The following is a 72,089-nucleotide window of genomic DNA, read 5'->3' on the forward strand; positions in this document are numbered from 1 at the left end:
AACGTCGGTAAAAACCGGCATGCCCTAGAAAACTCCTAACTCCTCTAACATTGGTGGGATGTGGAAGTTTAGCAATTACATCTACTTTAGCTCTATCCACTTCAATTCCTTCTTTTGAAATTTTATGTCCAAGAACGATGCCTTCTTTAACCATGAAATGACAATTCTCCCAATTAAGTACTAGATTTGATTATTCGCATCTAATAAGAATTCGTTCAAGATTAACTAGACATGAGTCAAATGTATCACCGAAGGCTGAAAAGTCATCCATGAAAACTTCCATGCATTCTTCTATCATGTCGTGAAAAATCGTCATCATGCACATTTGAAAGGTTGCAGGGGCGTTGCAAAGTCCAAATGGCATGCGTTTGTAAGCAAAAGTACCATAAGGGCACGTGAACGTGGTTTTCTCTTGATCTTCGGGTGCTATTGGAATTTGAAAATATCCGGAAAATCCATCAAGAAAACAATACTAACTATTTCCGGCTAATCTTTCCAACATTTGATCAATAAAAGGTAAGGGAAAGTGATCTTTTCTGGTGGCATCATTTAATTTTCTATAATCAATACATACACGCCATCCTGTTACAGTCCTAGTAGGAATAAGCTCATTTTTTTTCATTTGTAATGACAGTCATGCCACCCTTCTTAGGCACGCATTGAACTGGGCTTACCCATGGACTATCAGAAATTGGATAAATTAAACCTGCATCTAGCAGTTTAATTATTTCTTTTTTAACAACATCTTGCATATTCGGATTTAGTCTTCGTTGGCGTTGCACATACGTTTTATGACCTTCTTCCATAAGGATTTTATGTGTGCAATACGAAGGACTTATTCCTTTAATATCATGAATCTTCCATGCAATGGCTGGTTTATGAGCTTTCAACACAGAAATGAGTTGTGATTTCTCATTTTCAGTAAGAGAAGACGATATTATTACAGGTAATTCAGATTCACCATGTAAATAAGCGTATTCCAAATGGTTTGGAAGTGGCTTTAACTCTAATGTCGGAGGTTCTTCTATCGATGATTTATATCGATATCTGTCTTCTTCTTTTAGCATTTGAATTTCTTCTGTTGTTGGTTCATATCCATTAGCTATTAGTGTAGCTAACATTTCAGCTTCATCAATTGGTTCATTACCTTCTCCTAAAGAACATTCTCCTGTTCCTTGTAATTCTGGAAATTCTTCTAATAATTCTGCATGTGAATCTATAGTTTGAATATAATAACATGTATCATCTGCAGATTGCGGTTGTTGCATTGCTCTATCAACTGAAAAGGTAACACTCTCGTCCTCTATACTTAGGGTTAGTTTCTTACCAAACACGTCTATCATTGCCTTAGCCGTGTTTAAGAATGGTCTTCCTAATATGAGAGGAACTTGAGAATCTTCTTCCATGTCCAGAACAACAAAATCTACTGGAAATACTAAAGTATCAACTTTAACTAGCATGTTCTCCATTATCCCTCTAGGATATTTTATTGATCTATCGGCTAGTTGTATGCTTATTCTTGTTGGTTTCAATTCTCCAAGGTCTAGTTTGGCGTATAGTGAATACGGCATTAAATTTATACTAGCACCTAAGTCTGCCAATGCTTCTATTGAACTAAGACTACCCAGAAAATATGGAATTGTGAAAATTCCTGGATCAGATAATTTTTCTGGTATCTTATTCAACAGCACTGCTGAACAAATAGCATTCATAGTAACGGCCGAGAGTTCTTCCATTTTCTTTCTATTTGTGATTAGATCTTTCAGAAATTTAGCATATCTAGGCATTCCTGAAATCACATCAATGAAAGGAAGATTTACATTTATTTGTTTAAACATATCCAAGAATTTGGATTGCTCGGCTTCAAGTTTCTCTTTTTTCATTTTACTCGGGTAAGGAAGTGGTGGTTGGTATGGTTTAACATAAGGTTTATCCTTAACTGTGTTATCTTCATTAACCTTTTCAACTACGGTTCTTTTTCCTTATCTTGATCAGGTTGTGGTTCTTGTGGAGTAGGAATAGCTTCATCAGAAGTTACAGGTATTTCAGGTGGTTTAAGTGTTGTACCACTTCTTGTGGTAATGACTTTAGCTGTTTCATTTCGGGGGTTAGCATTTGTATCACTAGGTAGTATTCCCGGTTTTCTTTCACCTATTAACCTTGCTAGGTTACTTACTTCTTGTTCCAAGTTTTGAATAGAAGCTTGTTGATTTCTAAATGCTTGAGCATTTTGTTCATTAGTTTGTTTTTGAGATGTGAAAAACTGCGTTTGAGTTTCAACTAGCTTCGTCATCATATCTTCTAAATTCGGCTTTTTATCATCGGTTTGTGGTGGTTTGTTTTGAAAATTAGGTCTTTGCTGATTGTAAGTATTATTGGATACTTGTTGATTGCTAGGACCTTGTTGGTTGTTGTATGGAATATTTCGATTATAATTCTGGTTTTGATTGTAGATCGGTCTTGGCGGTTGATAATTATTCTGATAATTATTTCCAGGCCTTTGGTTTATGTATGAAATATTCTCTCTTTGTTCCATTGTTAATTCAATACTGAGACAATCTTTTGTCAAATGTGGTCCTCCACACTGCTCACAACTAATTCGTATTGAGTGAATATCCTTAGTCATCTTTTCCATTCGTCTCTCGACAGCATCTATCTTTGCGGAAATGGAATCTAAGTCATGGCTAGAATCGGCTCTAGCTGCTTTAGATGATCTAACGATATCTTTTTCTTGGTGCCACTCATGTGAGTGGGAAGCAGTGTTATCAATAATTTTGTAAGCATCAGTTTCGATTTTCTTCATAATAGAACCACCAGCTGCTATATCGATGTCTTTCCTTGTAGTGATGTCGCATCCTTGGTAGAATATTTGTACTATTTGACAGGTGTCTAAACCATGTTGCGGACATCCTCTTAATAATTTTCCAAATCTTGTCCACGCCTCATATAGAGTTTCATTCGGTTTCTGTGTGAACGTAACAATTTCTCCTTGAAGTCTTACGGCTTTAGATGTCGGAAAGAATTGTTTAAGAAATTTTTCAACTAAAACGTCTCATGTATCAATCGCCCCTTCAGGTAACGATTCCAACCAATCTTTGGCTTCTCCCTTTAAAGTCCAGGGAAATAACATGAGATATATCTGTTCATCCTCCACTTCTCGGATTTTAAATAGAGTACAGATCCTATTAAAGGTACGAAGATGTTCACTTGGATCTTCCTTCGGCGCACCACTAAATTGGCATTGATTAGTCACCATGTGTAGAATTTGTCCTTTGATTTCATAATCTGGCGCATTAATGTCTGGATGAGTAATTGCGTGACCTTAGCCAGTGCGTTTAGCTCTCATTCGGTCTTCCATACTTAAAGGTTCCAGATTCTCCATAATTGAATTTGTTGAATCGGAATCACTAGAGGATTCTGATTTAATGGTTCGTTCCTCAACAATCTCTGTTTGAATGATTGGTGGTTCCGGAGGAAAAATTAATGGTTCAGGATCTATGAATTGTCCCTGAATATTCTCCGGATTCTCAATTGTGAGGTCGGGTTCAAAAAATGGATTATCGGAAATTTGAATTGGAGTACTTGGTTGACTGGATGACGATTCTAAAGAAAAATCAACGGCGGTAATATTAGCTAGATGTCTTGATCGAGTTACAGGTGGTGAACGTACAAACGGTGGTGAACGTCTTGCTCGGTGCATTCACTGAATATCCTATTAGTTTTTAAAAGGAAAGAAAAAATTATATAAGTTATCCAATTAATAGACTTTTCTGATTTTGCCCACGTTTCGAATAGCCAAAAGATGCAGCAGAGGGGCAGGATTCGTTTGGTCTCAATATAATTGAGGACTGTTTGGCTCCAATAACCCGGTCCACGTACAAATCCAACTATTACTACGAACCAGAAAATTTTGATGTCTATCAATTTAACCACTTAAAATAAATTTTCGTAATTTTAAGAAATTTAGATAAGAAGTAGAATAAATATCTATATCCTAAAACTAGAATTGCGAGAAATAAGAAAGAAAAAGAGCGCGTCGAAAAAGGTCGAAAAAGAAAAAAAATTGAAAAAGGCGTCGAAAAATGAAAGAAACAGAGAATGACTATAAAACTTAAAAACACTCAACTAACCCAACCTTATTACTATCACTAACTTAAAATTATAATCGCAAATTGAGATTACTAATTGGAATGATAATTGATACATAGGTAAAAGGCGTCTAAAAATATTAAAGCTTACAAGTAAAACTATATCCCAAATGGAAATAACTTAAAAAGGTACTAAAACTTAAAAAGGCGTCGCAAAATTCTAAAGCACCTAAATCTTAGTCTAAAGAAAAAGCACTTAAGGGATTTTACGGCAAGGCCTAAAAATCTATAAATAAAAATAACTATGGCAAAAACTAAGTTTAAAACTAAATACGAGCGAAAAATACAAATATTACGCTAAAACAATTAAAAAGGGACAAAATATAAAAATATACTAAAAGTTGCAAAAATTACAATTTTTATAAAAATATTATTTTTATATTATTTATTTTATAAAACTATTAATTTTATAAATTAATTAAACAAATTAAACTAAATAATACAAATAATAAAATAACTAAACTAAATAATATAATATATATAACCTAATTAGGGTTTTAAATTAATAATAATAAATAATACCCGTAATAAATGCTGAATTAGGGTAAACTGTGGCTTGTCAGACGATCTCATGCGATCGCATGAGTTTATGCCTTCGGGCTCATGCGATCGCATTAGCCAGGATTTTGGGCCAGGTTACGGGCTGCTACAGTAGCAGGCCGAATGTTTAATTTATTTTTTTTATTTTGCTGTGTTTATTTTTTCTGTTTTAAATATTTATATAATATATTTTTATAAATTAAATAAAACTTATATTTTTATAAAATAAATATAAAGAAACTTTTATAGAACTTAAATATTTAATAAACTTTTAAAAATATTTATATTTTTGTTTTCTTTTTATATTTTCGAATATATTAAAACGTATTTTTTACAAAAGCGTATTTTAATAAAAGTAAACTAAAAATAAAAATCTTTTTATTTTTTTATATATATTAGCGTTGCGCTTCCGGCTTTAAGCTAGATGTTCTCCGGCAGCGGCGCCAAAAATTCTTGATGGTTAAAGCTAAGGGGTATAAAATACTATTAAATTTTACAAGAAAATACTATTAAATACGATACAATTTTACTCAAGATATTTATTTATTTATTGAATGGATATACTTAAACTTTGCTACAACACTTATAGGCAGTGTACCTAATTGTACAGTAGTGTAGTTTTTAGTAAGTCCGGTTCGTTCCACAGGGAAAATCTTTTAATCAAAGCTTAACGCTATATTAGTTTTATTTTATAAAAATACAAATATATATATATATAAGTAATATTATTATTATAAAGGGGGGTTTTTACCGTTTAATGACCGGTTTGTCGATTTTAAAACTTTAGTCGCAGTTAAAACAAAATGTAAAATATTAAATAAATAAAAGACTTAATTTAAAGCGTAAAGTAAATAACGATAATGAAATTGCGATAAATAAAAGTGCGATAAAATAAACTTGCGATAATTAAAAAGTACGATAATTAAAAGTGCAATTAAATACAATAACAAAGAAAATTAAATATGAAATAAAAGAATTATGCTTATTTAAACTTCCGTAATCATGATGTTTGACGTGTTGATTTTAGTTTTATGCCCATGGGTTAATTGTCCTTTGTCCTGGATTATTTAATATGTCCGTCTGGTTTTTGTCCATAACAGTCCAACAGTCATAAATATAAAGTGCGAGTGTCCTCGTCAAATTATCCTTATACCCGAAGTTAAATATTCCAACTAATTGAGGACTTAAACTGTAACAAGATTTTAATACTTTGTTTAATAATTACACTAGGATGTCGACTGAATGTAACCCAAGGTTTTAATACTTTGTTATCAATTATGCCAAGTGTCCTTGTACATAATTTCACCCCTGTTTTAATAATTCTAGTGGCTATTAATCCATTCCCGTGTCCGGTTAAATGAACGATTATTCGCACATATAAATATCCCGCCCATCGTGTCCGATTGAGTGTATATGGTTATTTATAGGGACGTCCAATTGTAAATCTTTATATTAAAATTAACAAACTATCATTTAGTTAAACAAATATAAAGCCCATTAATAGCCCATAGTCTAGTTTCCACAAGTGTCGTTCTTTTGTCCAAACCCCATTTATGGTACAAAGTCCAATTACCCAATTTTAATATTTTTAGCCCAACATCATGATTACTTCGGATTAAATAAGCATAATAATAACTTAGCTACGAGACATTAAATTAAAAAGGTTGAACATAACTTACAATGATTAAAAATAGCGTAGCGTTACACGGACAGAATTTCGACTTACACCCTTACAACATTCGTTAACACACCCTTATTATTATAAATTAAAATTATAATATAAATATAAATATTATACGTTGAATGAGGAGAAGAAAAAGATGTGTTTTTGTGGTGCACCAAAGCTCGATTTTTATAGGCATGTGGGCTGGAACTGTGCACCATGCGATCGCATGGATTTATGCCTTCCAGGCCATGCGATCGCATGGCCAGCTGGGGAGACTCAAAAGTCTTTGTTTTTTTATGCCGACGGTTTTTAAATATAATATAATATATATATTAATTTTAAGAATTAATTATATATTATATTATATTCATGTGCATAGTTGACTTGAAATTTTTAGTCCGTTGCGTCGAGCGTTGAGAGTTAACTCTGGTCCCGGTTCCGGATTTTCGAACGTCCTTGCGAATAATTTAATATCTTGTACTTTGCGTTTTGAATCTTGTACTCTTGTAATTTTGAGACGTTTCTTATCAATAATTGGAACCTTATTGATTGTATTTTGTACTTTTGAGCTTTTTGGTCGTTTGCGTCTTCAATTCGTCGAATCTGTCTTTTGTCTTCACCTTTTATTATTTAAACGAATATCACTTGTAAATAGAACAATTGTAACTAAAAGCTTGTCTTTCTTGAGGAATAATGCTATGAAATATATGTTCGTTTTTAGCATTATCAGGTTACACGGAGGATAACCCACTATACGTAACTCCACTTCAAGTTATAACTGTATCTGAGTTTTTAGCTATGCAGGATCGACTTAATCACTCTACTGTTTATAATGATTTAGAAGAAGGGGAAATCCCTCCGGATCTAACCGAGACTGAACAGGAATTGATGGAGCGTCTAGAGCGAGAAGCTAAGGAATCTGCTGACGCTGCATCAAAAGCCTCGACTTCAGGGGCTAATAAGTTTGATGAGGATTTAAGTGATTCTGATGCTGTTGATGAGAGTGATAACAGTTTTGATGAGGTTATAATTGAGGATGAGCCAACAGATCATGTATCCTTGTTATGAAGGTTTTGCTGATGATGATCTTCCAACTTTTGCGGATTATTTTCAAATGAACGATGAGCTTTTGAATAGGAAATGCAAGGAGAAAGAACAGAAAGAACAATAGAGTGTGTTGCCGAAAGGGTTTTTGCCTGTGAAGATTAATAAAGAAAAAGTAGAGGTTCTGGAAGAGGATTGGAAGATATCAATGAGAATCCGTAAGTATGTGATGAAACCTGAGGTGGAGCCTCAATTTTTGAAGTTTATTGAGCACTGCGAGAGTTTGCGTGCTAAAGGGAAGATTATTGCTTGGGCCTACATCAAAGAGTTTGATATTTACGCGATCAAGAAAGAACACAAAGTGGATTACATCAAATACGCACACGAGTTCACTTCGTTACCATATTTTGAATTTATGCAGGTTGCTAGGCTTAAGATGTTATATCAGGATTATGTTGAAATTCCTGATCTTTTGGTTCGTAAGATAAGATCATATAATTCGCCTAATTTCAAAGATTTTCGACCCCAAATTCCAAAGATCTCTTATAGGATGAACAAGAAAACGGGCATCAGAAGGAAGATAGTTAAATATCAACCTGTGAAGTATATGCGAAAGATTTTATTGAGGAAAATGCCGCAGCACTTCAGCCCTCGTTTTCGTTGGTGGTATTATGATGAACGCTCGGAGGAAGCGGTTATTGTGTTAGATAAGGATGGAGGAGATTTCAATGATAGTATCAGGGTTCTCGATCCAATCTGGTTGAGAAATTGCTGTGAAGAAGACAGGTTTACCCTATACTACAACAAGATGCTTTATCGCCCAGAAAATCGTGTGCAGGCTGAACAGTATTGCAGGGTTGTTAAACTCTGTTACTTGAAGAACTGGGTGACTGATCCTTTTACTGATTGATAGTTGAATTTTTGTAATACGGCTAGGTTTTAGGGGGAGTTTGTTGGTGCATGAATCCCCAGCCGTAGTTTATGTTATCGATTTAATACATTCAACTATGTAATGACTTTATTGTTTTTTTTTTTTTGAACGGCAAGCTTGCATCAGCGTATCATTTATTCCAACGGCACTCATCATTTGCGCACACACACGCGTTCGGGAGGAAACCCGAATCGCATTACAGGAACCCGATCCTTTAACCATCCCGAGGGGAAGGCGGACCGAGTTTGAATCCTGATTGGATCCGGGAGAAAACCCCCTGAGGTCAATCTGAATATCCATATTTCAGGCAGATTTATTAATAGGATGGGCAGAGCGATGCTCGAACCCATGACCTAATCCCCAGCCCCAACACACAATGTGAAGGGGATGCCGTTGAAGCAATACTGACTTTATTGTATGACTATTGATTATATTTATATTCGTGTTTGTGTGTGCTTAATTATATAATATTCAATATGTTAAACTGCATACACAGTCGACCGAGTGTGTTCACACACTCGACCGACTGTGTCTGTTATGCAGTATATATACGGGTTAAAGCCTCTTTTGTGAGTTTACACATTCCATTAACCCTAGTCGTCTAGTTTTCATCCCCATCGATCCCTAACACCGATTACCACCGAAATTAATCGTTTAGGCTTCGTTCTAATCTAGATTCACCTCTAGGTTTGACCGTTACGAACCCAACACAACCCAAATCTCGGTTTACATCGTCTCTAGTGTTTTTCGCCTCTAGATACGATCCAAGCGACCTAAGATCCGTCCAATAAACGTCTACACATACAAATACTAATACAATTGCCTACATCTGCCTCGTGCTAAGAAATGCTATTTCAAGAAAAAGATCATCACGAAGTCAGTGACGGATCCAGAAACTTTTTGCATCGGGAGCAAAAAAAAATTATCGTGAAAGATAAATGTTTTGAGCCACTAAAGTCGCAAATATTAATCATATAGATCAGAGAGCAACCAACATCTTATTTTTCAATATTATTGTAATTAATTTTTTTTATTTTTTGTCAAGTTAATATTCAAGTGTTGTATCATGGCCTTAGTTGTCTTACCACAAAATTCAAATGATTATACGATAGTTTAATAAACTTGAAAACTAACACTTATGTTGATAAACAGACGATACTTGTTATGTAAAAATATACTCCATAAAACTCTGAAGGGCTAGTGTGAACTTTCGTATCGTTATTAAAACCATAGTTACAGCCCAACAATGTTTAGTACTTGTAATATTTTTCCCCGGATAAAATTAATTGCTAACAGGTTGAACATTAGGGATTATAATGGTAAGTTTTAATATGTTGAGGGTGAAATTATATATTTGTTTCATAAATGTAGGTTTAAAAGAAAATAAAAGTACAAATCACTGCAAGTGGGGTCTACAATCTGTACTAATCTTCTTCAAATGATTTCACCATTTTTGAATGCAATTTTACTGCAGATTCTTGCAGCTCAAATACATTTACATAGATACCAAATTAACTCATCACATATATATACACTTCGACAGATCTGGATCACCGGGGGCAGCTGACCCCGGCTGCCCCTACATAGATCCGCCCCTGCACGAATTAATAAAATGATGTTTAAAAAAAATGATGTTTAAAAAAAAAAATTAAAATACAAAACGTATGTATGATATAGAAAATTAAAAGGTTTTTATTTAAAAAGTTTTGAAGATTGAAGATAACACAATAGTACAAAAAGTCTGTAACAGAACTGACAAATGGTCAAAAGGATGACAGGTTTTATAGTCAGAGCTAGAATTTGACTGTCCAAAACACGGGATTCTTATCTCTTTATTTACTCCGTATAAAACTTCTCTCTTCAATCATCTTCTCCATGTGATATTTTAAAAAACCACCAGTCCACCACCACTTCCAACCACCACCTCCAACCACCACCTCCAACCACCTCTGCTATCTACCACCGTCATCCATTACCTCCATCCACCTTCACTATCCACCACCCCATCCATTTTCACTATCCACCACCACCATGAACTCTGGCGAATACTTCCCTCTTTCTCCGGCGTAGCTTCGGCCAGATCTGACAAGTAGTGGCTGTTTCCGGCAGCCATCACGCGGCGGTGGTTTTTGCTATCTTTTCATTTTTTTTAAACCGGCGGTGGCGGGTGGTTACTTTTCTCTTGGCAAAATCACCACCAACATACTACTAAATATCAGATCTGGGCAATGTACAAACTTTTAAGCCTAATGTACAACCTTTTAGTCACAATTTACAATTTTTTTGGCGCAATGTCCAAAATGAAAGTTGGTAATTAATTTGAATAAAATGAAAAAAATAGAAATCTGTAGTTTAAAGGTAGGTGTAGGATGTTTAAATTATTTAAATGAACATTTCAGAACATAACCAAAAAGCCATAGATTTTTTGATGTTAGGTCGCTGGAGGTGTCTGACAGCGGTGATTGGTGGCCGGAGGTGGTGCAAAGCGATGATGGCAGACGGTGGCTTTTCTGTTTCAACACTCCTCACAAATCACTAGTACGTTTTTGTTTTTCTCTATCAATTGTACACTTTGTTAAAAAATTCTGATTTTATTTAATGTTCAACCGGGATTCAAAATCGAACCTCACATTCAACCTGATAGTTCTAGGGTTAAAAAAAGAACTATGAAATTGAAATGAAACGAGTTTATTAGCTCAACCATAGTATAACGTCCTGATTACAGGAATAAAGAACGAATAAATACTTATAGAATCATCAAATGTAACTAACTGCTCACTGACTTGATCTATTAATACCTAACCAAACTATTAAACTTGGGCAGGAAAGCGAGTGGATACATTTCTGCTTGCATCCGACTTAACAGCCTTATAAAGCTGAGAAGATGTGCCCCGCCGTTGGAGAACTCGAATTTCAAGATCTCGTTTGGACATTTTTTTGGGAGATCTTGAACGCTCACTTACATTGACTACACACACACACACACACATTTTTACGAGATTTTACATGAAAATCCGAAAAATTAAGCGAGACAATCAAAGTTTTTACATGAAAATCCGATAAATGAGCAACCAAGTTTGACCTCCTTAACCGAGAGATCTCGCGAGATGACAGATGACATCTCGTCTCGACTGCTTTAAAAACAAGATCTCGGAGAAATATAACGAAGAAAAATAACGAGATTTACAACCCCGTGTGCCCCCTTTCCCTTTGAAACCATTCATGACATCTTTATTTGTACCTCTAAGGTAAACTCTTCTTCCTTCATACATAAATGACATCTTTAGGTCTCTGAAGTTCGAGACGATGTCACCCAAAGTGCTTAACCATTGTATGGCCCAAACCATCTCACACTCTCTTAATTGGCTAAAGCATCATACTACCCGTAAAAGTTTCCCCTTTAAATTGTCATGTTACTCCTTCACATTCAGTTGTTGTGTAAGGGTACAATTACTGCCATGACCATTACTTGCATTGGCCCCCTTTGTTTGATATAGCATCCCACCTGTTTTGCAGTATCAAGGTTTATAAAATTGTGAGTGATCTCGAAATCTATCAAAGTGTGGACGTCCTTTTTTTGTTTATTTGACCTGTTATTCTCATAGTCCGATAACGTTAAATGAGATGTGTGGTTCATCTTGTGTCGTTTGACTTTCACTTTCGGTTTCGTTTTCATTCCCAAGTACTTCAATGGAATACATTTAACCACTACACTTGTGTTACGCCGAATATCGTTGATCACAATAATAACACTACTTTTTTGCCTGTTTCTCCCCATACTCTTTTTGTATCAAACTTTTCCTATTCTGACATGATCCACTATTACTACTATTAGGTGTGTTGGTTAAAGTTAATTGAGTGTTAACTGGTGGCAAACCTACTGTTTTAGCAGCATTGCATCCCTTATGAACATATCGGGCAGAATAGCTAGTTGAATTAGATCATGGAACTATTACGAGGGGAGTATACCTTTTCTTAGACGCCACAATTGTTTCCTCTTGTAATTCGGCCAAACTATATGCATCCTCCAATGTCTTAGGTCGAGACATTCTAACAGTCAACTTTATCTCCTTCTACAACTCTTTTTTTTTTTTTTTTTTTTTTAACGGCAAAGATCGAAATTTTATAAATATAGAGCGCTCCCTAGCAAGGTGCTAAGAGAGGAAATTACAAAGGCCTTTAAAGCCATAAGTTCCAATTTGAAACTTCATGACCTCGGTTTTTAAGCCAACGAAAAGAGTAAAGTCTAATAATATCAAATAAATTACATCTACGAATAACAATATCATTGAAAACGACGCCGTTCCGGAAACAACATAAGGCCCACAAGAGTGTCACAATAATCGAAGTAATTCGCAACTTTGATGAAATCGGTAATCTTGCATCTCTGATCCAACTCTCAACATCTAACCAACGTGAGAAATTAGGCAACCCGCAATCTAACCATGTACGAACCAACCTCCAAGTGTCAATGGCAACCGAACAGTCGAAGAAAACATGATTAAGACGCTCCACATGCGTGTTACAAATCGGACAATTCACAGAATCTAACGTTATACCTTTTGTAGATAAATTCCAACGTAACAGGAGAATATCTAATTTAAATCGCCACAAAAACACATTCACTTTCTTTGGTAGAATTTTTACCCAAGTCGTATGAATATTGTGAGTAGGCAATGTCGATTTATCAATATGATCTCTTACATCTTTTACTGTGAATAATCCGTCACCATTTAGAGAGCACCTCCATCGATCATCACGTTCTGATATATGTATATTTTGTATCCGTTCTAGCAAAGTCGACAAAGACAACAAATTTCTGCCACCGATGTCTTCTCTAGACCAAGACCACCTCCAATCTCAATTTACCCACTTATTAGCTAGTGTGTCGAGCTTGTTTGTGCCGAGATGGTTGAGCCTATGAAAACGAGAAGTAAGAGCCGACGGACCGCACCACGTATCGTGCCAAAAACTTACTTTTCTACCATTGCCAACCTCCATGTGTATAAAGTTTTGGGCAAGAACATTATCACTGACCACGTTTTTGCATGTTTGAACAGTGGTACACCATGGGCTATTACCGAAGGTTGAATCAAAATTGTTACCATGTAATGCCTTAATCACTTTAACCCAGATATCATCCGGAGAAGTAAGATAACGCCAACGCCATTTAATAATTAAGGCTAAGTTGAAAACCTTCAAACTACCGATGTTCAACCCGCCTTTAGAGAATGAAGCTAGTATTTGGTCCCACTTTATCCATGCCATCTTTCTTTTAGAGTTAGTACTACCCCAAAAAAATCTAGCACGAAGAGCTTCAAGATTTTTGAGAACCGTTTCCGGACATTTAAAATACGACATATAGTAAGTACCTAGGCTCCCCATTACCGACTTTAATAATGTTAGTCTACCACCCGAAGACAATAAACCTACCTTCCATGTAGCTAGTCGATTATTGCTACCTTCTACAACTCTGCTAGGTGTAAATTGCTACCTTGTTTAGGGCTCAATTCCACCTTGTTCGAAAGGAATTCGATATTTGGTTTTAAATTTTTTGAATTTGCTTAAACTGTATTTAAAATATAAATCAAATTAATAATATATAAAAATTTTATTATTTTGTAGACAAGTGATATGTATTAATATTTAAAAGATCATGCACACTTTTCTTAAATTATAGGTACATTATTATTTTCATTTTCTGTCCACAAAATTCCTATTGAGTGTTATTAGAGCTCCTAATCTAATCTACCATATAGAACTGATTACATTTATATAACCATTGTCCTTTAAGATGGTATTCGTATATAATCTAATGTTAGTTACTAAACTACTTACATATGGCTTCGACTTCCTCCACTGATGTGGACGGGAATACTAAAATGAAAACAACTAAGTGGCGTGATCTAAAACACGCTACCCTTAAGCCACAACTAAGGTTAATTGCGGAGTCAGTTCACAATGCCCGCGTCCCAATTGTTCAAGGTTTTATTGATTTCGTTCATTCAACCGTAACCGATCCTTCTATTTTTTGGAGCTCGAATGTTGAAAACATGTATTGATACACATGATGATTCTTTCAAACACGGATCATCCAAGAAGCACCAGTTGAAAAGAACAAGGCGTGTGTCTAATATTTTAAAAGACTGAGAGAAATCTATTGAGTCTATAAACGAGAGTGAGACTGCCTTACATTATGTGGCGGTTACATTTTGAGAGTTAACGAAGAAATGGATTGGAGATGTTGTTCTAATGATTGTATTGGACATGCATTTGTTGATGTGTATCGGGTGACAGAAAACTGGGAAAATCTGCCCATTCGGGCCTTAGGTAGAGTGATTATCACAATGGTAAAGGTTGTTTTGAAGCTGGTAGTGGCAGCTTTTGTAATGAGCTAAAGGCAAAAGTCATTCAATAAATTTTTTTTTTTTTTGCAGTGGCAGCCATCTTTGTTTCCACCCACACCGAATCACTTAACCGAGGCTTTTAAATATCATTTGAGTTCAGTTTATTCTTCACCGCCACCTCTAGACACATTTGTAAATACCGAGACTCCTGTACATGCACCTTACAGTGATATTGTAAGTTCTCGTTTATTTTTTAAGTGTGTTATGGCTTTAATAGTAGATTTACCAGATGTTTAAAGCATTGTGTTTATTGTTATATATAAATATAAATAATGTATTCTAAGCAGGCTTAAATAAAGAGGCTTAAATAAAGATGACACTGTTACAAACTATTAAACTATTTAAATCCCTTGAGTCAAAGTACATATTCAAAGTCTAGCTTGTGACCGTAAATGATATAAACATAAGAAAAAGTTCCCGGAATGAGTTGTTCTCTCAAAAGCCGTTGATGAAATATTTAAAGTAGGTATCGCTTTATCTTTATTACTCTACTCATTTATTATTAATTATTTTTTATCTGATAACGAATAGAATTTTAGGGTGTTAGAAATTTCTAACAAGTTTTTGAATAATATCTTTGAAATAAAGCATTTTTAAAAATTATGTTTGAAAACTTTTTAGATATTCCACAACCTCAAAGTTATATTCGTTAAAGGATTAAAATAATTATAAATAAATGACTAGAGTAATTACTATGAAACGATACCGACCTTAAACATTTTATCAAAAACTTTTGAGAGAAAATTTTCCTCAGGGAACTTTTTCTTTGTATAATCTTTCACGGTTACAAGCCACACTTTGAATATGGATTACTTTTTCTTTGTATAATCTTTCACGGTTACAAGCCACACTTTGAATATGGATTTTGGCTCGAGGGCTTTAGAGAATTTAGTAGGGGGGATTTTGGCTCGAGGGCTTTAGAGAATTAGTAGTTTGTAGCACTACCATCTTCATTCAAGTATGCTTAGAATAAATTAGACATGATAATAAACACAATGCCATTGACATCACAATGCCATTGACATCAGGTAAATATACAATTAAAGTCATACTAACACTTAAAAAGAAAACTTGCAATGTTTTTGTAAGGAGGGTGTACAAGAGGTTGAGGATTTACGATCGTGTCTGGAGGTGGACGTGAATGATCAACTGAATTCAAATGGTTTTGATGGCGTCATTCGTGGCGTGTATTGGTGATCCGGTGTTGGTGACAGCAAAGATAGCTGTCGCGACCGCTTCTAAAATTTGTCGAATGATCTTAAAGAGGTCATACTTTTATCCTAGTATAGTAGCTACGGCCCAGCCTTCTCCACTTTCTTGCCTTTGGGTAATTAGAAGAGTTGCCACTAGTAGCTTTAGAAGCATCCCTTTACTGTTGTGGTAATCACTCTGCCCAAGGCCCGAGTGAGCAGCTTTGCCCAGCTTTTTTCCATCTGATTACACGCATCAGATGCATGTCCAATAAGATCTTCATATATAGTATCTCCAACCTACACTTTGTTAACTTTGCAAACGTACTCGTCAAAGAATGCAAGGCAATCTCAGTCAACCCCAAGAGGTGGCTTGGTGGTAAGATGTTTGGAAAGTTTCATAGGGACTCAGGTTCAATTCCCACCTGCTACGCTTTGGAGGGCTTGCCTTTAAAAAAAAGGCAATCTCAGTCTCTTAAATGGACTCTACTATAGATTTTTCAATTTTTTCAAAGATATAGGACATGTACCTTTCAAGCAGTGCTTCTTAAATAATACATGTTTAAAAAACATTCACGTAGCGATAGCTGTGATCATCACTAGAGCTTTAAAATTAGTAAAATCTGTTATAGTTGCATAAATGGAATCAATAAAATCTTAAACATTTGGGACGCCTCCACTCTAAACTGACTCCGTAATTGACCTTAGTTGTGGCGTAAGGGTATCTTGTGCTAGATCATGCCACTTGTTTTCACCTAGCATTTTTAAGGGTTTTGAAAAAGAAACGTTCTAAATGGTTTTTTTCAATGTGCATGTTACCACTATCATGTGCGTTTATTATACTTATAAAAATGGGACAAAAACGTTCAATTTACTAACACACAAAAGGGTAACAAATCCCGGTCATATGTAGCTAGTTAAAAGTAAGTCTCGTCGATCCACATGGAGTAATTTGTTTTATTGGATTGAATTACAACTACTTAAATTAAAATACGGGAGTTTTTCCAATAGTGAGAGAGTGGTTTTGAAAATCATAAATGAGAGAAATAAACAATGATAACAAACGGTGCTCACTTAATTGATCCCCTGTGACATGGATTGTATGCTAATTAAACCTTTTATTTTGTCAAGAAGGTATATAGTCCTATGACTACTCGTCGAATAATCACCCGACCTCAACTAACAAAAATCAATCAACTGTCGTCGATCTTTTCCTTGAAAGTCAAACTATACCCGACTAATGAATGTGAGACTCGTCGAATATTTTATTTAGATCAAGAATCTGCTTTTAATTACTTTTAAAGTTTTGATGAGGTTATAATTGAGGATGAGCCAACAGATCCGTATCCTTGTTATGAAGGTTTTGCTGATGATGATCTTCCAACTTTTGCGGATTATTTTCAAATGAACGATGAGCGTTTGAATAGGAAATGCAAGGAGAAAGAACAGAAAGAACAAGAGAGTGTGTTGCCGAAAGGGTTTTTGCCTGTGAAGATTAATAAAGAAAAAGTAGAGGTTCTGGAAGAGGATTGGAAGATATCAATGAGAATCCGTAAGTATGTGATGAAACCTGAGGTGGAGCCTCAATTTTTGAAGTTTATTGAGCACTGCGAGAGTTTGCGTGCTAAAGGGAAGATTATTGCTTGGGCCTACATCAAAGAGTTTGATATTTACGCGATAAGAAAGAACACGGAGTGAATTACATCAAAAACGCACACGAGTTCACTTCGTTACCATATTTTGAATTTATGCAGGTTGCTAGGCTTAAGATGTTATATCAGGATTATGTTGGAATTCATGATCTTTTGGTTCGTAAGATAAGATCATATAATTCGCCTAATTTCAAAGATTTTCGACCCCAAATTCCAAAGATCTCTTATAGGATGAACAAGAAAACGGGCATCAGAAGGAAGATAGTTAAATATCAACCTGTGAAGTATATGCGAAAGATTCTATTGAGGAAAATGCCGCAGCACTTCAGCCCTCGTTTTCGTTGGTGGTATTATGATGAACGCTCGGAGGAAGCGGTTATTGTGTTAGATAAGGATGGAGGAGATTTCAATGATAGTATCAGGGTTCTCGATCCAATCTGGTTGAGAAATTGCTGTGAAGAAGACATGTTTACCCTATACTACAACAAGATGCTTTATCGCCCAGAAAATCGTGTGCAGGCTGAACAGTATTGCAGGGTTGTGAAACTCTGTTACTTGAAGAACTGGGTGACTGGTCCTTTTACTGATTGATAGTTGAATTTTTGTAATACGGCTAGGTCTTAGGGGGAGTTTGTTGGTGCATGAATCCCCAGCCGTAGTTTATGTTATCGATTTAATACATTCAACTATGTAATGACTTTATTGTTTTTTTTTTTTTTGAACGGCAAGCTTGCATCAGCGTATCATTTATTCCAACGACACTCATCATTTGCGCACACACACGCGTTCGGGAGGAAACCCGAATCGCATTACAGGAACCCGATCCTTTAACCATCCCGAGGGGAAGGCGGACCGAGTTTGAATCCTGATTGGATCCGGGAGAAAAACTCCCTGAGGTCAATCTGAATATCCATATTTCAGGCAGATTTATTAATAGGATGGGCAGAGCGATGCTCGAACCCATGACCTAATCCCCAGCCCCAACACATAATGTGAAGGGGATGCCGTTGAAGCAATGCTGACTTTATTGTATGACTATTGATTATATTTATATTCGTGTTTGTGTGTGCTTAATTATATAATATTCAATATGTTAAACTGCATACACAGTCGACCGAGTGTGTTCACACACTCGACCGACTGTGTGACTCAGTCGACCGACTGAGTCACTCAGTCGAACGACTGTGTCTGTTATGCAGTATATATACGGGTTAAAGCCTCTTTTGTGAGTTTACACATTCCATTAACCCTAGTCGTCTAGTTTTCATCCCTATCGATCCCTAACACCGAATACCACCGAAATTAATCGTTTAGGCTTCGTTCTAATCTAGATTCACCTCTAGGTTTGACCGTTACGAACCCAACACGACCCAAATCTCGGTTTACATCGTCTCTAGTGTTTTTCGCCTCTAGATACGATCCAAGCGACCTAAGATCCGTCCAATAAACGTCTACACATACAAATACTAATACAATTGCCTACATCTGCCTCGTGCTAAGAAATTCTATTTCAAGAAAAAGATCATCACGAAGTCAGTGACGGATCCAGAAACTTTTTGCATCGGGAGCAAAAAAAAATTATCGTGAAAGATAAATGTTTTGAGCCACTAAAGTCGCAAATATTAATCATATAGATCAGAGAGCAACCAACATCTTATTTTTCAATATTATTGTAATTAATTTTTTTTATTTTTTGTCAAGTTAATATTCAAGTGTTGTATCATGGCCTTAGTTGTCTTACCACAAAATTCAAATGATTATACGATAGTTTAATAAACTTGAAAACTAACACTTATGTTGATAAACAGACGATACTTGTTATGTAAAAATATACTCCATAAAACTCTGAAGGGCTAGTGTGAACTTTCGTATCGTTATTAAAACCATAGTTACAGCCCAACAATGTTTAGTACTTGTAATATTTTTTCCCGAATAAAATTAATTGCTAACAGGTTGAACATTAGGGATTATAATGGTAAGTTTTAATATGTTGAGGGTGAAATTATATATTTGTTTCATAAATGTAGGTTTAAAAGAAAATAAAAGTACAAATCACTGCAAGTGGGGTCTACAATCTGTACTAATCTTCTTCAAATGATTTCACCATTTTTGAATGCAATTTTACTGCAGATTCTTGCAGCTCAAATACATTTACATAGATACCAAATTAACTCATCACATATATATACACTTCGACAGATCTGGATCACCGGGGCAGCTGACCCCGGCTGCCCTTACATAGATCCGCCACTGCACGAATTAATAAAATGATGTTTAAAAAAAAATGATGTTTAAAAAAAAAAATTAAAATACAAAACGTATGTATGATATAGAAAATTAAAAGGTTTTTATTTAAAAAGTTTTGAAGATTGAAGATAACACAATAGTACAAAAAGTCTGTAACAGAACTGACAAATGGTCAAAAGGATGACAGGTTTTATAGTCAAAGCTAGAATTTGACTGTCCAAAACACGGGATTCTTATCTCTTTATTTACTCCGTATAAAACTTCTCTCTTCAATCATCTTCTCCATGTGATATTTTAAAAAACCACCAGTCCACCACCACTTCCAACCACCACCTCCAACCACCACCTCCAACCACCAACTCCAACCACCTCTGCTATCTACCACCGTCATCCATTACCTCCATCCACCTTCACTATCCACCACCCCATCCATTTTCACTATCCACCACCACCATGAACTCTGGCGAATACTTCCCTCTTTCTCCGGCGTAGCTTCGGCCAGATCTGACAAGTAGTGGCTGTTTCCGGCAGCCATCACGCGGCGGTGGTTTTTGCTATCTTTTCATTTTTTTTAAACCGGCGGTGGCGGGTGGTTACTTTTCTCTTGGCAAAATCACCACCAACATACTACTAAATATCAGATCTGGGCAATGTACAAACTTTTAAGCCTAATGTACAACCTTTTAGTCACAATTTACAATTTTTTTGGCGCAATGTCCAAAATGAAAGTTGGTAATTAATTTGAATAAAATGAAAAAAATAGAAATCTGTAGTTTAAAGGGAGGTGTAGGATGTTTAAATTATTTAAATGAACATTTCAGAACATAACCAAAAAGCCATAGATTTTTTGATGTTAGGTCGCTGGAGGTGTCTGACAGCGGTGATTGGTGGCCGGAGGTGGTGCAAAGCGATGATGGCAGACGGTGGCTTTTCTGTTTCAACACTCCTCACAAATCACTAGTACGTTTTTGTTTTTCTCTATCAATTGTACACTTTGTTAAAAAATTCTGATTTTATTTAATGTTCAACCGGGATTCAAAATCGAACCTCACATTCAACCTGATAGTGTTGGTTTATTTTGGCTAGTAGAAGATATATTTATCCCATATTGGTGGGAGGAAGATGTGAGGGGTGAGTGACTTGGTTATATAAGAGGGGCTAAGTCTTCATTCCAAATCGCACCAATCAATACATTTTAAGTATTTAATTATTTCTTTCTTTCTTACCATTGTTTGAGAGTTGTATTAGTTAAATATTTTGGAGAGTGTAGTTGGCTTAAGAGAGTCGTCTATATCATTGTAATAATTTGTGATATAGTGTATTTCTCTCTTTGGGGGCTGGTGGTTTTTCTCCTGTTTTGGAGTTTCCACGTTAAATCTTGTGTTGTGTATTGTTCTTATTTCTTTACTATTATTGTTGGGCTGGGTGGTGGGAATTAGTGAGGCCGTAATTTCCCAACAACTGGTATCAGAGCGTCAGGTTTGACGGGGGTCTCGGTTATAGGAGTCAGAGTATGCTCTGTGGTTGCCACGTGAGTGGATCGTCCACATCAGAAACGAGTTCTATTGATCGTATAGGGTATCTGGTTAGACAATATTTTTTCTGATTCGTAGTAATAGTTGGATTTGTTAGTGGCCTAGTTGTGGATTTCCGATTTAAAGGGTCCTGGCTACCTGCTACATCTTTTGGCTATTCGAAACGTGAGCAAAATCAGAGAAAGTTGTTGTCTATAGGATACGGATACGATGTCGAAGTTCAGTCCAATGAAGTTTGATGTAGAGAAATTTGATGGGATGATCAATTTTGGCTTATGGCAGGTTCAAGTCAAGGATGTGTTGATTCAGTCCGGTTTACACAAGGCTTTGAAGGGTAAACCCACCCTTGTTCCTGGCAGTGATTCTAGCAGTAAGTTCGATGAAGAAGAATGGGATGATATGGATTTGAGGGCAGCAAGTGCGATTCGTTTGTGTCTTGCAAAGAACGTGCTTGCAAATGTGCACGGGTTATCAACGACAAAGGTGCTTTGGGTTAAACTAGAGCAGTTGTACCAGGGCAAGGGCATCTCAAATCGGTTGTGTCTTAAAGAACAATTTCATACTCTGCGTATGGATGGGGGTTCAAAGATTTCAGATCATCTAAGTATTCTTAACGGTATTGTTTCAGAACTGGAGGCTATTGGAGTTAAAACGGATGATGAAGATAAAGCTTTGAGGTTGATATTATCTTTATCATCGTCTTATGAACACATGAAACCTATTTTGATGTATGGGAAGAAAACTCTGAAGTTTGAAGACGTTACTAGCAAGCTCCTATCCGAGGAGAAAAGACTGGAAGGTAACGGGGTCTCGTCATCAGGAGATACGATAGTGTTGTGTTCGGATAGGCAGAAGAGAAACTCTAGAAAGAATCTGACATGCTGGAAGTGCGGGAAGACTGGACATGTAAGGGTTAATTGTCCCGGTGGAGCTAATCCGGCAAATGGCTCCAAAGACGCTAACATTGTCTCCGTTGTTACGGAGAGTGACGAATTCCTCTGAAGTCACGTCATCCTCATGGTGTGTCCGCGCCACCGTGGAAAGGGATGTTCGTTAGCGGTTCCACAATTACACATGGGCATTGGTTTGGCGTTGATGCAGGCTGTGTGGTGGAAACTGATGTTGTAGCTGATGGGACTTTCGGGAAAGCCAAACAAGGAAGTTGCACCATAAAGTTTCAGCTGGTTGTTCAACAACATGTGCCGAGGTGAAATGCTTGGAATGTGATATTCTAAGTGCTATACTCTTAATGGTGGAGTATGATAATTTTTGTTAAGAGTTATGATTGTCTGTGATGACAATGATTGTCGGTTTAGACAATGTTCGATGAAGATGCAAGTTTTGTCTCTTGGGAGATAATGTCAACGGCATGAAGATAAGGATCTTGAAGTTGTCGTCGAGGAAGCGTCTACATCGGTTATCCTTGCAATGTGGAAGCATGGTTATCTTCTTCTATCCAAAAGGTGGAGATTTGTTGGTTTATTTTGGCTAGTAGAAGATATGTTTATCCCACATTGGTGGGAGGAAGATGTGAGGGGTGAGTGACTTGGTTATATAAGAGGGGCTAAGTCTTCATTCCAAATCGCACCAATCAATACATTTTAAGTATTTGATTATTTCTTTCTTTCTTACCCTTGTTTGAGAGTTGTATTAGTTAAATATTTTGGAGAGTGTAGTTGGCTTAAGAGAGTCGTCTATATCATTGTAATAATTTGTGATATAGTGTATTTCTCTCTTTGGGGGCTGGTGGTTTTTCTCCTGTTTTGGAGTTTCCACGTTAAATCTTGTGTTGTGTATTGTTCTTATTTCTTTACTATTATTGTTGGGCTGGGTGGTGGGAATTAGTGAGGCCGTAATTTCCCAACAGATAGTTCTAGGGTTAAAAAAAGAACTATGAAATTGAAATGAAACGAGTTTATTAGCTCAACCATAGTATAACGTCCTGATTACAGGAATAAAGAACGAATAAATACTTATAGAATCATCAAATGTAACTAACTGCTCACTGACTTGATCTATTAATACCTAACCAAACTACTAAACTTGGGCAGGAAAGCGAGTGGATACATTTCTGCTTGCATCCGACTTAACAGCCTTATAAAGCTGAGAAGATGTGCCCCGCCGTTGGAGAACTCGAATTTCAAGATCTCGTTTGGACATTTTTTTGGGAGATCTTGAACGCTCACTTACATTGACTACACACACACACACACACACACACACACACATTTTTACGAGATTTTACATGAAAATCCGAAAAATTAAGCGAGACAATCAAAGTTTTTACATGAAAATCCGATAAATGAGCAACCAAGTTTGACCTCCTTAACCGAGAGATCTCGCGAGATGACAGATGACATCTCGTCTCGACTGCTTTAAAAACAAGATCTCGGAGAAATATAACGAAGAAAAATAACGAGATTTACAACCCCGTGTGCCCCCTTTCCCTTTGAAACCATTCATGACATCTTTATTTGTACCTCTAAGGTAAACTCTTCTTCCTTCATACATAAATGACATCTTTAGGTCTCTGAAGTTCGAGACGATGTCACCCAAAGTGCTTAACCATTGTATGGCCCAAACCATCTCACACTCTCTTAATTGGCTAAAGCATCATACTACCCGTAAAAGTTTCCCCTTTAAATTGTCATGTTACTCCTTCACATTCAGTTGTTGTGTAAGGGTACAATTACTGCCATGACCATTACTTGCATTGGCCCCCTTTGTTTGATATAGCATCCCACCTGTTTTGCAGTATCAAGGTTTATAAAATTGTGAGTGATCTCGAAATCTATCAAAGTGTGGACGTCCTTTTTTTGTTTATTTGACCTGTTATTCTCATAGTCCGATAACGTTAAATGAGATGTGTGGTTCATCTTGTGTCGTTTGACTTTCACTTTCGGTTTCGTTTTCATTCCCAAGTACTTCAATGGAATACATTTAACCACTACACTTGTGTTACGCCGAATATCGTTGATCACAATAATAACACTACTTTTTTGCCTGTTTCTCCCCATACTCTTTTTGTATCAAACTTTTCCTATTCTGACATGATCCACTATTACTACTATTAGGTGTGTTGGTTAAAGTTAATTGAGTGTTAACTGGTGGCAAACCTACTGTTTTAGCAGCATTGCATCCCTTATGAACATATCGGGCAGAATAGCTAGTTGAATTAGATCATGGAACTATTACGAGGGGAGTATACCTTTTCTTAGACGCCACAATTGTTTCCTCTTGTAATTCGGCCAAACTATATGCATCCTCCAATGTCTTAGGTCGAGACATTCTAACAGTCAACTTTATCTCCTTCTACAACTCTTTTTTTTTTTTTTTTTTTTTAACGGCAAAGATCGAAATTTTATAAATATAGAGCGCTCCCTAGCAAGGTGCTAAGAGAGGAAATTACAAAGGCCTTTAAAGCCATAAGTTCCAATTTGAAACTTCATGACCTCGGTTTTTAAGCCAACGAAAAGAGTAAAGTCTAATAATATCAAATAAATTACATCTACGAATAACAATATCATTGAAAACGACGCCGTTCCGGAAACAACATAAGGCCCACAAGAGTGTCACAATAATCGAAGTAATTCGCAACTTTGATGAAATCGGTAATCTTGCATCTCTGATCCAACTCTCAACATCTAACCAACGTGAGAAATTAGGCAACCCGCAATCTAACCATGTACGAACCAACCTCCAAGTGTCAATGGCAACCGAACAGTCGAAGAAAACATGATTAAGACGCTCCACATGCGTGTTACAAATCGGACAATTCACAGAATCTAACGTTATACCTTTTGTAGATAAATTCCAACGTAACAGGAGAATATCTAATTTAAATCGCCACTAAAGATATATGTATCCGTTCACTAAAGAACAACCATTTTCAATTACATATTCTGATTTTGATATATCAGAATCCAAGTAAAGCTTTAGCAGGTGTTATCTTCCTAAAGATCTCTACATTCATGAATTATATTCATTCGTATTCTATGACGAATTATCACATCAAACCACCGAAATTATCATTCATTACTTTTGAAATCAACAACGCCTATTCGTCAACCATTAGATCCGTTGACGATTACAATCAGCGTTTAATCATCAAAAAATAAAATTTCTTGAAACACCTCGGATTGATAATCAATGATTCAGATTCGTTAAACTTGAGAATGCTGACGAAGCAGCAAAAGCTATAGATTGTCTTAATGGCCAAAAGTTTGATGATAAAGAATGACGTATTGGAAAAGCTCAGATTTGGAACTGAAAAATGGATTGAGCTAACCAAGAAGGAGACTATGGACAAATACAAGGACCAAACCCTATATTCAAAGAATCCAGGTAATTCTGGATCCGATGAAATCTGTAGAGAATATCTTGCTCCGAGTCATGTTAAAAGCTTGCGGAAAATTTTTCTTCATCAACTTTCGAACTTAGAAATTCCAAAATTTTATATCTTCGATATTTCTAAAGATATTTTCATAAATATTCTCGTTCGAAATTATATACCTCTTCATGCTATATGTATTACGTTATATTGGAAACTTCTGTAAAACCTAAGTATAAATTATAAATATTTTGAAGAAGTGTTGGGAATTGAAGAATGAGTTAGTATAATATAATGACGTCAGGCCAACGTGATTATATTACAGTAAGTCATGCTAAATTTTTAATGGAAGATGATGATTCATATACTTTATAATCATCATTTACCATGTTACATGACTCTTACATTCTACTTAACCTCTTAACATATCAAGAAAATATATTCTTGATAGTTCTATCCTCAGTAATTCTGGTAATTTACCAAATCAAATCGTGATATTACGCTTAGAACAGTAGGTCTATTTGAAACTTCATACCTACAAATTCTGGACTATTACTCGCTTTACTTAGAGTCGAGAAGAAAATAAAAAGGCAAAGAGCTCCGATATATAAGGGAAAATATAAAGCCCGATAACGATACCGAAATTACAAACCGTGTATATCAATACGGATTGCAACGTAAAGACACGGGAGAATTAAAAACATTATAACCCCAAGGGCATAGTAGAAGTAAACAGATTCCTCTGGTGGTAAATGAAAAAGAAGAATGACTGCATATATGGTCAATATAATAACAAGTATTAATACGGGATTGAGCATATTAACAACTCTTTTTGGAAATATGAATTGAGGAAGAAAGTATAGAAGTGGTGAAGATAATGAAACGGAAGAAGCTAATTTATAGCGAAATTCCAGACACAGCAATCGAGGCAATTCACCGCATTTAATTAAAGGAAATCTTAATTTCCTTAATTACCGGAGAATCAAATCTTATAAAAATTATGAAGATTTTCTTTAATCCCTTGAATCCTGGAAAACAATCGTGACTACGTCAAAAGTTAAAGCAAACAGATATTTCTACATTTCACTCTTTTGTGATAGCTTCGCTTATACTCTTCCTATAATCAAATCGTTTTATTCACATTACTCAACGATGATAAAACTCTATTTTTCAACTCATATTCATCATTCTTGTTGTAAACAATGATGATCTCTATCAAATTTCATGACTGTGATTTTCATGAACTACTCTCTGTTTTGTCTGCCCTAATATTGTGGCATAAACGCTCAAAGTTTTAAATGAGCTCAATACTATTCATAACACATTTCATGTGTTCAGTTTACTAAAATGCTTGTATAACACCATCATCCCTTTTGAGGATAGCCTAGTCAAATAACACTCTTGTTAATCTTTAGATAACCACCGCATTATCGATAAAATGCACTTCATCGAAGAACCTATAGAAATTATGGTTCGTATAATTTAAACTCTTGAAACAAAACAATATTCTATCCGTTGAAATTCACGAAAGGCCTCGAGTATACCTGGGAACGTGAAGACCAAATAAAACGTAAATATCCTCGTCTATGAACGAACAATGCCGACTGATGGCAACAACTAAAATTTCGGGACGAAATTTCTTTTAACGGGTAGGTACTATAATAACCCGGAAATTTCCGACTAAATTTAAACCTATTTTTTTGACTAATTCCGACGATTCACGAACTATTACTTGTAAATAATTATGTAATAATATTAATTTATTATATTGATATTATTATTATCACTCATCATTATCATTTACAAGTATTACAACTATTACTAATGTTATTATTAATAATAAATAACATTAATATTATTAGTATTATCACTTTTACTAAAAGTGATAAGGTTATTATAAATATCATTATTATTAATACCACTTATTATTATTAATAATATTATTATTATTAATAGTATTATTAACATTTATAATGATTATTATCATTATTATTAATTATAACTAAAATTATCATTTTTATTATAATAATATTGTTATATATCAATATTATTATCAATATTTTTTTTACCATTAGTAATATTATTATAATTATTAAAATTATTATCATTAGTATTAACATTATTATTATTATTATTATTGATATCTTTAATTATTATGATTAATACTTATTATTAATTCTATTATTATCATTATTATTACTTTTATTATTATTAATAATAATATCAAATTATTATTATTAATAATTAATATCAAAATAAATTAAAAAGTTAAAAGAAGTGTACAAATCATTTATATATTTAATCACCAATTGCTTTTATATTTTTTTATTTAGATCAAGAATCTGCTTTTAATTACTTTTAAATCATATCTGCTTTTAAAATTTTTATTAAAATCACGATCCAGTTTTATTTATTTATTTATTTATCTCCGATTATTTTAATCTCCTACTGGCCTCCAATTTGTTTTCAGTCGACAATTTTGGATTATAAAACAATCGAAGTGCATCTGTTATTCTCACATCCATTACTGTGATTCATAAATCAAAGCAGAAAAATATATTATTTTTTTAAACCGTATAACTCTGTTCTTAGTTCAATTTCACAAAACTTCAAATTCGAATACAATTTCAAAATCTATAAGTGTAGTTATGTTAGGAATTCTCTAATGAAACTTTACGCAAAACCTCAAATTCCAATTCATCATATCGAATCTTAATTTTCGAGTCAAAGTTATTTTTTAAAAAGTCAACTAAATTGTTCATCACAAAATTTGTAATTGTGTTGATGTTTCTGTTTAAATTGATGGTTCAAACAGTTTCTAGGATTGATTTGGAAAATATTTCATGAAGGAATGGAGGTCTCAAAATGTCCTAATATCGAAATCAAATTTTATTTTTTTTTCTTTTGAAAACCGTATACAGCAGCAGCAACAACTCTTGATATTTTTTTTTCTTCTTCTTTTCTTTTTCTGTTAATTCCAAACTTAATTCGTTTATGTTAAATCCCAAAACCAATTTGTATTTATTGTTTAAATGAGTTTGGTCGAGTTTGATTTTTAGAGAAGAAGAAGAAATAGAAACAGATTTACAAACAGGTTATAATATATAGGATTCGTAGTCTAACAGAAAAACATGAATGGAGTAATGGTCAAGGGTGTTAGGGAGTGAGCGGGAGGTCTCGGGTTCGAACCCGGTCCGTGCCATTTTTTTTGTAGAAGGCTTATAAGGTAGCTTTTCTTTTTTTATTTTTATTATTATTATTATTATTATTATTATTATTATTATTATTATTATTATTATTATTATTATTATTATTATTATTATTATTATTATTATTATTATTATTATTATTATTATTATTATTATTATTATTATTACTAATACAAATATTAATTACCATTTATGAATATGATTACGAGTATGATTATGATTATGAGTATGATTATGATTATGATTATGATTATGATGATGATGATGATGATGATGATGATGATGATTATTATGATTATTATGATTATTATGATTATTATTATTATTATTATTATTATTATTATTATTATTATTAAGTATTAGTTATCATAGTTATATTTACAAGTAAGATTATTATTATTATCGTTATTACTAATATTATTATCATTACTAGTATTATCATTAAGTAGTATTAATATAAAAACTATCATTAGTAATAAGATCGTTATTATTATTAATTATTAATAATTATTAACAAAGTTATTATTATTATTATTAAACTTACCATTTTTATTAAAAACTACTATTATTATTAAAAGTAATATTTCTATTAAAATTATCATTTCACTAATAGTATTAATCACTTTTATTATAAGTATACTATTAATATCATTACTGTTATCATTATTTTTAGTATCGTAATTATTATGAATATTACCATTACCATTATGAATATTATTATTATTATTATTATTATTATTATTATTATTATTATTATTATTACAAAATAATACAACTCTTTATTCATTATAATTATTAAAATCATTTTATCAAACAAATACTTATATATATATATATATATATATATATATATATATATATATATATATATATATATATATATATAACAAATGAAATAATATATATAAACTTGTTCGATTACGAGTATATGTGTTAATTTATATACTTGATATAGGTTCGTGAATCCGAGGACAACACTACACTTGTTCAGTGCCATCATACTCGTAAAATACGAAATACAGTATCGTGAGTTTTCATAGCTCCCTTTTTATATATTTTTGGGCTAAGAATACATGCGCAACTTTTATAACTGTTTTATACGTTAGACACAAGTACCAACTGTTAAACTATGCTATACCCGGCTATGTCCGACTAAGTCCCTACAGTGATATTTTTAATTGCTTGTTAAATGCATTCTTAATTATTGGGGGTAGGCCTATAGGGAGTAACGTCCCCGATACATTTGACTAAGTCTTTGTATTACTCAATAATGAAATTAAACCGACAAGTATAGACACAACTTGTCATTGGGGCAAACTTGAACGTTTAGTCTAAATATCACGAACTGGCATAACTTTTGGATCTGCGAGATCTACTTCTAAACTAAATCTTGTGGTCTATATCTATTATTGAAATCATTATTATGACAAACCTATGAACTCACTTAACCTCGTGTTGACACTTTAAAGTGTAACAGACTGAAACCCGAGCTAGTTGTAAGTTGTCTATCTTGCCCTTAGGGTTATGCTTAGTTTTAAGTGCTTTTATTTTAATTATTTTATTGGTGTTACAAGTTGGTATCAGAGCATGGTTTGGCAGCAAATACGTGCGCGTATTTTGTTCCCAAACCCTGTGGCAAGTCAAACATGTCTGTGGGAGTGGGGGCTAAGTGAAAATAGGATATACGTGTGTTAGTTGTGATTGAACTAAGTGTTATCCACTAAGCTTTTGTGTGAGCTGTTTTGTAGCACAGGTATGGCTGATAGAAACGCAACTGGCCCATCCAACCCCGGAACATTCAGAGCACCAGAAGAGGGTATTGAGTCTGATGATGATCAGAATAGTTACATTCTTCAGTTAGAGAGCAAACTAAAGGAGGCTGAAGACAAAATTAATGAGCTTGAATTGGCGAGACATTCTGGAAATGATGATACACCACCTGGATTTCCAAATGTGCAATCCCAAACGATACCTAATGTGCCCCAGAACCAGCTTCAGAATCAAATACCTAACCAATATTATACGCCACCACAAAACACCTTTACTTACCAAAATCCCATGATGATGAATCCATACCAAATGCAAATGTTCCATCAACCTTACTTGCAACCACCCAAAAGATGTACCTATAAGAACTTCCGTGATTGCAAACCCTCCGAGTTTTCTGGAAGTACTGATCCGACTGTAACTCTCAATTGGTTACGAGAAATTGAAAGGGTGTTTGAAGCGTGTCAGTGTGAACCCGAGTTGAAAGTGACGTATGCTAGTCGAATGTTGAAAGGTAGGGCTATGATTTGGTGGGATTCTTTGATTTCCACTATACCAAAGGAGCAAGTGAGTATGATCACGTGGGAGCAGTTTTATGGGAAGGTGTGTGAACAGTATTGTAATCAATTTGATATGAATCGAATCAAGACTGAGTTTCTTGAAATGAAGATGACACCTCAAATGACTATCGATGAAGTGGTAGAGAAGTATATGGATAAACTGAGGTTTGTGCAACAGTGGGTGCCGGATGAAGCATCTCGTATCCAGCATTTTGTTAATGTCATTCTGCCAGAGTACCGAACTTTTGTTAGAACAGCTACATCGTTGTCTCAAGCTGTTGTGATGGCTAAAATGGTAGAAAGTGATGTTCAAGCCGCCAGAAACAGAATGTTTGGTAATGTGCAACAACAAGGTGGGCAAGTATCTGGTCAATCAGGATCCAAATCCAAGAAGTTTAGTGGGTTTAAATCGAAAAGTAAAAGTGGCCAGAGTGGTTCTGGGTCTGGAACAGGTAAAGGCAATTGGTGTCACTCGTGCCGAGCTTCTCACAGTGGTCAGTGTTCTGAGGCTACAAGAAGATGTTTAAAGTGTGGTGTTGTTGGGCATGAGTCTTCAGCATGTCAGTTCCCGAATAGTGTGTGTTGGAGTTGTCACAAACCAGGGCATCGTGCTGTTAGTTGTCCGTCCAAGAGTGGTAGTTCCGGGGCAGGGTCAGGAGCGCGTTCAGCATCAGCTGTAGGGTCAACTGCCTCAAGTGGGCAGAAGAGGAAGAACCCTCCAACAGCAGAGGCCAGAGCTTTTCAGATGTCGGTTGAGAATGCTGTGGCAACCGAAGAAGTGATCACCGGTATGTTTCTAATCAACTCAATACCTGCTCGCGTATTGTTTGATTGTGGTGCCAATAGGTGTTTTATGTCCTTAGATTTCTGTGCTAAGTTGAATTTACCAGCTACTGTATTACCCAAGCCGGTTAGTGTAGAAGTAGCCGATGGTAAGATCACACCCGTCACAACATATGTGTCTGGGGTTTGTATAGAGATTGAAGGGAAGTCTTTCCCGGTGACTTGCTTAGTGTTGCCTATTCCTAGCTTTGATGTAGTATTAGGAATGGATTGGTTGAGCTCGCTTAGGGCTAATATTAAGTGTGATAGGAAAATGATTACCTTTCGTTCGACCGATGGAACCCGTGTTGTGGCCCGAGGGGAGCGGGGAGGGTATAATTTTCCGTTGATAACCATGATGAAAGCGAAAAAGTCGATGACAAAGGGTTGTGAATCATTTCTTGCATATGTGATTGATGCGAAGAAAGAAAAGAAAACAGTGGCCGATATTCCGATAGTATCAGAATTTCCCGAAGTGTTCCCAGATGAGTTACCAGGTCTGCCGCCGGTAAGGGAAGTCGAATATAAGATTGAGTTGGTTCCTGGAACAACTCCAGTTGCAAAAGCTCCATACCGATTAGCGCCATCTGAAGTCCGTGAAATGATGTCACAAATTCAAGAGTTATTAGATCGTGGGTTTATCCGACCGAGTTCTTCACCGTGGGGTGCTCCGGTATTGTTTGTTAAAAAGAAAGATGGGACAATGCGTATGTGTATTGATTATCGTGAATTGAACAAAAGAACAGTGAAGAATAAGTATCCGTTACCTCGAATAGACGATTTGTTCGATCAGTTACAGGGTGCTTCATTCTTTTCTAAGATAGACTTACGATCCGGATATCATCAGGTTCGTGTTGCTGAATCAGATATACCGAAAACAGCGTTCAGAACAAGGTATGGTCATTTTGAATTTCTTGTCATGCCGTTTGGGTTGACGAATGCGCCAGCAATCTTCATGGATCTAATGAATAGAGTGTGTCGTCCGTTCTTAGATAAGTTTGTGATTGTGTTTATAGACGATATACTAGTGTATTCAAAGACCGAAAGTGAACATGCTGAACATCTGAGACAGGTTTTGAACTTGTTGAAACGTGAACAACTATTTGCAAAATTTTCAAAGTGTGAATTTTGGTTACGTGAAGTGCAGTTTTTAGGTCATGTGATTTGTGCCGAGGGTATAAAAGTTGATCCGACAAAGATAGAAGCGGTAATGAATTGGAATTCTCCGAAGACTCCGACTGAGATTAAGAGTTTTCTGGGTTTAGCTGGTTATTATCGCAGATTTATCAAAGATTTCTCGAAAATAGCAGGTCCGTTGACTAAGTTGACTCGTAAAGATGTAGCCTTTCGATGGACTGATGAACAGGAAAAGGCTTTTCAGATTTTGAAACAGCTACTGTGTCAGGCACCAGTGTTAGCTTTACCAGAAGGTTCAGACAACTTCGTGGTATACTGTGATGCATCATATGCTGGGTTGGGTTGTGTATTAATGCAAAGAGATAAAGTAATCGCCTACGCCTCGCGACAGTTGAAAGTTCATGAGAAGAATTATCCAGTGCATGATCTTGAAATGGCTGCAGTAGTGTTTGCTTTGAAACTGTGGAGACACTATTTGTATGGAACCCATTGTGTTATATGTACAGATCACAAGAGTTTGCAGTATATCTTCTCACAGAAAGAATTGAATATGCGTCAGAGACGATGGCAAGAGTTGATCAAAGATTACGATTGTGAAATTAAATACCATCCGGGTAAGGCAAATGTGGTTGCAGATGCGCTAAGTCGTAAAAAGTCAAGTGAAAATGTGAAATTTCTTCGTTTGAATATAACTTCAGATTTGATTAACAGTTTAAGAACCATTCAGGCCCGTGCTTTAGAGGACGAACATATTAAATCTGAACAAATGACCAAACGAAAAGTGGACTTAATTGATGACTCACGTGGACTAAAGACCTTAAACAATCGTGTTTGGGTGCCTAAGCTTGGAGATTTGAGGGATTTAATCATGACGGAAGCTCACAAATCCAGATTGACAGTACATCCGGGTAGTAATAAGATGTATCATGATTTGAAAACAGTGTATTGGTGGCCAACAATGAAATCGGATATTGCCCGTTATGTCGAAAAGTGTCATATATGTGCTCAAGTGAAGGCAGAACATCAGAAACCTTATGGTTCGTTACGTCAGTTACAGATTCCAGAGTGGAAATGGGAACATATAACGATGGATTTTGTGACCAAATTACCTCGAACTCAGAAAAGACATGATATGATTTGGGTAATAGTGGATCGTCTAACTAAAAGTGCTCATTTTCTTGCTACTCGTGAAACAGCTTCGTTAAGTGAGTTAGCCGAATTGTATGTGAAAGAAATAGTTAGTCGTCATGGTGTGCCGTTATCGATCGTTTCCGACAGAGATTCCAGATTTGTGTCCAATTTTTGGAATAGTCTTCAACAGAATCTGGGTACACGTGTGAATTTAAGTACAGCATATCATCCACAGACAGACGGACAGAGTGAAAGAACGATACAGACTTTGGAGGATATGTTAAGGGCTTGTGTGTTAGAATATGGTGGTTCGTGGGATACACATTTGCCATTGGTTGAATTCGCGTATAATAATTCATATCATTCGAGCATAGGAATGCCGCCCTATGAAATGTTGTACGGTCGTCGTTGCAGAACTCCGACTTGTTGGTTAGAAGCTGGGGAGAAACAGTTTTCAGGTCCCGAAATTGTTCAAATGACAGCCGAAAAAGTTGCAATTGCGAGAGAAAAGTTGAAAGCCGCTAGAGATAGGCAGAAAATGTATGCTGATCCGCGTAGACGTCCGGTAACCTTTAATGTGGGTGAACGAGTGTATCTAAAAGTTTCGCCGTGGAAAGGGGTTATCAGATTCGGTAAACGTGGTAAGTTAGCACCTAGATTTATTGGTCCGTTTCCGATCAGTGAAGTGTTAAATGATCAGACTGTGGTGTTAAATCTTCCGCCAGAGTTAGCCGGTATTCATAATACATTTAACGTATGTTATCTTCGTAAGTGTAAAGTCGACGATGAAACGCAACTTCTTCCTTTAGAAGATTTAAGGGTCGATTTAAATAAGAAATTGGTGGAAGAGCCGGTCCGTGTAATTGACCGAAAGGTGACTAAGTTGAGAAATAAAGAGATACCGATGGTGTTGATCGAGTGGAAACACAGTTTAGGTTCGAATCTTACGTGGGAGACAGAAGAGTTGATGAAGGCCCGTTACCCTCATTTGTTTGACCAAGACCAGATTCCGAGGACGGAATCTTCTTAAGGGGGGTGGATTTGTAACAGACTGAAACCCGAGCTAGTTGTAAGTTGTCTATCTTGCCCTTAGGGTTATGCTTAGTTTTAAGTGCTTTTATTTTAATTATTTTATTGGTGTTACATAAAGCATGTTTATTCTCAGGTACTTAAGTATTGCTTCCGCTGTGTATTTGCTAATTGAAAGCAACATTTCAACAAGTCATTCATGGATAATTTGAAAGACTTGCATTTGCTAATTTGATGATGATTGCTTGCCATGTTTTGAGTCTTCATTACATATCATATCAATTAAAGACATTTAATGCGTTGTTCCTTAAATACATTGTAATCTATTTATCTTCCGCTGCAAAACTCAATAAAACGTCTCATATAGAGTCGTTCTCGTTTATACAATTGTGATTTGATATAATTAGTCACAAATACCCCAGGCCCTATTTGGGGGTGTGACAATCAATCCTTGGATAGAACTTTTTATGATAAACGTCCTGGTGTATCCACTACTTACACTGGATTTTTGACCACACTAGAGGTTCAGTTGTCTGCCCCGAGTACACAGAATTATATGCGTTTCATGTTGGGGGCAAGATCGGAGTATGAATCTCAAGGAATTTGTTGACGTTTTAGATATTTATAAAGAATATATCGTGGTCTGTGTTAAATCAATATATTAAGGATTGTGTTCATGAGGTTAAGAGCTTTAATTATGCGGATGTTTGGAATGGGCTTAGTAATGCATTGTACAAACCAAGTAAGCAACCGTACACGACCATCACCGATAGCCGCCATATTTGTATTCAACGGTTTATTGCGCGAACTATAAATTTTCGGATGGAAACTGACAAACCTTGTACGACTGATATTTGGTACTTGGCAGCGATTTTCGGTGTGGTGCATGTTCATATTCCACGCATGATCCTTGTGTATTTATTGGAAGATAAGTTGGGCAAGCCCCGTACTACCACTAATGGGGGTCATTTTGTGACTTTGATTGCCTATCATCTCGGGATGGAATTGATCGGGATGCTTTCGATTGATATGTGTGAATTTGGGTTGAATGATTATATATTGGCGCATGTTTTGAGGAAGCATCCGAGATCAGGGTGATGCTGGTGATGCACGCATCAGGAGTTTTAGTGTTGTGGGGGGGGGGGGGGGGGCAATATCGGGGAGAAAATTATAGTCGGTGTAATTTTGTGATATTGCTCAATTTATATATGTATTCTCTCGCAATATCGGTGCTAGTTTACATGTTTGAGGCCCAATTGATGACTATTTTAGGTTTTATTTGTTATATTTGTGGGAGTTTGGAATTAGTTTAAAATGAATGGTTCGTATGGAATGTCGTCGATTATTGGTTATATTATGCTCGAAAGATCGTTTGTTCGTTGAAAATATAGTTTGTAATGGTTTTCTTGAAAGTTTGGCTGAAGATTATCGAGCTCGGATCAAGACAATTCGGAACTAATAAGCTCGTCACAACATTTGGTGATTTATTATGTGGAAGATTTATATGGGTTACTTTGTTTTTATGTGCTACAAAGCTTCAGGAATTGCCAGAAACCACTATGGACCGGCGGTCCATTTCATCCCGCCGGAACAGTCCCTGCCAATCGCTGGAGATTTGTTGCACATAAAAACAAAGTGACCCATATGAATTTTCCACATAATAAATCACCAAATGTTGTGACGAGCTTAATATTTCCGAATTGTCTTGTACTGTGCTCGATAATCTTCAACCAAACTTTCAAGAAAATCATCACAAACTATATCTTCAACGAACAAACGATCTTCCGAGCATATAACCAATAATCGATGACATTCCGTGCGAACCAATCATTTTACACTATTTCCAAACTCCTACAAATCTAACCAATTAAACCTCAAAATAGTCATCAATTGGGCCTCAAACATGTAAACCAGGACCGATATTGCGAGAGAATAGATATATAAATTGAGTAATATCACACAATTACACCGACTATCATTTTCTCCGTGATGATTTATGTTGTTACACAGTTTCTGTAGAAGTTGAACTGTTCGTGGTGCAAGTAGGATAACTATTCTATCTTTTTACATTTTTGTTATCCATTCTGGTGATTATGGATTATGTTATTGGTTACAAAACGACCCATTTTCATAACCGAAAACGGATGTCACATTAACGATAATCAATACGATCAAATTTCGTGTAATTCAAACGTGAGTCATTAAAAAAAACTAACCGACTGTGTGTTACATAATTAAATTCAATATAATATTTAAAGTGCTAACTTTACGGCTCCTTCAAATTCACGTGCTTCGTTCCTTGCGATCCTTGAATACCTGCCGCATGGAAAGAAAATGCGGCTGAGCAAAAGGCTTAGTGTGCGGATACGAATAAGAAAATAAACAAAAATTGTATTATAAAAATAGTGTTTTTTAGCGAGTTGTTTTGAAAAACTACGTATTAAGCTTTAAATAATATTAAGAACCAATTGTATATATTTTATAAAATAGTTTTTTATAAAACGATGTATTTTGAGATATGCTAAACGAAGTAAAAAAAAAAAATTAACAATATGAATCAAACGAATCCAGAGTCAATGAGATTCAAACGAATTCGAAATGAATGAGATTCATACGAATCTAGAGTTAATCGGATTCAAACAAATTCAGAATCGATGGGATTCATACGAATCCACAGTCAATGGGATGCAAAAGAATCCAGAGTCAATGGGATTCAAAAGAATCAAGAGTCAATGGGGTACGACAATTTGAGCTCAATACAATACAATGGGTACATGGACCTGCAAATCCAAGTGTACCAATACAATAACTATGGTTAACCAATACGCCTCCAAAAAACCCTACACCACAATGAGGGGACGCCGTAACAAATCACACAGTTACGGAAGTGTCACGCCACTGGTACCACAATGACATGCCCATGGTACCTCCATAGGTTGTTATGCTCGCATACCCAGAATAGAATCGATAACGCTAAACAAATAAGTAGTAACAATGAAGGTAACTGAACGAAGTCAACGATTAAAGGCCAAGAACAAATGTAACGAAAGTCGATATAATCAATAGGTCAATAACGTACGGAGTGCAATAAAATTCACCATTCAATCGATAACAATTATTTTAAATAATACAAATCAAATTGATTTTAATAAATATTTTAAAATACGTACAAATATTATGAGTAAAAGAATTCGTACATTTAATATACGAATAAATATCCGTACAAATTAATAAGAACCAAAGCATTTTTAATAAAAGAATTGACTATTCCTATAAAACAAATCAGTTTCGAACATGTTTAGTAAAACCATAATATTCAATTCAGTATCAATATATATAAGAACAAGAAATTTTAGGTACTATCCGTACTAGACAAAAATGAAGTTTCATTAAAGATTTTAATATTAGTAAACTACATGAACATAAAACAATATTTAATCGAGAAGATGGGAGTTCCGTACTTGGTAGTGATATTTTCAAGTTTCTTTTTGATAGAACCACAATAATTTTACACTATCTTCCAACAATGCCCTCAAATTATTTCTATCATAAAAAAATTTTCAATGCATCATTAAAGGTATTATATTATATTATATTATACCTATATCTAAAAGGCAAAGGAGAAATGAAGGCAAAGGAGAAATGAATAGTACTATTCATTTCTCCACTTTTCGCAAACTTAACCCCCCAATTTTTATTAAAATACAAATCGCACCCTCATTTTATGCTCTTATTAAAATACAAATCGAACCCCCACTTTATACGTATATTTTTCCCCAGATTTCACAAACTTAACCCCTTAACTTTTATTAAAATACAAATCGAACCCCCACTTTACTAACTTTTTTTTTTTTTTTTACTAATATTCAATTTTCACAAACTTAACCCTCTAACTTTTATTAAAATAGAAATCGAACTCCCACTTTATACGTATATTTTTTCCAAATTTCACAAACTTAACTCTCTAACTTTTATTAAAATACAAATCGAACCCCCACTTTACTAACTTTTTTTTTTAAATAAAACCCGAACGCTAAAAGAAGCAACTTTCACAAAAGGAACAACCCTTCAATGTTAGATGTCGAAAAAAAATTCTTTTTTACAAAATAGATCAAAACTTTTTTTTTAACTCGCATTCAAAACGGAGCCCCCGGCGCGAAGCGAGGGCTCCACAACTAGTTATAAGTATTTTGAGTGTATTTATCAATTTGGTGAGTGGATATCATCACCCTTAAATTTATTCTTATGTATTGATATGTTATTATGAATATTTTCAAGTGCTTGCGTTGATCGAAACGAACCCAGAAACCTCCGAATACATGTATATTTATGTGGGATTTCAATGGTTATGCATTATATAACATTCTAATAACTTATAAGGAGAAAACTAAGGGTAAACTAGCATAAAGACCCGTGAAATTACGGGTTTATATAATAATTCAAGTTTAAACATACTATTATCGAGAATACTTACCAAACCATTGAGAAACATAACCAAATTATTGAAGCTTATAAAATGCATATAACAAATAATTACAACGGAAATTGTCACACCCCCTAAATGGGACCGGGGGTCATATGTGACTAACCAATATCATAACACAAGTGTAAAGCGAGAACGACTCTATATGAGACGTTTTAATTAAAAACCAATGTATTATAGCAGCAGAAAGTATTAAGTCATTACAAATGAATCCTTAACAAAAGTAAATGTAAACTAAGTGTTTTAATGCAAAAATGTAAATGATAATATGCGGACTCCAAAAGTAGCAAAGTCCAAATAGCACACAAATCTTTAGCAATCTTCACCTGAGACAAAACATGCTTAAAGTGTCAACCAAAATGGTTGAGTGAACAACATAGGTTTATAATAGTGTTTAGACCACAAGATTTAGTTATAAAGTTTAATCAGTTCGTTAGTAGTGCTGAGGTGTATGATATCGAAACTAAACAAGTTACCCCGTGATCACTTTATTCGTTCGTGTCGTTAAATCATTATTATGTATCCATTGACCAACGGTCATCCGGATAGAGACGTCACTCTCAATAGCGCTACCCACAACAATTAAGCTTGCCAAAATTCCAGCAACTAACGATATCATGGCAGGGATTAAGCATGAAACAAAGCATGTCATAGCACAGTTTGAACTAATCAAGATAAAGTTTTCGAGTACTTGTGTTTAAGCGTAAAACAGTTTGAAAAGCAAGCATGTGTTTCACCCCAAAAGTTCAAAACAAGTATATAAAGATAGTTAAAAAGTGGGGCTATGAAGTTCACCTTAGTAGCAAGCAAGAAATTTCACGCAAGTAGTATGAACGGAGTGTGTAAACGGAGATCTCAACCTAGAGATATAATGTTTAATTAGTTAATGTCTAATAGACATAAAGTTTATTTATTAATATAGCAAACTATATTAACAGTGACGGTTTTCGAGAAAAGTTACTATTTCTCAAAAGTTTCTATATTTAGAAACCTACTATTTATGGAAAGCTTTCACTTATAGTAAGCTTCTAATTTAAGAAAGTTCGGGTTATAATTCTTAACAAAGATGTTGTACAATCTCGCCCAAACTTCGTTGCTAACATGCAGGTCACTTGAATGATCAGTTATTACCGGGAGCCCAGGACTCTTGACCAGAATCTAAGTCTTGGCATTCGAGATCCACAAGCGTGTCCCATAATGGCAACAAGGATCACCCTAGGCCATAAGTTGCGGTGATGTTTGTAGTCTTTGTACGCTATCTTTAATTATAACCTTCACGTTATAAGTGTATACACATAACCAATTTATTAAGATACTTATTAGTTATATATATATATATATATATATATATATATATATATATATATATATATATATATATATATATATATATATATATATATACATACTTAGTGTACTTTATGGTGTTACCATATAGATAGGTGTATAAGTTATATTAATAATATTATTATCTAATTACTCACCCATTATGTAATCTTATCTTTATGTTACATGTATGAATATACCTATATGATACATACATATATATTCTTTATTATTATTATACATGTATGTGTTCATATATATATATATATATATATATATATATATATATATATATATATATATATATATATATATTTATATATATATATATATATATATATATATATATATATATATATATATATATATATATATATATATATATATTACGTGTATGTGTTACATATATATAAGTGTAAGATGATATATATATATATATATATATATATATATATATATATATATATATATACACTTATTACTTTTACTAACCTTATATAATACTTACATAATACACATTCATACATACATACACACGTACATATACATACATATATACACATACATATACACGTATGTATATATCTAAATATATACATAAGCATATACCTACCTATATATATGTACATACATACGTATGCATGCATGCATGCATGTATATCATTATCCTTATTACCTATTAAACAACTCATGCACATAAAATCATAACTTTTTAACATATCTAATCATATTCATTAACCCTATTCTCATTAGCCATAACCAATTCATATTCATAATCTTTATCTTATCACTCTACAATCATAATCATACTACTATTACCATATTACTTATACATAAACATAATCATAATTCATAATAAAGTTTACTTTTAAAATCAACTATTATCATTAGCTTGTTTCATGATCAAACCTAATTCATTATCATTAATCATGCATAAACCATACTCATACTTATTAATCATAATCTTATACTTAATAATTATCAAATTACTAAAACTTCACAATCATTTTACTTATAAATCTTTAACATCTAACAACATAATCTTACTTAATGTAATACTTAAAACATAATATTTATAATTCAATCATGCATTCTTAATTCATATTCATTAATAATACTTAAAGTAAATAAATCTACATGTGACATGAAGCTAGGGTTTTAGTATACCTTAAAAGGTTAGAGCTAAGAATGTGATGATGAATGTGGACTGGAAACAAATTACAGCAGCAACACTATTCGACCCAATTGAAGGCTGTTTGGGTCTTCTTGGGTCAAAACTGGTTCGCAGAAAACAGCAACACATCAGCAACTATGCAGCAACAATGATTCGATTTAAGGGACTGTTTTGATGGCGACTTTGGCAGGAAACAAAAGGATTGCTCTGAACACGATTGCAGCAAGAAAACAAGAGATTAAAGGGTTGTTAAGGTGGTCGATTTACAGCAGAAACAGAAGTAGACTTACTCGATTTTCTTGGGCTGTTTTGAAGGTGATATGCAGCTGAATAATAGCAGGAACAGAAGGATCTAGCAGCTGCAATAAGTGGCGAATGATGATGGTTGAAGGGCTGTAGAAGGTCACGAATTTTGCAGGCTGATTTGGAGGGTTTTAGTCGACTGAAAAAGGGAGGGAAGACTGCAGGATTTTAGTCGACTAATGCAAGGGTTTTGTGGTGAGTTTAAGGAAAAACTTGATCCCCTTTTATAGTTGTGTTAGTTTCCTAATTACACTCAACTTACTTGGAGATCAAGGACATGAATTGGTGTTAAACTAGGATTGTGAAAGCTTAAAGATTAAGTTAATATCCTATTTTTTTTAAACTGGCCGATGCATATATGCTAATACACATTTATTTTCTTTTTTTTATTATTTTACACGGCATTTAATTTATTTATGTATTTTATATATTTTTTATTTTTTTTATTATTATTAGGGTTACATTTTATTTGATTATTAACCCCTAATTTTTATTAATTCTTATTAAGTTCGTATTAATTCTTATTATTACTTAATTCTTAATAGTTTCTAAATTAGTTTTTAATTTATAATTATAATACTTAAGTTAATACATATAGTTTATATAATATAAATCACACAAATGCATAAACTTTATATAAACAGGAAATATTGATCAAATATATTATTTAATCAAAGCTTTGTTGAATAAAGTTCACGAGTACAAGAAGTCTTAAAAATTGAACAGTATAAAACAGAAATGAAAATTTGAGGGTCGTCATAGTACCTCCCTGTTAATAAAAACTCCGTCCCGAAGTTTTTAGGTGGACTTCTCGGTTGCATCTGCGGTTGAGAATAGATGTGGATATTTCCGCTTCATCTGGTCTTCATGTTCCCAGGTATACTCGAGGCCTCTTCGTGAATTCCAACGGATCTTAACAACAGGAATAGAGCTTTGTTTCAAGCCATTAAGCTCACGATCCATAACCTCTATTGGTTCTTCAACGGAATGCATTTTATCATCAATGCGGATATCATTCAATGGAATAACAAGTGTGTCATCAACAAGACACTTTTTATGATTCGAGATGTGAAGTGTATGAACTTTAATTAACAGGAAGTGTTGACTAAAAATTACCATTCGGTCAACGTTTTGTTAAAGCAAAGTTTACAAGTAATTAAGTGGGGATCTACTTGAGTGATAACTGATATTGTATGAAATTTTAGCCAAAAGAGCCTGGGTGATTAGAATATCTAGGCGTATGTGCTTCATCCAAGACTAGTTCTTGAAAAGTTTTTGAATAGCGGTGATTTTTATAGATTCGACATGTATTCCTTCACTATCAACTACATGTCTGAGATTGTACGATTCGCAGCCAAAATTGACACTTGGAAAAACTTGGCATACAGTTGTTCCTTCTTTAAGAGCTCTAGAATCAATCGCAGATGTTGCTCTTATTCTTTCTCGCTTTTGGAATAGATTAAGATGTCGTTAATGAAAACGATCACGAATTTATCAAGATAAGGTTTGCATGCATGGTTCATAAGATCCATGAATATAGCAGGAGCATTGGTTAAACCAAAAGGCATGACAAGAAACTCATAGTGTCTATAACGAGTTCGGAAAGTAGTCTTAGAAACATCAACTCCCTCGACTCTCAATTGATGATAACCTGACCTAAGGTCAATATTCGAGTAGATACTTGACCCTTGCAGTTGGTCAAATAGGTCATCAATGCGCGGGAGTGGATAACGATTCTTGATGGTTAGCTTGTTGAGTTCTCGGTAATCAATATACATTCTCAACGTGCCATCTTTCTTCTTAACAAATAGGACGGGTGCTCCCCACGGAGGCAAGCTAGGATGAATGAAACCTTTCTCCAAAAATTCTTGGAGTTGGCTGGATAATTCCTTCATTTCGGATGGAGCTAAGCGGTATGGTACCTATGCAAGAGGTGCAGCACCGGGCGTGGATAATTTACGAGTGAAGGATAATATAATATCTAGGGTTGATATTTTTAGTTGACAATATAGTGATAAGGAGTAGGTAACAGAACACAATGGTCCTAAGGGTGATCAGATCTTATTTCCATCATGATCCATTAGGATTTATGCATGATTTATCATAATATAACTACGTTTATCAGGCGCCATTATATTATTCTAAATCATACTTCTATCACTCCATAAAGTTACTACTATGTCATCTAGTCAATATTCATCTTCTTCGAGGTGAATGATTCAATGGAAAATGAAAGAAAAGAAAATAACATCATTCATTCATTTTAAAGAAAATAACCAGAGTATTACATAAACTTAACGAAATCTTCCAAGATATAGAAGTACTAAATGGTTACATAAAGAACACTATGAAAATGAGAAATTTAAATGACTCTAGTGGTTTCTAAAAACTCGTCATTGTGCCTCTTCATTATTCCTCTTATCCGAACATTTATTTTTGAAATGCCCTACTCCTCCGCAGTTATAGCAAGTAGGAACGGTTGCATTTGCCTTTGTGGCTGGAGTTTTGGTTGATGAAATAATAACTCTACAAATCTTGGCTATGTGACCCACCTTCTTACACTCGGTGCACTTGGCCTTACACCATCCTTCATGATGTCTCTCACATCTTTTGCAATAAGGACGGTTTCCCTTATAAAGCTTGTTGAATTTTCTTTTAGAATTTTCTTGCTCCATTCCTTCCCTCTTCCTTTTTGCACCTTCTTTCTCCTTATGTTTGTCGATGAAATAGCTTGCCATGCAAGCGGCTTCTTGTATGGTGCGTGGGTTCTCCAAGATAACATCTCTCCGGACTTCATCAGGTAATCCATTGATGTAGCATTGGATCCCTAGATACTCGGGAGTAGTCATGAGAGTAAATTCTTGAAATTGGTTGGTGTAGCTCATGGGATCAGCATTCACCATTTCTATATTACTAAGCCCAGGTCTTTCAGTACTCTTGTATGTGGGGGGCTGGTAGTTCATGAAATTTTGATGTGAACAAGCAGTCGAAAAATTTCGCGGTTCGCCATTGTTGCTATTGCCTTGCACGGCCGCCAACAGTTGTTGAAATTGTGCGGGAGTCAAAGTAACGTTTAGAAGAGCGTTAGCACCATGAGTTGATTGAGCCATTGATCTTCAATACATACAACAGTATTAGTCGAAGAGTTATGGTGCTAGTAAGTTATAAGTTTGTTTAATAATGCACAAATTTCACACAACATGTATTAGGAAAATAGATAGGAGAAACAACGAGATGTATTAAAAACACTTGAATTTCATTAAACATCACAAAGATAACTAACATCTTTTATTACACATGAAACGAAACTAGAATAAACATGAAACGAAACAAAGATAGTAGGTTTAGGCAAAGCCTTTACAATGAATGGAAAATACTAATACGGAAGTGGAAAAGAAATCCTAAGATCTAATTCTTAGGTGATGGGGGTTGGTTCTTGAAATGTTCCCATAGAAGATCCTTGAGAAATTGCACCTCCTTCTCTAGTTCCTCAATCCTTTGATCTTGAAGCTCAATTTCTCTATCATGTCTCTTAGCAGTTTTTCTAAAGATGTTATACACATCATATGAGTATGTTGACAATTCCTCTTGTTGATCCTCAAGCGTACTAAATTGATCATCCAGAAGTTCCTTTAACTTATCAAATTCTGTCTTCACTTCATGTAATTCACTCTTTACCTTAGCATGTTCAACAGAGTTCATGCAAAGCATGGGAATAGTGGTAAGACGGGGTTCTTTGGATGAACTTGAACTCTCGGTTTTTGATGTTTCGGGTTCCTTTCTTTTTAAAGAAGGAGGTAAGGCAACAGAGGGCTTGGACTTGGATTCTTCCTCGGGTTCTTCCTCGGAAGGCTCCTCCTCCACTTCTTCTTCAATCATCTCTTCAACAAACTCTTCCTCCTCATCATCCCCATCATAGTTAGCATCAGTGTGGGATTCTTCCAAAAGAGGGGAGTGTGGTGGAGTAGCAGGAATATAATATGGGTGAGTTGTTGATAATGGCGGGGAAACGGGTCCATAAGCCGGTGTGCGGACAGATCTTTCGGAGTCGGATCCCTCGGAGTCAGAAATGACGATCGGGTTAAGGCAAGACATCCTAAACGAAAAGAAAGAGAGATGATTAGGCAGGTTCTAAGGATGACGCAAAAACACGAATAAAATGTAAGGGGAAAAAGCACTAGAAACTAAAACAGGAAAGGTTATAGACCTATAGATTGCTAGGGCACCTAACTAACACATAAGACACACATAAAATGCAATCCTGGTTCTTTATAACAACATGGCTCTGATACCAATCTGTCACACCCCCTAAATGGGAACGGGGGTCATATGTGACTAACCAATATCATAACACAAGTGTAAAGCGAGAACGACTCTATATGAGACGTTTTAATTAAAAACCAATGTATTATAGCAGCGGAAAGTATTAAGTAATAACAAATGAATCCTTAACAAAAGTAAATGTAAACTAAGTGTTTTAATGCAAAAATGTAAATGATAATATGCGGACTCCAAAAGAAGCAAAGTCCAAATAGCACACAAATCTTTAGCAATCTTCACCTGAGACAAAACATGCTTAAATTGTCAACCAAAATGGTTGAGTGAACAACATAGGTTTATAATAGTGTTTAGACCACAAGATTTAGTTATAAAGTTTAATCAGTTCGTGATGATATCGAAACTAAACAAGTTATCCCGTGATCACTTTATTCGTTCGTGTCGTTAAATCATTATTATGTATCCATTGAACAACAGTCATCCGGATAGAGACGTCACTCTCAATAGCGCTACCCACAACAATTAAGCTTGCCAAAATTCCAGCAACTAACGATATCATGGCAGGGATTAAGCATGAAACAAAGCATGTCATAGCACAGTTTGAACTAATCAAGATAAAGTTTTCGAGTACTTGTGTCTAAGCGTAAAACAGTTTGAAAAGCAAGCATGTGTCTCACCCCAAAAGTTCAAAACAAGTATATAAAGATAGTTAAAAAGTGGGGCTATGAAGTTTACCTTAGTAGCAAGCAAGAAATTCCACGCAAGTAGTATGAACGGAGTGTGTAAACGGAGATCTCAACCTAGAGATATAATGTTTAATTAGTTAATGTCTAATAGACATAAAATTTTGTTTATTAATATAGCAAACTATATTAACAGTGACGGTTTTCGAGAAAAGTTACTATTTCTCAAAAGTTTCTATATTTGGAAACCTACTATTTATGGAAAGCTTCCACTTATAGTAAGCTTCTAATTTAAGAAAGTTCGGATTATAATTCTTAACAAAGATGTTGTACAATCTCGCTCACACTTCGTTGCTAACATGCAAGTCACTTGAATGATCAGTTGTTACCAGGAGCCCAGGACTCTTGACCAGAATCTAAGTCTTGGCATTCGAGATCCACAAGCGTATCCCATAATGGCAACAAGGATCACCCTAGGCCACAAGTAGTGGTGATGTTTGTAGTCTTTGTACGCTATCTTTAATTATAACCTTCACGTTATAACTGTATACACATAACCAATTTATTAAGATACTTATTAGTTATATATATATAAGTGATAATATACTTAGTGTACTTTATGGTGTTACCATATAGATAGGTGTATAAGTTATATTAATAATATTATTATCTAATTAATCACCCATTATGTATATTAGGTGTATGTGTTACATATATATAAGTGTAAGATGATATATATATATATATATATATATATATATATATATATATATATATATATATATATATATATATGCACTATGCACTTATTACTTTTACTAACCTTATATAATACTTACATAATACACATTCATACATACATACACACGTACATATACATACATATATACACATACATATACACGTATGTATATATCTAAATATATACATAAGCATATACCTACCTATATATATGTACATACATACGTATGCATGCATGCATGTATATCATTATCCTTATTACCTATTAAACAACTCATGCACATAAAATCATAACTTTTTGACATATCTAATCATATTCATTAACCCAATTCTCATTAGCCATAACCAATTCATATTCATAATCTTTATCTTATTACTCTACAATCATAATCATACTACTATTACCATATTACTTATACATAAACATAATCATAATTCATAATAAAGTTTACTTTTAAAATCAACTATTATCATTAGCTTGTTTCATGATCAAACCTAATTCATTATCATTAATCATGCATAAACCATCCTCATACTTATTAATCATAATCTTATACTTAATAATTATCAAATTATTAATACTTCACAATCATCTTACTCATAAATTTTTAACATCTAACAACATAATCTTACTTAATGTAATACTTAAAACATAATAGTTATAATTCAATCATGCATTCTTAATTCATATTCATTAATAATACTTAAAGTAAATAAATCTACATGTGACATGAAGCTAGAGTTTTAGTATACCTTAAAAGGTTAGAGCTAAGAATGTGATGATGAATGTGGACTGGAAACAAATTACAGCAGCAGCACTATTCGACCCAATTGAAGGCTGTTTGGGTCTTCTTAGGTCTGAACTGGTTCGCAGAAAACAGCAACACAACAGCAACTATGCAGCAACAATGATTCGATTTAAGGGACTGTTTTGATGGCGACTTTGGCAGGAAATAAAAGGATTGCTGTGAACACGATTGCAACAAGAAAACAAGAGATTAAAGGGTTGTTATGGTGGTCAATTTACAACAGAAACAGAAGTAGACTTACTCGATTTTCTTGGGCTGTTTTGAAGGTGATCTGCAGCTGAATAATAGCAGGAACAGAAGGATTAGCAGCAGCAATAAGTGGCGAATGATGATGGTTGAAGGGATGTAGAAGGTCACGAATTTTGCAGGCTGATTTGGAGGGTTTTAGTCGACTGAAAAAGGGAGGGAAGACTGCAGGATTTTAGCCGACTAATGCAAGGGTTTTATGGTGAGTTTAAGGAAAAACTTGATCCCCTTTTATAGTTGTGTTAGTTTCCTAATTACACTCAACTTACTTGGAGATCAAGGAAATGAATTGGTGTTTAACTAGGATTGTGAAAGCTTAAAGATTAAGTTAATATCCCATTTTTTTTAAATTGGCCGATGCATATACGCTAATACACATTTATTTTCTTTTTTATTTTATTTTACACGGCATGTAATTTATTTATGTATTATATATATATATATATATATATATATATATATATATATATATATATATATATATATATATATTATTAGGGTTACATTTTATTTAATTACATTTTATTTAATTATTAACCCCTAATTTTTATTAATTCTTATTAAGTTCTTATTAAGTTCTTATTATTACTTAATTCTTAATAGTTTCTAAATTAGTTTTTAATTTATAATTATAACACTTAAGTTAATACATATAGGTTATATAATATAAATCACACAAATGATAACTTTATATAAACACGAAATATTGATCAAATATATTATTTAATCAAAGCTTTGTTGAATAAAGTTCATGAGTACAAGAAGTCTTAATAATTGAACAGTATAAAACAGAAATGAAAATTTGAGGGTCGTCATAAAAATGTACCGCATATATCGTCCCCGTAACATATGTATCTGAAATAATCAAAGATAAACTACAAACATATTTAACCCAATAAATGAACTACCTTCATTCTCCTACCACACTTTTATAATTTTCATCACAATTACTATTTTCCTTGTCATAAAAGCCTACATTACAACCTTTTATTGAGATATGTATTTCACATACATATGTAATGTATTTAATCTCGTAAAGAGATTTGAATAATAAAAATAAAGTTTGATTAACAATTAAATATTTATACTTTTAATAATAATAATTAGTAATAACAAATAACTCTAAAAAAATTTAAAACATTCAAATGCAATTTTTATATGAAGGTTGTACAATATGTTTTAAAGTTTGTATATGTGTTCATGAGATGTTTTGTAAAATATTGTATAATTTGTTTTAAAGATTGTATATATTGTCATTGAAGTGTTTTATCATAAGGTTGTAGATAAACTTTAAATATTGTACATATAGTCATGAGAGTGTTTTATCATTAAGTTGTACATAATGCTTCAAATATTGTACATATAGTTACAGGGTGTTTTACCATTATGTTGTACATAATGCTTTAAATTTTGTATATATAGTTTTGGGGGTGTTTTACTATAAAGTTGTACATAATGCTTCATGTATTATACAATTAATATGTTAATATTTTTTATTAAATAAATGATTAATTAATTTAATGACATTATCATGAGTAGCTTAGAATTTTTCTTTTAATTTTTGAATTTTTTTAAACTTGTAAAGTACTCATTTATGATATCATCATGATAGAGATTTATTAGATACTATAGATAGATTGATAAGCCTTCTGCTCAAATTTGTGTATATAACATCTTAAAATAATTCATAACGAAATCATGGAAATTAAATCTAGAACCATCATAGAACGAATTTTGTTAATTAAAATGAGTGAAACTAATATAATACATTAAGACAAAATTGCATGGGGTCCCTGTGGTATGTTCGAAATAACAAGCGGAGTCCAAAAGAATTTTTTCACCTTAGGGGGTCACTGTGGTTTGTAATAGTTTCACGAAGGGTCCAACGGCCTAACGTCTGTGTAATACTAACGGTTTAGTGGTGCACATGAATTGCACATGAGGGTAATTTCATCTTTTCCCTTTTCATGTGCTTTATATTCACCTTGCCCCTTCTCATGTGCAAGTCATGTGCTTGTTACCACCAACCTTCTTACTTGTTAGTTCCCTTCTCACCAAATTTCATCCCCTTCTCAAATTTTCTAACTCAAAGATCCAAAAACCCTAAGATCCAACAACACAAATTCATGATTTATAATCAAAACCTAATCCTCGTCATCATTCAATTCGAATTGCAATAACAAAATCATCAATAAATGAAGCTGTTCACTGGTCAATGAGAAATTCAAGCTATGGAAGTCTCGGAACAATTTAGCCAATCACAAGTTGATTTGAGTACAGTTTCTAATTCCTAATCACTCACTCAACCTTTTTGAAGCATCAAATCGAATTGAAATTCATCACAGTGATCGAGATTTGAGAGTCAAACTTACAAGTTTTTGGTCAACGAATTAATTGGATCGAATCAGTGATGTTCAGATGTTAGAAGTAGTTGTCGAGCATTCATAAGTAGTTGTGTGGTTGTTTTGGAGTTTACCATACCGCCACCATATATGATGCTATATACAGAGGTGATTTTCACTTGTTATTGATTTTTAGGTTTTGTAGTTTTGGGTTTCCAGTTTATTTGATTGTGAAATGTAAGATGTGAAATTGTGAATATAACTTTTTATATGATGGCCATATACTGATTTATGTTAAAGAATTATGATATTGAAGAACAAGGATGGTGGCCATCACCACTTTCTATTTCATTGATAGTGCTGCATATATATTAGGCTAAATGTATGTATTAATTTTGTTTTGCTTGAAATGATATTGGGTTTGTGTTTTTTATGTTAGTGGTTAGTAGGTTACTAAAAAGTTTTTATCAATTTGACCATTCAATCAATATATCACATATGTATGTTTGATTATTTTATGATCGTGTGTTAATCTATTGCCATGATGCCATGATATTTTAGATTTTAAGAGTGTAAAAGGATTTTTGGGTGTGAGGATGGTTTTTGAGTTTTGACTTACAGGTTAGAAAAAAGGAATAAAGAAAAAGAAAAGAAATTGATGAAAGGACATTTTTACCCTCATGTGCAGTGCACATGATCAGATTTAACTGAATAAATTAACGTTGTTAGCGAATTGAACCCCCCATGAAACAAGTGCAAACCACAGTGACTTTCAAGGTGAAATATTTTTTTGAACCCCGCTTGTTATTTCGAACATACCACAGGGACTCCCATGCAATTTTATCATACACTAAATATTAATTAATAACTGTATATGAAAAATGTCAATTAACATTGACTCATTTATATATATATTAAATGTGGTAAATGGTGTCAGCGTGTGATTGATTAATAACATTTGTTAACAGTAACTACTATTAATACCCATATCCTTCTCTGACCCTACCCATCTTCCATTAAACCCTATTATTCCAAAAAAGGCTTCAAGCAGAATTCATGTAATTGAAATCCAATAGTAACCCGCCACATCACCCAATTTTACTGTTTTACTGTGTTATTTATTTTCCCCTATTTTTCCTCACTAAAAAAAACATTCTAAGACAATACCCACTTTTATATTTCACTTTTACTTTCCAATTCTTCTCCTCTCTCCACCGCCATTCCAATTTCATCACTTCATTCAATTACAAACCCTAATTTTACAATCGTCTGAATAAAAAAGCTAACAACGAGTAAGTGGCAGCAGACTTAGCGGCGGCGCAGGCGATGATGGCGGAGGTGATGGCGACGTCAGACGTGGTTAACGTCGACGATGATTCCTACCTTTGGTGGTTACTCCGAACATAGCCCCCGAACGCTCTCTTGAAATTGTAAGTGCCCTCTTTCAGGAGTTTGTTTCATTCAGATCATGACTTAGATTCATGAGAAAGGTTTGGATTATTTTTTTTTCCTTTTGGTTGAAATTTTAAATTTCTACCTGCAAAAATGAAGTAGTCAAGAAATTTGAGGTTTAGGTTTGTTTGAAGTGTTTATACATGGTGATTGAAGTACTTTTTCCTTTTTCTGTAAGTAAGAAGTGTAGGGTTTAAGATCAATATGTTGTTGTGAAGTGCACGGGATTGTTGGTGTTTTAAATTTAGGTTTGTTATTATCGACCAAAATCAAATTGATAATGGTTGTTGTAGTAGTCATCGTGACAGTGGTTTATGGATTTTGGAGTTGACCCACTGCCACGTTGGACCATGGCATGTTGCTTTATGGTGGTGAACGTCGGTGATGCACAAAAGAGTTCGGTTGTTTTGATTTTCATGTTTTTTGGTGTATGAGAATTTGTGGATGTGGTTTGATTTTCGGTTATATAAAGTGGAGTGGGGAATGAAATGATGAAAAAATGGATTTGAAAATGATTATGATTATATAACTAAAAAGTACGGAGTTTTATTTTTTTTAACGACAATTTATTATATAAACCACAAATATTACAAATGTTCTCACAAGATGCTAAACAATAAGATACCGAGCTAGAATCTTACGAAAACATCAAAAAAACACAACTATACAACTCGACATAATTAAAATTACATAACAAAAATAGACGTGTTGTGTAACTAATCGAGCCAATCAAATTCCACTCGGCCAAAGTTACTACCTAAAAAGTATAAAAAGTACGGAGTAGTATTTTTAATTTGGTGTAGTCAAGAATTTTGTTCCTTTTGTTAGTCTGTGTCTTATTTTAAATAAAAACTATCATTTTTGAAGTGTTTTGATTAGTTGATTTTTTAAATTAGTTATACAATGTTATTTGGTAATAGGAGGTGGATGTGAAGAAGGTCGATATCTAAGACGATGCGCTAACCCAGTTTAAAGGAGAAGTGCTAAAACTTCCGACTGTAATTAAAAATAAATGTGAAGGCTATTAAGGCTATACTTACTAATATTTGTTTGTAAAACCTAATTATGTTGGTTGCTACTTTGAACCAAGTGGATGTAACAATGGATAACCAAATGAGTGTAAGATCCTGAGTTTTGTGCATCAGAAAATGTTCCTGAAAGTGTCAGTAAATGTGTGCATCAGAAAGCGCTACTAAAAGTCTACCTAACACTTATGCATTTTCAGAATTTACATCAGAATCAGACTCAGACAATTTCAGTCCCTGAAAGAAGTTGCTGTTTTCAGTTTCAGTTATGGTGGACGCCGTCCAGAATTTGGGACGTCGTCCACTAGAGAGAGAGAGAAGAGTTTCTAGAGAGAGGAAGCTTGGGTTAGTGATGAAGATGGTGATTTTTGCCCAAATTGGAAGCGGGTTTTGGTTCTCCTTGATGTTTCTTGTTACTAGCTCGGTTTTGAAGTTGAGGTAAACCCTAGATTCGATTTAATTACTTTGATTTTGATTTGGGGTTAGGGTTTGTGCTAGTTAGGATTATAAACCCCATTCATGGTGAAATTTGGGGGTTTTGGGCATTGTTAGTGTAAGTGAACCCGATTATTGGTAGGTTAGGGTTTGATGACGATTTGTAAGTATTTTTCATCGGTTTGGGTGCTAATCACTAGATTGTAAGTGTGTTTGTGTTTTAGATGTTCATAAGAACATGTTTGTTGGTCAAATGGGTGTTAACCTTGATTTGGTGTCAAACTAAGTTATGGGTCAAGATTTAATGAATCGAGTATATGAATTGTGACGACCCGGGAATTTCCGACCAAATTTAAACTTAATCTTATTATGATTCCGATACGATAAGCAAAGTCTGTAATGTTGAGTCTCAGAATTTGTGAACTGTTTACATAGATATCATTTAACCTTTGACCAATCCCGACGATTCACGAACACTAGTTTGTAAATAAATATGTACATATAAATATAAATATATGTATATATACAATATTTTGAATTAATAAAGTATACTTTAAACATTAGAATCAAAAATGTAAAGTATGATACAAAAACAATCATGCTATTAATAAAACGAATCTATGTGTATATATATATATATATATATATATATATATATATATATATATATATATATATATAATTTTTGTACACAATTAAGATACTATGCATATCGTACTAAATATTCGAACATGTTATATGAATATTACATAATTAATAATAGGTAATGTAATATATTAAATGTAATTAGAAGTTAAACATATAATATTAATATTATTACTTCCATTGCTATCAATAAAATCAATATGAATATCAAAAGTAGTGTTAGTCATAATATTATTTTCAATAGGTAATATAGGAAAGTTGATACATATAAATTGATGTGATGTTATTGTTATCATTAATAATATCATTATTATATTATGATGAGTAATAAAAATTTGATTAAGATTATTATTATTATTATTTACTCATTATACTTATTATTAGTATTACATTATTTTGATATTTATTAAAAGAGTAATCATAATCTATAAATATAAATATAATTATCTAAATAAAAGAGAAACACAAATAAAAATATAAATATAAATACATAGATATGACAGATAAATAATTTCGGATAAACACAACAAGTATATGGAAATCGATGTGCAGAGTTTATATAAGTACATACTTTTATAGAATGCAGATATATATATATATATATATATATATATATATATATATATATATATATATATATATATATATATATATATATATATAAATAAGATAAAAGCAGATATATTTTTTTAAGCATATGAATTTGTTATCTATCCTTATCAGAAGTTTTATTTTATTCTGTCTCTCTGTTTACTTGTGATTTTATGTCGACTGCATATCCTCATAAGTCAATTAATCGATTCCAATCCATATATACAGATTCAAGAATTAGTTTAACATCTCTCTCGCTTTTATTTGTTTTTATTTTTTTCTGTCCTTGGGGACTAATCTGTGTCGATCAAAATGACTATATGATAAACAAGTTGTTCGATATTTTTGATTAGCACATTAAATACATTCTTTAGCATTATTAATTGGAAGCATTTTCAGCCTTAAATTGAAGTGATTAAATCAAAAGGGAGCAAAGAACAAACCTTGGCTCTGTTCGTGTATTTTTTTTTAAAAGGCTCAATTTTGAAATTTATTTAAAAATGTGGAATTGCAGTCTAGCTAGGAATCTTTCAATAAATCTATCTGCAAAATTTCATAACCCAATTCTTGATATCAAAAACAAATTTAAGAGTCAAAGTTTTATTTGAAAAAGTCAACAGATTTGTTCATGTTAAAATTCGAGTTCGTTTTTGTGTTATAGGATCAATTGACGAATCCAATAGTTTCTAGGATTCATTTTAAATGTATTTCATGTTATAATCCTTGGCTAATTCATTCTCAAAAGCAAAATCAATATTTTTTTTTTGTTTCTACAGCGACTGCTGCAGTTATGATCTTTTTTTTTTGTTTTTATTTATTTTTGTTTTAAACAACCCAATCAACCACTACCTAATTCTGTTTAGTTATGAATCCAAAAACAATTTTTCGTTGTGTTATTGTTGTGGTTAGTACGGGATCTCTGGTCGATATTTATTAAGATAGAAGAAGAAGAAAAGGTAACAGAAATATATACGGGTTAACTAAATTAGGATGGGATTATAATCAGAAAAATAAAAATGGACGAGTAGTTGTGTGTTGTTTGGGTATTCGAGAGGTCTTAGGTTCGATTCCTGCTGGTGCCATTCCTTTCTTTTTAAAACCTGCTATATATGAGGTAGTCTTTCTTTTACCATTACCGTTACCGTTACCGTTACCGTTACCGTTACCGTTATTATGATTATTATTGTTATTGTTATTGTTATTATTACACATATCATAATTGTTATTACTATTATTATTATGAAGTATTAGAATTGTTAGTATTAATATTTAGTATTATTAATAATTGGTAGTATTATTAATTATTGGTAGTATTATTAAAAGTAATTATTATTATCATTATCCTAAATATTATCATTTACTTAGTTATTAAAAGTATCCTTATTGTTATTATGATTACAATTAAGATTATTGCTATTATATATTCGTTAATATTATTATTATTATTATTATTATTAATATTATTAATATTATTATTATTATTATTATTATTATTATTATTATTATTATTATTATTGTTATTGATACATGAAAATGATTATTATTAGTAGTATTATTATTATTATTACTATTATTATTATTATTACTTTTATGGTTAATTATTAGTAGGTAATATTATTATTGTAGTATTTATTATTAGTATTAATGTGAAAATAATACAAATTATTATTATTTTCATAAATATTATTATCACTTTATAAATGATAGAACTATTTTTATTAATATAAGTATATTATTATTATTATTATTAATATCATTATTTTTATCACTAATGAAATCATAACCACTAGCATCTTAATTAGTAATATTAAGTAATATAACTATTATCATTTTTATTATTATTAATATTACTCTAGTATTACTATAACTAATATTTTGTAAACAAAAGATTAAGTAGATGAAAATATGTATAATAACCATAACTTAAATATATAAACACTTTACTTAAATACACAAAATGAATATATAATAAAGTATATAAGTTAGTAATATAAAAATTATCACTAATAATAATATAATTATTGGTTCAATTACAATTATATGTATTGATGAAAATACAAATGATATAGGTTCGTGAATCTGAGGCCAACCCTGCATTGTTCAGTTGTTTAATGTCGTTATATGTATTTTTACTACAAAATACAGTATGGTGAGTTTCATTTGCCTTTTTACCCTTTATATTTTTGGGCTGAGAATACATGCGCATTTTTTATAAATGTTTTACGAAATAGACACAAGTAATCAAAACTACATTATATGGTTGAATGATCGAAGCCGAATATGTCCCTTTTGCTTGGTAACCTAAGAATTAGTAAATCGATCTACTAATTGACGCAAATCCTAAAGATAGATCTATTGGGCCTAACGAACCCTATCCAAAGTACCGGATGCTTTAGTACTTCGATGTTGTTTTATCATATCCGAAGGATGTTCCGGAATGATAGGGGATATTCTTATATGCATCTTGTTAATGTCGGTTACCAGGTGTTCAATCCATATGAATGATTATTTTTGTCTCTATGCATGGGACATATATTTATGAAAATTGGAAATGAAATCTTGTAGTCTATTAAAATATTGAAATGATTGTTATGATAAACTAATGAACTCACCAACCTTTTGGTTGACACTTTAAAGCATGTTTATTCTCAGGTATGAAAGAAATCTTCCGCTGTGCATTTGCTCATTATAGAGATATTACTTGGAGTCATTCATGACATATTTCAAAAGACATTGCATTCGAGTCGTTGAGTTCATCAAGATTAATATTAAGTCAATTATAGTTGGATATATTATGAAATGGTATGCATGCTGTCAACTTTTGATGTAATGAAAGGTTGTCTTTTAAAAACAAATGCAACGTTTGTAAAATGTATCATATAGAGGTCAAATACCTCGCGATGTAACCAAATATAATGTATTCATCCTGATGGATTAGGACGGGTCGTTTTAGTTGGTATCAGAGCGGTGGTCTTAGCGAACCAGGTCTTGCATTAGTGTGTCTAACTGATAGTCGTTAGGATGCATTAGTGAGTCTGGACTTCGACCGTGTCTGCATGTCAAAAGTTTTGCTTATCATTTTTGGAAATCATCTGCTTATCATCCTTAGGAAATTACCTGCTCATAATTCTTAGTCTAGACACGTTTTATTGCATTGATTGCATGAATAGTGTATAGACAAAATTCATATCTTAGCGTATCTGTTACTGTAGACCTTGCCTGATATCTCTCGTAAATTTCTCCGTAATTTAAGGGATCCTGGTACTATATATATCTATGCATATTATGCATTGAGAATACATCCAACTATCAATTACCGTCACTAAACTCTTCATACAAAAAATCTTTTCTGTGATCGCGTAAGATGGCCTCTACGAATCGACCACGTTCCTCTGACTCCGAAGACAGCGTGACAGGAGCACACCAACCAATCAACTACCGTGATTACTGGATAAAATGGGGGTGGGTTCGCGACATACTCACCCTATGGAGAAGGGAAGAAGGTACTCCATATCATGAACCGAATCTACCACCTAACCTTGGAGTACTCGACCCGCTCACCGACGAACCTGTTCGCAACACCGTTTATACCCTTTTTGCAAGAATTTTTCGGCTTGAGGCTACCATTAACGGAACTAGAGAAGATATCCGACCTCTACCTCACACTGATAACCAACCAGGGTTAGTAGAAGAAGTTAAAGAACTCCGAGCTCGAGTATTAACTTTAGAGAGCACGGTACACAATTTGCAAGCACCAGCAGTATCACCAACACCAGTAACATCACCAACCTCAGCACCAGCAGCACTAGTACCACCAACAACAACATCCGCATCACCAGCTTCGACATCTCATTCTGTACCTCGAGTATAACCATCGTTCTACATGACGTTCTACATCATTTATCTTCGTTCGACATAGCGATTATGTAATCTCTAATGTTTTAGAGATTATATATTCTGGTTCTAACGGTAAATCAAATGAGTTTAATATCATATTGACTCATTAAATCAATGATTACATCTGAAGAAAATATATAGGTATATATATTTTTTCATAAAGATTGTAATTAAATTTTTTTTCGTACAAACTGTTAATGATGAAAATATTTTAACGGGTAGGTAATACCCGAGGAATATTTAGATTTCACATTAATAAGTTACACTGTACATTCTTTGAATCTGATTCAACAGTTATTTACTATCCTACTTACATCCACAGATACACGAATCCGTTCACCGCAGAATAACCATTTTCACTCAATTTCATATTTGGATTTTGACATATCAGAATTCAATAAGTGGCATAATGAAGAAAACATTGGACAAAATAAAATTTGTTAGAAACAAACAAATTAACTATGAAAAATTTTATTAGGAATCCACACTAACAAAATCCTAGCTAACTATTCCTATGTAACTGTTAATTCCATATTACCTTTTTAATTATCGCAATTTATTTATCGCATTTTATTTATCGCAATTTTAATTCTCGCAATTTTAATTTATCGTCATTTAATTTCTGTTATTTACTTTACGCATTTAATTTATCGTCATTTAATTTCTGTTATTTATTTTACGCACTTTAAATATCGGGACACGTATACAAGGTTTTGACATATCATATCGATGCATCTATATATATTATTTGGAATCACCATAGACACTCTATATGCTGTAATGCTAGAGTTCTCTATACAGGGTTGAGGTTGATTCTATAATAATATATATACTTTGAGTTGTGATCGAGTCTGAGACATGTACACGGGTCACGATATGTATTAATTAATTCGAATATTATGTATTAAACTATATATGAATTATTGGACTGTTAACTTTGGACTATCGATTGTGGACTATCGACTGTGGAATAATGACATTGGACAATTAAAATGAATTAAAATATTGTGTATAATATTTGAAACTAAACATCTCTTCAAGTTTGCCACTTGATTTCATCTTAAACCTCATTTGTATCTTGACGATTACAATCTGCGTTCAAACCTTTCATGATTCTTGAAAACACCTAAATCAAGAGGATGAACCAACCGCACTTCATCTACGGAAGGAAAGATTTATGCATATAGTTATGCACCTGGAAAACTCTCGAAAACCTGAGTAAACGTTTAACACGTGGCTGTGCTAATTCCTTAGTGTTATTATTACCCAAAATAACTTGGTAATCCCTTTCAAAGTAGCAAATTTTGTCACAGCTCCAGCAAGTCAACTTCGACGTTTCATTCGAAACAACCCTATTATAACCTTGATATATATGCGTGCTCTTTTATTGTTACCGGGGAACCTTTCATATTCTACCACATTACCAGCAGACGTACCAGAAACCTCATTGCTTCTTGGTTTAAATCTCTCCGATAAATCATTATATTTATTCATTGAAACCCTATCATATACTCATCCGCATCTTGTAACGAGAACTGCCATACCAATTACCGGGAATCAGCAATCGGTACTTTGAAAACTCACAACATATCTACATCAATAGTTATATGTATAACATTTATCTCTTAGAATTATGATCTTTCATTCTGAAATTCTGAAAAGCACTCAGACCACAAATCAATACTCTGAATGTTTAAAAAAAAAAACTGAATGAAGCAGCAAAAACCGTAGACAACAGTAAACGACCCTAATCATCGGAAGTTTGATGATAAAGAATAGTATGTTGGAAAAGTTCAGAAAAGTTGGAACTGGAAAACGGATTGAGTTAACCACGAAGGAGACCAAGGACAAATACAAGGACCATATCCTATATTCAAAGAATCCAGGTAGTTCCGGATCCGTTGAAATCTTTAGAGAATATCTTGCTCCGAAGTCATGTTAAAATCTTGCGAAAAATTTTCTTCACCATCCTTAGATATTAGAAATTCCAAGATATCATCGTATCTTTCATTATAAATATCCTCCATATTTCTGAAGATATTTTTATAAATATTCTTATCTGAAATCATTAATCTCTTCGTGCTATCAGTGTTACATCATATAGAAACTGTTAGTTTCTATATTCTGTAAACTTTTGAGCTTAAAATATGAATGTTATTGAAATAATGTTGGGAACTGAAGCATGAGTTAGTATAATATAATGACACTTGATCAACGTGATTATATTACAGTAAGTCATGCTGAGTTTCTAATGGGACATGATGATTCACAGATCATAACGTCATCATGTGCCATGTTACATGACACTTTCATTCTGCTTAACTTCTGAACATATCAAGAAAGTATATTCTGGATAGTTCTATTCTCAATGATACTAATAATTTGACAAATCAAATCGTACGATTACGTTCTTTCTTGGTTAGAACATTAAGTTCATTTAAAAACTCCGTACTTACGAATTCTAGACCGTTGCTCGCTTTACTAGAGATCGAGAGGATAATAAAAAGGCAAAGAGATCCAAAATATAAGAGAAAATATAAAGCCCAATAACAACACAGAGGTTACAAACCATGGATATTAATATGAATAGCAATATAAGGACACGGTAGAATTAAAAATAGTATCACCCCAAGGTAATAATAGAAGTAAACAGATTTTTCTGGTGGAAAGATTGAAAAGAGGGATGACAGAAATGATAATTAGAAAAAATATCAAGGATTAGAAATGGATTAAGCATTTTAACAATCTTTTGGATGTATGAACTAAGAAGGAAAGTATAGGAATGGTGAGAATAATGGAACGGAAAAAGTTTAATTTATAATGGAAATATCAGACAGAGTAGCCGAGGCAGATCACCGTATTTAATTATAGAGATCTTAATTTTCCTTATTCGCCGAAGAATTAAATCTTTTAGATCTCGAAGATTTTCTTTAAATTCCTTAAATTCCGGAAATCAACCGTGACTACGTCACCGGTTAAGACGAACATGCAATTATTCATTTCACTCTTGGTGATAGCTTCACTCGTACCCTTCGAATAATCGAATTGTTTTATCCATATTACTCATTGATGATAAAACTCTACTTATCAACTCATATTCGTCATGAAAACATTTCTATTGTTAACCATGACCACCTCACTCAAATTTCGGGACGAAATTTCTTTAACGAATAGGTACTGTGATGACCCGAGAATTTTCGACCAAATTTAAACTTAATCTTATTATGATTCCGATACGATAAGCAAAGTCTGTAATGTTGAGTCTCAGAATTTGTGAACTGTTTACATAGATATCATTTAACCTTTGACCAATCCCGACGATTCACGAACACTAGTTTGTAAATAAATATGTACATATAAATATAAATATATGTATATATACAATATTTTGAATTAATAAAGTATACTTTAAACATTAGAATCAAAAATATAAAGTATGATACAAAAACAATCATGCTATTAATAAAACGAATCTATGTAAATATATATATATATATATATATATATATATATATAATTTTTGTACACAATTAAGATACTATGTATATCGTATTAAATATTCGAACATGTTATATGAATATTACATAATTAATAATAGGTAATGTAATATATTAAATGTATTTAGAAGTTAAACATATAATATTAATATTATTACTTCCATTGCTATCAATAAAATCAATATGATTATCAAAAGTAGTGTTAGTCATAATATTATTTTCAATAGGTAATATAGGAAAGTTGATACATATAAATTGATGTGATGTTATTGTTATCATTAATAATATCATGATTATATTATGATGAGTAATAAAAATTTGATTAAGATTATTATTATTATTATTTACTCATTATACTTATTATTAGTATTACATTATTTTGATATTTATTAAAAGAGTAATCATAATCTATAAATATAAATATAATTATCTAAATAAAAGAGAAACACAAATAAAAATATAAATATAAATACATAGATATGACAGATAAATAATTTCGGATAAACACAATAAGTATATGGAAATCGATGTGCAGAGTTTATATAAGTACATACTTTTATAGAATGCAGATATATATATATATATATATATATATATATATATATATATATATATATATATATATATATATATATATATATATATATATATATATATATATATATATATATGATAAAAGCAGATATATTTTTTTAAGCATATGAATTTGTTATCTATCCTTATCAGATGTTTTATTTTATTCTGTCTCTCTGTTTACTTGTGATTTTATGTCGACTGCATATCCTCATAAGTCAATTAATCGATTCCAATCTATATATACAGATCCAAGAATTAGTTTAACATCTCTCACTTTTATTTGTTTTTATTTTTTTCTGTCCTTGGGGACTAATCTGTGTCGATCAAAATGACTATATGATAAACGAGTTGTTCGATATTTTTGATTAGCACATTAAATACATTCTTTAGCATTATTAATTGGAAGCATTTTCAGCCTTAAATTAAAGTGATTAAATCAAAAGGGAGCAAAGAACAGACCTTGGCTCTGTTCGTGTATTTTTTTTAAAAGGCTCAATTTCGAAATTTATTTAAAAATGTGGAATTACAGTCTAGCTAGGAATCTTTCAATAAATCTATCTGCAAAATTTCATAACCCAATTCTTGATATCAAAAACAAATTTAAGAGTCAAAGTTTTATTTGAAAAAGTCAACAGATTTGTTCATGTTAAAATTCGAGTTCGTTTTTGTGTTATAGGATTAATTGATGAATCCAATAGTTTCTAGGATTCATTTTAAATGTATTTCATGTTATAATCCTTGGCTAATTCGTTCTCAAAAGCAAAATCAATATTTTTTTTGTTTCTATAGCGACTGCAGTTATGATCTTTTTTTTTTGTTTTAAACAACCCAATCAACCACTACCTAATTCTGTTTAGTTATGAATCCAAAAACAATTTTTCGTTGTGTTATTGTTGTGGTTAATACGGGATCTCTGGTCGATATTTATTAAGATAGAACAAGAAGAAAAGGTAACAGAAATATATATGGGTTAACTAAATTAGGATGAGATTATATTCAGAAAAATAAAAATGGACGAGTGGTTGTGTGTTGTTTGGGTATTCGAGAGGTCTTAGGTTCAAATCCTGCTGGTGCCATTCCTTTTTTTATAAAACCTGCTATATATGAGGTAGTCTTTCTTTTATCATTATTATTATTATTATTATTATTATTATTATTATTATTATTATTATTATTATTATTATTATTATTATTGCTAGTATTGTTATTGTTATTATGATTATTATTGTTATTATTACACATATCATAATTGTTATTACTATTATTATTATGAAGTATTAGAATTGTTAGTATTAATATTTAGTATTATTAATAATTGGTAGTATTATTAAAAGTAATTATTATTATCATTATCCTAAATATTATCATTTACTTAGTTATTAAAAGTATCCTTATTGTTATTATGATTACAATTAAGATTATTGCTATTATTATTATTATTATTATTATTATTATTATTATTATTATTATTATTATTATTATTATTATTATTGCTATTATTATTATTATTATTATTATTATTATTATTATTATTATTATTATTATTATTATTATTATTATTATTATTATTATTATTATTATTATTATTATTATTATTATTATTATTATTATTATTATTATTATTATTATTATTATTATTATTATTATTATTATTATTATTATTATTATTATTATTATTATTATTATTATTATTATTATTTTGGTTATTATTATTATCATTAGTATTATTATTATTGATACATGAAAATGATTATTATTAGTAGTATTATTATTATTATTACTATTACTATTATTATTACTTTTATGGTTAATTATTAGTAGGTAATATTATTATTGTAGTATTTATTATTAGTATTAATGTGAAAATAATACAAATTATTATTATTTTCATAAATATTATTATCACTTTATAAATGATAGAACTATTATTATTAATATAAGTATATTATTATTATTATTATTATTATTATTATTATTATTAATATCATTATTTTTATCACTAATGAAATCATAACCACTAGCATCTTAATTAGTAATATTAAGTAATATAACTATTATCATTTTTTTTATTATTAATATTACTCTAGTATTACTATAACTAATATTTTGTAAACAAAAGATTAAGTAGATGAAAATATGTATAATAACCATAACTTAAATATATAAACAATTTACTTAAATACACAAAATGAATATATAATAAAGTATATAAGTTAGTAATATAAAAATTATCACTAATAGTAATATAATTATTGGTTCAATTACAATTATATGTATTGATGAAAATACAAATGATATAGGTTCGTGAATCTGAGGCCAATCCTGCATTGTTCAGTTGTTTAATGTCGTTATATGTATTTTTACTACAAAATACAGTATGGTGAGTTTCATTTGCCTTTTTACCCTTTATATTTTTGGGCTGAGAATACATGCGAATTTTTTATAAATGTTTTACGAAATAGACACAAGTAATCGAAACTACATTATATGGTTGAATGATCGAAGCCGAATATGCCCATTTTGGTTGGTAACCTAAGAATTAGTGATGATGTAGCGTGGGGGTACGTGATAGTACTATATTTTACTACGAAATACGTTACAAATTACACAAGTTTTAATTATTTATTTACAAATGGGATATACCTAAACCTTGCTACAACACTATAGGCAGTGTACCTAATCGTAGAGTAGTATAGTTTTTAGTAAGTCCGGTTCGTTCCACAGGGAGCGGGCTTATTGCACACTATATTTTTAAACAACTATATTTGTACAAAATATATATAATTATATATAATAATATATAAAAGGGGGTTTACCGTTTAATGACCGGTTTGTCGATTTTATATTTTAAGCGAAGCGTAAAGTAAATGACGATATTTAACCAATATAAAATAAATAACAATAATTAAAATGACAATAAATAAAAGTACGAGGAAATATGAAATAAAATATATTATGCTTATTTAAACTTCCGTAACCATGTTGTTTGACGTTTTGATTTTAATTTATTGTCCTGGGCTAATTGTCCTTTGTCCTGGATGTATTTGAAACCTATCTGGTTTTTGTCCATAATAGTTCATCGGTCATAATTATAAACTGCTCGGCAAATTTAACCTTATACCCGAAGTCAAATATTCCAACTAACTGGGGATTCGAACTGTAACAAGGTCTTAATACTTTGCTTAATGAATACACCAGGTTATCGACTGTGTGTAAACCAAGGTTTTAATACTTTGTTAACAATTACACCAATTACCCTTGAATGTAATCCACCCCTGTTTTAATGAGTCCATTGACTATTAATCCATCCCCGTGTCCGGTCAAATGAACAATAATTCGTACTTATAAATATCCCGCCCATCGTGTCCGATTAAGCGTATGTGGTTATATATAGATACTTCAAATCATAACCTTTATATTAAATTAACGAGGTATCGTTAATTTAATATAAAGCCCATTAATAGCCCATAGTCTAATTTCCACAAGTGTCGTTCTTTTGTCCAAACCCCAATTATGGTACAAAACCCAATTACCCCGTCTTTAATATTTAGTCCAACATCATGATTACTTTGGCTCAAATAAGCATAATAATAACTTAAGTACGAGACATTAATTTAAAAAGGAGAACATAGCTTACATTGATTATTTATCGCGTAGTGTTACACGGACAGAGCTCCGACTTTAAAAACCCGTAAAATAACTTTTACATAACCCAAACTAATCTAATATAACACTAATCTATACTATATATATATATATATATATATATATATATATATATATATATATATATATATATATATATATATATATATATATATATATATATATATATTATATATATATTATATATTTATTTATTTATTATCTTAAGGAGTATTATTATTATTATTATTATTATGTTATCTTTTACATGCAGAACTCGAGAGCTTTTATAGCCAGGACTGAAATTCACTGCTCCGCGAGTTGCGGCCATTTTGGCTTTCCAGCTCCGCAAGTCGCGGAGGTTCCAAAACCAGCCCACAAGTTCAAGATCCAAGGCTGCCGACGGTTTGTATTTAAATATATATAATATATAAATAATTTTTATAATTATTTATATATTATATTATATTTATATACATAGTAGACTCGTAATTTTTTTTCCGTTGCGTCGAGCGTTGAGAGTTGGTTCATGTACCGGTTCCGGATTTTCGAACGTCCTTGCGTACGCTGAGATATTTTGTACTTTGCGTTTCGTAACTTGTACTCTTGTCATTTTTAGACGTTCCTTATCAATAAATTGAACCACTTGGATTGTATCTTGTACATTTGAGCTTTTTGGTCATTTGCGTCTTCAAATCGTCGTTTTCGCCTTTTGTCTTCGCACTTATTTAATATAAACGATTACAACTTAAAATAGGACAATTACAACTAAATAATTTACATATTGGGAGGATATTGCTACTAAATATATGTTCATTTGGAGCACTATCAAATATCCCCACACTTGAACGTTGCTTGTCCTCAAGCAATACAGAACTTGAAATAAAAACATACATGAATTACTTTTTTATTCATCACACTTTGTACATTAGTGATTTTGATATGGTGGTATAAACAATGATAGTAACGATAGAACCATGGTTAAAGGTGGGTGTGTCATCCACAGTTGCCTCGGGTTTAGGTCAACGACACTTGCAATCAAATAGCCGATTTACTTTTGGTTTCCAAAGAAAAGTGCACATTTGAAAGGCGGTTTACAGTCCCACATGACTATGAAAATTTAGATCCTTAAGGAAATTGGATCTTTATGAAAACATTTGATCTTTTGAAAATTCAATCTAGCTTTTACCCTAGATAAGTTTTCCGGAATAACCCTTTACCGGTGTTTGCAAAATATTTTTGTGGGTTTGGTGGGTTTCAGATTTGAAAATTTTAGCTCAAAACTTGCGGTTTTGTGTCACCCACTTGCTAACCTTGTATTTGGAAAGCAACACGTCCAGTTTACTTGTCCCGTATATTACCTTTCGGTAAACTACCGTCCGGTTGTAAAGGAAAGCTTTGAACAAGCAACTGTTAAGGCAATGTCCCCTGACATGCTTTTAATTATGGTCTATAACGTGTTGGACGCAATTACTATCCTTTGTAGGAGCAATAGTAAAGCTAACCCTAGGAATTTTTCGGTCTGGCACAAGGTCCTGTCTTCGACCATGCTATGCAACCACCGTTCTTACGGTTGACACCTGATTTGGTTCAGGTGACCTAATGAATTCCAGGTGAATTCCTAGGATTTTACGTTCAATGGTAATGAACGCATTGAAAATGGGTTTTCAGAAAACAAATCGGTTTATAATTTTGATCAAAATATTTTCTCGTTCAAGCTCGAGTTTAGATATCATTGAATTCCATGAGTTTGTAATTCTCAATCTTTAAAGTCAATCTCAAGGATTGAGTAATATCAGTCTTAAAAGCTGATTTTTAATCTTTAAGGAGATTATCCTTTCTGGGGATCTGATTCATTAGTCTTATCAAGCTAATTTGCACGGTGCCCCCCCATTGTACGAGATAAATCCTTCTCATGGTTAGGATAAATCTGACCACCTGGCGACCCTGTTTTATGCTGAGGTCCGTGGATTTCATGCTGATTTTAGTGTTGACTTTTCTAGATTTTTCGTCAACCTACAGCTGGTCTGAACGACAACTTCTTGACCTAAATCAAGAAGCACGTTTCTTTTTCGGAAGACTTTACTTCCTTTAAATGATGGAATTGATTCATCGTGTAGATCCATCTTTCATTACAGTAAATCGGGTAAAATAGTTAATTTAGTCCAAAACAAAAGCACTTGCAATAAACTTTACAGAAACATGTGATATATAGTTTTTAATTGAATAACTTGGTACATTCTCCCCACACTTAGTTTCTTTCTTTGCCTTTTTATTCTCCTTTATTCCATTTTAAATGAATTCAATCGTTTTAGGGTGTTTCTCAATTTATGTCCTTTCCGAGGTAACGATAATTTCGGTATTAACACCTAGTTTTCACCGTTCATAAATATGTATAAACATGATTTTGACTTCATTTAGTTGAAAATTTTTCAAATTTTCACAAAATTTGGCAAATAAACCAAGTGTAAACCCGAGAGAATTTATAACCCTTCCCCACACTTGAGATCATGCAATGCCCTCATTAGCATGAAATCAGACTATAATTATAAATTCATGAGGGTGATTAGTGTATAAAAGTAATTAAAAATACCCAGTTTGTAATTACAAAGCTCGTCGAATGATAGATGGCGCGCCTCATCGTTCATTCCTTCTTTTGTTATTTCACACATGTTTTTCTTCAAAAACGGTTGCTTTTCTGAACTGTTTGCTAATATTTAAAAATGTGTCTTTTACCCTAATTGTGCATTTTTATTAACGAGTTATGCACTAACCCGAACCCCGAATTTAACGTTAAGTGGGGTTAGACTTCCCCACACTTAGCTGACGACATGTGAAGTCGGTAGAATAAGTTCCACGAATTAAAATAGTGAGCCAGTTATTTACATCTCGGGTGGTATAAAATATATTAATGGGTTTAAAGTTTAGATCCACCCGATCGTCACTACTTAATTCTTTTTTAAGTGTAGCTTTTAGTAAATGGATATGTCTCTTTTCTGGTTCTTGGTCAAATGGATCGATATACACCGACATACATATTTCTATAGGGTGGACAATTCCTAACATTTCCTTTCGTTCATTCTCGGGATCAAGGTTTTCACCTCTATTACCAGATTGGGTGAAATTCGAGGTGTCATTATCTATTAAAGCTCGTAGTTCATCTTCGGTAGATGACTCGTCTATTGAGAATATTGGGTTGGAAGGTTGTGGAATGGTGAATTTCGGGATTGGAGTAGATTCTTCTTCATTAACGGTACTTATTGGTCTCACCATTTTGGTCTCGGGGGTAAAATTTTCAACGTTATCGTTTTCCCAAGAGTACCAATTTGTCACCCTTACTTCTTCTTTATCCATTGATGGATCGATGATTTCGTCGGTAGAGGCTAATGTGTCGATATGTTGTGAAATTGGTAAGACTGAATAAAAAGTATCATCGGGATAGTTGGTGATTTCGGAGCTCTCGAATTCATCAAAATTCGATGATATGAGATTTTCTTGCACACGACTCCTCAGATCAACAGGTGTGTAGTCTGATAGAGTTTCAGCTTGCCGGTTTACAAACTCTCTCATTTGTTCATTTTGAGCATTGAGTTTTTCGAGTTTGATTTTCATATTGTCTAATAAATTTTCAGACACGTAATTTTCCTCGTCTACTGGTTGTTGAGTTTGGATATATTCTTGGGAATAATCCCAATTTGAATTGTATTCTTCATAATCATTCCATTCAGGTTCCGTGGGTGCGTAATTTTCCATAGGAACGTAATAATAACATTCCCATGTTGAGTGATAATCTCCACAGATTTCACAACCAGTTATTGTTTCGTCATTCGTGATCCAAGATTGACCGAACGAATTGTCATCAACACTCGTTTGAGAGTATTGATTTAATTGATTTTGGATATCAAAAAGAGTTTCCATAGCCTTGTTTTCAAAATTTTCCATTTTATTGCGATGGCCAAATTTTAGCTACAATGTGGTGCATTTACTAATAATCCTATTAGTTATAAAAATAGAAAAACTTATATAAGTTGTCCAATTAATAGACTTTTCTGCTTTTGCCCACGTTTCGAATAGCCAAAAGATGCAGCAGGGAGCCAGAACCCTTTAAATCGGAAGCTCACAACTCAGCCACTAACAAATCCAACTATTACTACGAAGCAGAAAATTGTCAACGTCCATTAATTTAACCACTTAAATAATTTTTCTTTCTGTTTGAGATATTAGATAAGAAATAGAGAAAATTTCTAAGTCCTAAAAACTAAAGCGTCGAGAAATAAGAAAGAAAAAGAATGCGCGTCGAAAAACGTCGAAAAATAAGAAAATAGCGCGTCGTAACTTAAAAAGGAATTAAAAACTAAGAATTAAAAGTTGCGTCTAAAAATATTAAAGCTTAAAAGAAAAACTATATCCCAAATGGTAATAACTTAAAAAGGTACTAAAATATAAAAACGGCGTCGCAAAATTCTAAAGCACCTAAATCTTAGTCTAAAGAAAAAGCACTTAAGGGATTTTACGGCAAAGCCTAAGAATCTATATATACATATAAAATAACTACGGAAAAACTAATTTTAAAACTAATTGCGAATGAAAAATATA

The 72,089-nt window shown here is 33.0% G+C and overlaps 2 long non-coding RNA genes across 3 annotated transcripts; both read left to right on the forward strand.

Annotated features, from left to right (window-relative positions):
- The first annotated feature begins 10,219 nt into the window (after window positions 1-10,219).
- On the forward strand, window positions 10,220-14,726 carry LOC139897116 (uncharacterized). Its single transcript, XR_011776444.1, has 3 exons — window positions 10,220-10,559; window positions 10,765-10,867; window positions 11,154-14,726. It is a non-coding gene; the product is annotated as an uncharacterized lncRNA (long non-coding RNA).
- A 5,393-nt stretch (window positions 14,727-20,119) lies between these two features.
- LOC139897118 (uncharacterized) lies at window positions 20,120-35,593 on the forward strand. Of its 2 annotated transcripts, XR_011776446.1 has the most exons (4): window positions 20,120-20,477; window positions 20,683-20,785; window positions 29,855-29,925; window positions 35,482-35,593. It is a non-coding gene; the product is annotated as an uncharacterized lncRNA (long non-coding RNA). The 2 variants fall into 2 exon arrangements; XR_011776445.1 differs by having other exon boundaries at window positions 20,120-20,785.
- The last annotated feature ends 36,496 nt before the right edge of the window (window positions 35,594-72,089 follow it).

This window comes from Rutidosis leptorrhynchoides, chromosome 3 (genome assembly GCF_046630445.1).
Source record: "Rutidosis leptorrhynchoides isolate AG116_Rl617_1_P2 chromosome 3, CSIRO_AGI_Rlap_v1, whole genome shotgun sequence".
In the NCBI taxonomy this organism is placed as follows: domain Eukaryota; kingdom Viridiplantae; phylum Streptophyta; class Magnoliopsida; order Asterales; family Asteraceae; genus Rutidosis; species Rutidosis leptorrhynchoides.